The following is a 70,756-nucleotide window of genomic DNA, read 5'->3' as shown; positions in this document are numbered from 1 at the left end:
GTCCTTGCTTTCTAGTTCAGAAATGAGTTCATTCTACACTTTTCTTTCAAGCTCACTTTTGTCCCACGTGGTTTATTTTTCTGCCTGTGGACCTGCTGGCTCTTGTTCCCTAGTGGGTCAGACTTCTCGGCAAGGAAGTGTATCTCTGGCAGGGTCCCTGGGGTCTAAGGCCCTGGCACAGGACGTCTACACAGTGTGAAGAGGCTGTCTCGGTGAGAGTGCTCAGTGCAGGGGCATCTTCCCTGGGGACCACACCCCTCACCCCCATCCCTATAGGCACAGCCTTAGACAGCGCCCTGCACTGCCTCATCCCCCCTCCCCTGGACACCCTCAGTGAGCTTGGTTTTCACTGGAGACTCAGCATTAGGCCACCTGGACTGTGGACTGGAGGTCCTGAGCCAGTGCCATCTATTGTGTGCTGTAACCAGACACCCAACCCCCTCACTGGGGAGCAGACGCTGCTCTGAGCTTGGCTTCTGAACATCCACCCTCTGTCAAGATGCAAAAATAACTCTCGGTGGGGGCAGACCCCCAACCAAACAAATGAGCCTCAGGACAGGACAGAGCTGAGCATGGCACCCTACACCCACTGTCAGCCCCCTGCCGGCTCCATTCCTGCCTCCCTGCCCCAGAACAAGTGACCTTCTTGAGGTGACCAGATTTTGGGGTACCCCAGGAGTAATCCAGATCCAAATGGCAGTCCTGAGCCTTCCAGGAACTGGACCCTGCAGGACAGGACAGGTCAGGGCTATGAGGCTTGGCACAGAGAGGTCCAGCAGCTGAAAAGAGGAAATAGAGCTGCAGATGGGCAGGTAGGGAAGAGAGGGGCATCCCGGAGAGGCAGAGGCAGCAAGGACAACGCACAGGAGAAAGCTGTCCTGAGAGCTGAGGTGCTCGGGGCAGGAGGGAGCAGAGTTACGTAGGGAAAGTGGCCAGGGCTGGAAAGGAGGGCCTGTCTGAGGGAGAAAAGGACCTTGAAGGTTGGGCCAAGGGATGTAGATTTTATTCTTGCAGGAAGTGGGCTACTGTCTCACGACTCCCACTCCTCCCTCCAGCCTTTCTCTTCCATCCTCTTAAGAACCCAGATCACAGCAAAAGACGGCAATGGCCTGTGCCCATGGATTTCACTGGTCTTACCACAGGCCCATCATCTAGAAGCAGCAGGCTGGTGGGACAGTGGGAGGGCCTGGCTGAAGACCCCGTTACAGCTGCGGGTCCACAGTTGGGAGACAACATCCTGAATGATAGGGTTCTGCCTCACAGGATGCAGCCTGGGCTTTGACTCAGCACCCAGTACATGCTGCTGTTTTTCCCAGGCCAGAATACACAGGTCTGGCAATCAGGGGCAGAAGTGGGAGTGACTCCTCTCGCTGTTATAGCCAATAACCCCCTCTTGGAAATTTTGCTTCCCACACAACAATTTAGAGCTGTGCTGTCTGGAGGTCTTAGTCCCCAGAGGACAAAAACACTGATTCCGTTGAACTGGAAGATGAGACTGGCCATTTGGGGGATACTTGTGCTACTGAGCCAGCAGGTAGAAAAAGGGGTTTCTCCACAGGCTGGGATGATTGATCCTGACTACCAAGTGGAAATTGGGTTGCTGCTGCACCATGGTGGTAAGGAGGACTATATCTGGAAACCAGAGGATGCCCTGCAGAGCCTCTTAGCAAGTCCGTCTCCAGTAGTAAAAGTTAATGGAAAATTTCGGCAACCCAAGAAAAGTCAGAGCTACTGAGGACTCCAACCATGCAGGCGTGAAGGTGTGGGTCAGCCTACCAGGACAAGAACTGCAGCCATCTGAGAACACAGAATGGGTCAGAAAAGAAGGAAGCAATAAATATCACCTACGGATTCATGACCAGCTACAGGAATGAGGACCATAGCAGCTATGCTGGTACATGTCCGTGTATACTCCTCCATTCTTCTTCCCACTTTTATTTTATGTGAGGAGTACTGTTGGTAGTTACCTGTAGAATTTGGTTTTAGGTTAGGAAATAATCAGGTGGGACTACGACTGAATTAGAGAAATAAAGAACATCTCCCAGAGGTAGACACTATGGCTATTGCCCAAAGATGGATACCATAATGGTGGGACGTTTTGTCTCTTCTTTCTGATGGAGGGTGAGAGCATCTTTCTTTTTATGAAAGAGAATTGCATCTTGTTATCGAGAAACATAGAGTTGTGATTGTTGTGTGGGAATGAAAGGATTTTTAGAAGCATACGTATCAACGTTCAGTAGCCAAAGGAGACTGTACTGGTCACTAAGTGATTATCTCTCAGCCCCAAATCCATTTTTCTATACTCTGTTCTGAGATGCTGGGATTAGGACTCTGCAAACGCTGTCTTCCCTTAGCCTACTTGGTCCTCTGTTAGATTCCACTGATAGGAGCTGCTGGATGGAGATGGGACTTGCTCCTCCCTCTTTGCTTCCTGTCTCAGAAATGACCCTTCACCCATGCAGCAGCCTTGGGCTCCGACCCCTACTTTCCTTATAAACGCCTAGAACCAGCCTCACAGTGGCCTCCATCAGAGGTCTGAGGAGACCCTTAGCGGGGCCCCTTCTTCGGAGGCCTGAGTCCCGGCTGCAGGAGGCCCACATCTGAACATCTAGGTTCTGATAACTTCAACTTCTCCTTGTTCCTCTGCCCAAGGGGTGGGAGCTGCTCCCTGCTTTCTGTCTGTTGGGAGCCAGTTCTTGAAGCATTTCTACTTACCCTGTGATAGCTTTTTTTCAAGATCTTTTCAAAGAGGTTTGCATAGCAAACAGCCCTGGAAACTACAGATAGTGTCTCCTTCAGGAACACAGAGCAGGTTTTCTGACCAGGATAATAGAGATCATAGTTTCCTCTGGGGCAAAGTTTGGGCAGATGTTATGGGCTGAATTGTGTTCCCCCCCCAAATTCCTATGTTGAAGTCCTAACTGCCGGAACCTCAGAAAGTGACAGTATTTGGAGACAGAGTCTTTAAAGAGGTAATTAAGCTAAAGTGAGATGACTAGGGTGAGCTCTAATCCAATGTGATGGGTGTCCTTAGAAAAAGAAGAGATTAGGACACAGAGGGAGGACCATGTGAAAACCAAGAGAGAAGATAGCCATCTACACGCCAAGGAGAGAGGCCTCAGGAGAAACACCCTCCTGACACCTTGATCTTGGACTTCCAGCCTCCAGAACTAGGAGAAAATAAATGTCAGCTTATAATACTCTGATTAAGCTCTCCAGTCAGTGGGTTTGTTACAGCAGCCCTGGCAAACTAACGCAGCAGGCTTGCTAGAAGCCCCCTTATAAGACTGGGAGTTTCCTGAGTTCAGGGTTCCTCCGCTGCGATGCAGACCCACTGTGTAGCATTCATGTAGCCCTCTGCATGGCCCTCATGGGGACAGGGGAAACCGATGTAAAAATGGCACTCACGATGCCTGCTGTGCCATGAGTAATAAATTATCTAAATCCACTTAAGCTCATGGGCCCCTTCCCAGGCAAATCTACAGATGTGTGGCAAGCCAGCCCAGCCTCTGCCTGCAGCTTCTGCTTTGGATCCACTTGACTGCTTGACATTACCTCTGAGTTACCTCATGCTGCCTTTTTGTTTTGTCAGCTCTTCAACAGTTGTGTTAGCAATTCCCTATATTAATTCCCTTCTGTTGAAATAGCCAGTGTGGTTTCCCTTTTGCCAACTGCACCCTGACTGGCATACCAGGCCTGAGCTCTATGTTGGTACAAGAGGCTTGGTCTACCCACTTGTCCTATGAAATCAACTGAGTGCCAGCTACGTGTGCAGGTGGAGCAGCCAGCAAGGAATGGGAGCCAGCCTGGGCCGAAGCTCAGAGTACATGGTGCAACTCCTTCTTATGCACCTTCAGGGAGGTGAGTGAGCAGCCAGCAGGGACACAGGAGGCTGGTGCCCTGCTGAGCACTGTCAGGAATGGGTCTAGCAAGTGTCAAGAGTGGTGTTTTCATATTGTGGGTCACCATCCATTAGCTCTCTGTCAAGTCAACCAATGCAGAATGTTCACGCGTTTAAAAAAATGAAATAGAGGGGGACAAAATAGCATAGGACAGAAAATAGCAAAGTGCATTTCACGTAGGAATCTAAGTTTTATTTCATTAAACTTTTGTATCAAGTGTATGTGTGTGGTGCGTGTGTATGATTATACTACACTGGGTTGCAATACAAAATGCCTTTTTTATTATAGAACGTGGTCAAAGAGTTTAAAGAAACTACTGGTCTGGAGATCTTACTTTATTTATTACCTTTTCTTTTCAGAAATGTGGGAAAGTCCCAAGGAAATGTAAGCATATTTTCTTCTGTTAGTCAAATCGGCATGCACTGAGCAGCTGTTCCTCTTGGAGATTCAGAAGTGGGGCCTGCCCCAAGGAGACTCGGCTGAGGCTGGGACAGGAACCCACACAGCAGGCAATATGAGAAAGGGGTGCCGCGTGGGAGGACAGGAGAGGGGCTGGATGAGAAGCTGCACATTTTCATGAGGCCACTCTGACGCCACCTTCTTGACAGTTTGACAGGTTATGTCAAAGTGTAAAACACTTTCTTAAAATCATCAATCCATGTGCAAAATAAACTCAAAACCCTTACTGCCTTCCCGACTCCCGCCCCACCCAAGGTGGCGAAACTCAGGAAGAGGGCAGAGATGTCTGTGTACTTAGCATTTTTTTTTTCAAGCCTAAAGTTTCACGGTTGGGTTTTAGGCTGAGTCAAAATGTCCTCGAATCAAAACAACCGTGTGTGAAACAGCTGCTGCGTTGCAGTCAAAACGGCTGCAGGAAAATTCCATAGACCTCCCCTGTGGGAGCCCCTCACACAGACTCTTATTTCTCCACTCTGCCAATTTGAGGTCAGTATGGCTTAAAAAAGTGGCATTTGTGTCAGCCAGTCCTGGCCTCCCAAGCGAGAGCTAAGTAAACAGGAGTCCCGGGGAAGACCATTTCTTCACGGGGGCCCGTGCTGGATTTTTCCAAGGGAATGAAAGATTGCCTTTGTCCAGAGGAGAGGCGGGAGAGGAGCTGCTCTCTCACAGCTGCCCGTCCTCCATGACCTCACCGATGCTGACTTTCTGACCACCGCATCTCTCTGAGAGCTGGAGAGAAGGCGGGGAGGAGAACGGTGAACAGTGCCACCTTCACCATAGAGGGCAGTCAGGGAAGGCGAGGAAGTTGCTGACAGCCACCCCTCATGCCAGGTGACAAGGGGCTGAAGGAAGGGGATGCAGCAGTTGTGAGACCCTGAAACAAAGCTGCCTTGCCTCGGATGAGGCGTGCCCAAGTTTCAAATGCCTACCAGCCAGCCCTCGATTTTTCTGGCCCATGTTATTTCTCTTAGGAGGAAGCGACATGGAAATGACACTGGCCCTGTAATTTTGGCACTTCCTGGAAAACCATAATTACCCATCACGTTATAATTACCCGCCACCGCTCTCTTCCACTTGGAACCCTTGCTTCCGTGAGTTCTATTCTTGAATTCCTTCCCCGCCCTGAGAGACAAGACAAAGCACTTTAAATGGTTTCTTGATGAACATTTTTCTCCTCCAAGGACCTTTATATATTCCATGCTACTCCTTGAACATCTATTTTAATGTCCATATAAATGAGATTATTTTTCTAAGTGACAGAAGGAAAGGAGGAAGGAGCTATCTTCCACGACCAGCAGAGAATAGAGCTGGACGTCATCTCCTGACTGCTCCTTCTTGACAATGTCTAGAGGGAACTCTGCTTTTTCAGGAAGAACCAGTGTGGTGTGGCAGAAAGGATGTGGTGCCCTCCAGATGTCTGACCTCGAGTGAGGCGCCCATCTTTCTGGGGGTTGTTTTCCAATCGAAGAAATGAAGATTAGACTAAATCAGCATTTCCCCAATGCTGGAGCTATGACACTATGCATTTCAGGTGGCACAAGAGTAGAGCATCAAATAGCAGTGAAGCAAGCCCTGAAAGAATTCTTTCCTGTGCAGTTGTCTTTCTGTTCTTTAATACTACAGGAGAGAAAGTCTCAGTTTGGTGCTGGTGGGCCTTTAACACCTCTCATGACTCTGATCCTTTATAATAGATGGAGCAGGCCTTCGGTCCAAGCTGTCTGCTGACAACAGCAGCTGGAATTTAATAACTTTATTTTGATTTTATTATTTTTATTTTTTCTGCTACCATTTACTTTAACTATATTTAGTTTTCTATTTAGGGTGAAAATATAGCTTCCTTTTCAGTTTTTATTTTTTCATTAAAAAGGGCTTCCCATTTTAACACTGGTGGAGGAAGTAGAGGTTGGGTGGGGAGTGTGTTTTAAGTAAGCCTATCAGGATTGCTCTTTCCAGATGTCAGAGAAGACCAAGGACATCGAAGGCACTCGCGAATGTTATTGAGTTAAGGATTCGAGTGTGGATCCTGTGCATGAACTCTGACTTACACTGCTTTGTCATCGATCCAGACACTCAGCAGAAAGAAACAAAGTGCAGATCACCCCATTTGAGTACTAGCAGAGACGAGAGGGTTTTGTTTTCTTTCCCTCTTTTCTCATTGATTTGAACAATCACGATGGTTTTCTTTCTTTCTTTTTAATTTCATACGTATAGGGACTTTGGCACTGTTGGCTCCACAAAAATGGAATCATGGTGTATACACTGTCCTGCTTTTTGCTTTGTTTATTCTAAAACACCTCCTGGAAATCCCTCCAAGTCCACTGCTATAGCTCTCATTCATTTTTTAGAAGTTACGTGTCCCACGTAATTCTACCACGTGGATGTGTCGTGGTTCATCCAACTGCTTCCCTACTGACGAACGTTCACCCTGGTTCTGACTCTTGCCCATTGTAAACAACGCTGCTATAAACATCCTCCTTCGTATATCTTTACACACTCATGGTTTAATAGCTAAGACCCTCAGGGGTGAGAATGCTGGTCAAAGAGGAGGTGTGTTTTTATTTTAACAGATGTTCATAGATTACATTCCCAAAAAACACCACATTTTCACCAGGGCTCTATGACAATACCTCTTTGCTGACTCTCCTCCAGCAACCAATGCTACATCTTTTTAATTTTTGTTGTCAAATGAGAAAAAGTGTTATTTCGCTTTTAATTTAATTTGCATTTCCTTGATGGCTTTGAGCATCTTCTCTTTTGTTTTTTGGCCATTCTAAACTTCCTTTTCATATCCTTTGTCCATTTTTTTAAATTGGGTCATCTTTTACTTATCAGTTTGTAAGAGTTCTTATCACATTATAGATATTAACCCTTAGGCCAATTCTCAGGCGTTATACTATTCTTTATAAACCAATTTTCATCCAATTCAATAAAGTCTTATGGAAATGTAAAGCTTTTAATTTATATATTAATTTTGGAAGAATTGATAGTTTATGATATTGCCTTCTCAAACAAGAAGATGTCTTTCAATAAGATGTCAGAATTTTCTACAAATAGACCTTGTGTTTTTCAAGCTAAATTTATTCTTGGCACTGTATATCTTTTGCCACCCCTGTACTGAGTTTTTTTTTCCTGCTTCTATATCTAAGTGTTTATTGCTAAAACAAGGGAAAGCTATTTTGACATACATGTCATCTATCGAGACACCTTCCAGATTATCCTACTAATTCAGGCTTTTCTCCTAAAGTCTTCTGGATTTTCTGGGTGAACTATGACATGACCAGAAAAAAAACGATAGTTCTATTTCTCCTTTTCCAATATTTATAGCAATTATTTAATATTCTAGTCTTATTGCATTTGTTAGAACATCCAAAGCAATGTTGGGTAGCGATGGAGATAGTAGGCAGCCCCGTCAAGTTTCTCATTTTAATTGAAACTATTTCAGTGTTTCACTATTTAGAATAACAGTTCCTATTGGATTTTGGTGAATCGTTTTTTAAACATTTAAACATTTTCTTTCTATTTGAAGTTTACCGTCAAATGTTTTTTAGGAATGGCTGTTGAATTTCACCAAGTCTTTGTTGTATCTGTTAATATGATCCTATGATTTTTCTCCTTTAACATGCTGACGTAGTAAATTATGTTGAATAGAGTTTCTGATATTTATTCCTGGAAAAATTTATACTTGGTCAAAATATATTATTCTTTTGCTATTTTGCTGGGATCTATTTGCTACTTTCTTTCTTTCTTTGCTAGTAACAAATACTTACAGACAGCTTACTGCTTGTAGGCATTGTTGAGATTTACAGGAACGAACAAGACACAAAATCCCTGATCTCGTGAAGATTACCCTTTAGCAAGCTGTTTACAAAATTCAGTGACCTTCAATAAACCATTTATTTGTTGTCACAGGTATGTGGCTTGTCTGGACTTATGTTTAATTTTCTAGTATACATTTAGATTTTTTATTGAAGAATATCATACCTACAGAAAAAAAGCACAAATCCTGAGTGAGTAGCTCAAATAATTACACACCCACCACTCTGGTCAAGACAGAGAATATTTCTATTATTTGCTAATATTTTATTTAGAGCTTTTGCATTTACATTAAAAAGTAAAGTTTGGTATTCAAGTTACACTGGAAAATAAATATCTGTACATAATTCTTTCACACCCTCCTCTCCGCTCTCCCACCTTTGCCAATGCGTCCCTGAGGATGGAGTATACATCATCGTTCCATTGACTTTGGGTCCTATGAATTGCTCTGGCCAGTGAAATGGGAGCAAACAAAACATATGTCACATTCAACCATGGTTTGACTTAGCTTCTTGCAATGCTGGCCTCCTCCTTGAGAAAACCATTTTCCTGGTAGTCACTGGTCCCTGAATGAGGAAACATGTGGAGCAGAACTAACCCCAACCTGTAGCCTGAAACCAAGTGTAACCAAGCCCAGCCATCCACAGCTGACCCACAGACTCGTAGCCTGTGTGAAAACCATTGAGATTTTTAAAAAATTGTCATGCATGGTGGGAATGCAAGCTGACGCAGCCACTATGGAAAACAGTATGGAGATTTCTCAAAAAGTAAAAAATAGAAATACCGTATGACCCAGCTATCCCGCTACTGGGTATTTATCCAAAGAACTTGAAATCAATAACTCAAGGAAACTTATGCACCCCCATGCTCATAGCAGTATTATTCACAATAGCTAAGACATGGAAGCAACCCAAGTGCCCACCCACTGATGATAAAGAAGATGTGTTATATCTATACAATGGAATACTACTCAGCCATAAAAAAGACAAAATCGTCCCATTTGCAACAACATGGATGGACCTTGAGGGGATTATGTTAAGCGAAATAAGCCAGAGAGAGAAAGACAAACACCATATGATTTCACTCATATGTAGAAGATAAACAAACACACGGATAAAGAGAACTGTTTGGTGGTTATCAGGGGGAAGGGAGATGGTGGGTAGGCACAAAAGTGAAGGGGTACACTTATATGGTGACTGACAAATAATAACGTACAACTGAAATTTCACAATGTTGTAAACTACCATAACCTCAATAAAAAATATATATATTTAAAAAAATTGTCATGTAGCCTTATTGCAGCAGAACCTGACTAATACAAGTAGATTTATTAAATGAATTGGAAATGTTCCATCTTTTTCTATGGCCTGATTTTCTCTGAAGATCAGAAAAAACTCAACCATCAACCCATCTGGAACTAGTGTGTTTTTCAGTGGTAAATTTTTATCACATTTCCAATCATTTATGGTAATCGGTCTTTTCAAACTTTTTATTTCTTCTAGGACCAATTTTGGAAATTTATATGTTTCCAAGAAATCACCTATTTTCTCTAAGTTTTCAAATTTGTTGTTAAAAGATTTGCATGTAGTATTCTTTATTTTAATCTCATCTGCAGATATGTTTCCTATCTCATTCCTAATCTTTCTTGTTTCGGCCCTTTTTCTCCCTTTGGTCTAGGATTAAGATCAAGTTTATGGAGGATTATCTATTCCATTCATCTTTTTGAAGAGCTCATTCTGAGGTTTATTTGTCCTTTGACATTTTTGTTGTTGTTTCTGTTTCATTAATTTCAGTTTTTATCGTTTTTAGATTCCCTGTTCTTGATTTCTTTCTTTTTTTAAAAACTAGGATCCAGTGTCTGATTTTGTTGTTTTGTTTATTTTGCTTTTTACTTGTAAGATAAATATTTAGTTCCTTTATTTTCGAGTCTTCCGTTGCTTTCTAGATAGTTTATTATATAACTTTGATCTTTTTAATCCAAGAGAGATAGAGAGATAGATAGATAGAGATAGAAATAGAGAGATAGATATTTTTTTAGAGCAGTTTAGGTTTACAGCAAATTTGAGCAGAAAGTACAGAGTTTCCATGTACCCCTGTCCTCCTACACACACAGCCTCCCCCACTGTCAACATCTGGCACCAGGTGCTACATTTGCTGCAACTGATGAACCTACATCGACACATCATTTTCACCCCAAGTCCAGTTTACTTTGGGGCTCATTCTTGGTGTTGTACAGTCTATGGGTTTCGACAAATGTATAATGACATGTGTCCACCATTAGAGTAACATACAGAGTAGTTTCACTGCCCTAAAAATCCTCTGTGCTCTGCCTATGCATCCCTGTCTCCCTCCCCACAACCCCTTCAAATTACTGATATTTTTACTGTCTTCATAGTTTGCCTTTTCTAGGATATCACATACTTGGAATCACACAGTATGCAGCCTTCTCAGATTGACTTTAACTTAGTAACACAAATTTAAGTTTCCTCCAAGTGTTTTCATGGCTTGATGGTTCATTTCCTTTTCATTTTTTTTTAAAGATTGGCAACTGAGCTAATATCTGTTACCAATCTTTTTTTTTTTCTCTTCTTCCCAAAGCCCCCCAGTACATAGTTTCATATTCTAGTTGTAGGTCCTTCTGGCTCTGCTATGTGGGACGCCACCTCAGCATGGCTTGATGTGCACTGCTAGGTTCACACCCAGGATCCAAACCTGTGCAACCCTGGGCCACCAAAGCAGAGCATGAGAACGTAACCGCTTGGCCACGGGGCCGGCCCCTGGTTCATTTCTTTTTAGCACTGAATAATATCCTATTGTCTGGATGTACCACAATTTATCCATTCATCTACTGACAGATAGCTTGTTTGCTTTCATGTTTTGGCAATTACGAATAAAGCTGGTATAAATATTCATGTGCAGGTTTTTATGTGCACAGAAGTTTTCAATCATTTTGGTAAATACCAAGGAGTAATTACTGGATCATATGGTAAGAGTATGCTTAGTTTTGTAGCAAACTACCAAACCGTCTTCCAAAGTAACTGTGCATTAGGAATTCTCTATACATACTGCATTTTGCAATATTGATTTTGAGGTTACAGAGAAAGTTTAGCAAGTAGGTGAATTTGCACATACGGAATCCTAGAATAATGAGAACAGACTGTAATTATTTTCTCTCCTCTTTTGTTTTTTCTTATTTTTACTTGTTTCCAGTTTCCCCCTTGTTTATTTGACAGTTCTCTACTTTTCTATCCCATTCCATTCCCTCCCGGTTCATGTATGTTTGGGGAGCATCTTTTCTTGAATATTTCCATCAGATGGGGTTAGCCTCACATAGATTTCTTTCTCCTTAACAGGAGACCCACTGGATGAGGCACAGTCCTATGGAGTCTATTTCACTAGCTTCTATTTTCTAGTACTAGATAAGAAGTCTAATGCCAATCTGATTCTTTTCTTTTTACAGGTGAGTTGAGGTCTGGACCTTGTAACATTTTTATCTTTATCCTTAGAGTTCAGAAATTGACCTAGGTACTTTCTTGTCAATTCATCCTGAAACTGAGAAAGTCCCTTCAACCTTCCAGACTCAAGTCTTCCTTCAGCTCAAGGCAATATTTTTCTATCATGTTTATTATTTCTTTCATCTATTCCTTTTTCTCCTTCTGGAAGTCCTATTATCCATATGTTAGGTGGTAAGATCTACCCTCCCAGACTGCTCCTGACCCTAATTTCCATCTCTATATTTTTGTTCTGTGCTTTAAGCTATTTGCTGATATTGATTTTCCATGCTACTTGTCTGACTAATTGTCTGAATCTCAGTAGTGACCATTTTCTCCTTCAACTCATCATTTGAACGGTTTAGTTGGGAAATTACATTTTTTTAGCTCCACAAAGTCTCTCTCTCTCTCTTTTTTTTTTTTTTTTTTTTGAGGAAGATTAGCCCTGAGCTACCATTTGCCGCCAATCCTCCTCTTTTTGCTGAGGAAGACTGGCCCTGAGCTGACATCCGTGCCCATCTTCTTCTCCTCTATCTGTGGGATGCCTGCCACAGCATAGCTTGACAAGCAGTGCGTAGGTCCACACCCGGGATCCAAATGGATGAACCCCGGGCGGCTGAAGCAGAATGTGCCAACTTAACTGCTATGCCACCAGGCCGGCCCCCACAAAGTCTCTTTTTGCTATATTTAAATACTTGCAGTGCTTATTAATTTTTTAAACTTCATATTGTCATCTGCCTCTCTCAGCAACTCTGTTTCACTGGATGCGCATTCTGTTTGTCCTTCCTCTCTTTTCCAGCTCACTAGGTAGGGCTCAAGGCCAAGTGCTGGGGAACCTAAGGGAAAGGCGTTCAGTTAGTGGGAAAAGGTCTCTGCCCTAACCAAGACAGCACAGATGCAGGCATGCTCCCCACCTCCTGCAGAGACATCTGGAAAATGCTTTCCTGGTCTGGGAATGTGACCCCAGGAACAAAGGAACTTGGCCCACTAGTTCAGCAACTTCTTAGCTGCTGGGATGAGGTACAGGGGACTGAGTGTCTTCCTCTGGCCCAGTGTCAGCTTCCTCTTGGGCCCCCCAGATCTCTGGAGTCCAAATTCTCCCCAGGCTCCACCTCTTCTCAAACCTTGTTTCAAGGCTCCCCAGTATTTGATGAACTGATGGGGAGGACAACTATCCCGCGTTCTTTCCACTGGCCCCTACATTTGTTTAGCCAGAGAGAGAGAAAGAAATTCACTCAAGTGGATAGATAGGGAACCACATTCAGGTTACCATGTCCCCAGAAATCACTTTCAAAATATCCTTTTAAAATAAATTTAAGCTAAAAAAGCAAGAGGATTTACAGAAACATATTAAATAAATAATATTACAGGTGGTATATGATATGACAGAAATCACAAAGGCGATGTGTAAGTGACAAAGTCTGAGAAATACTGCACTGGAAAAATGCTGTATTTCCCTTCCAACTCTGGTGTGTTATTACTCTACACAGTAGAATTACCAGAATGTTCTTCTAACAGGCTGTTATGTGTTGCTTTAAAGAAAAAAAAAAGAGAACACAATCAAGATTAAACTAGCAAAATGACTTCTCCATGATCAGACGAGCCATATACATATATATATATATTTCACATGTATACCAGGTATATATGATCCATCTGTATCATATGTGTAGCATATATACAGACATCAAAATGCAGGCAGATAATTGAAGAAAGCAAGGAGACAGGCATTATAACATTTTAAATCTAATACAGTTGAGTGATAGCAGCAAGGACACAGAAACCCCAGGGCTATAGAGAAAAGCAGGACAGGAGTTGTGGCCACCATAAGGGACTTCCTCCCACAGAGCACCAGCTCCAAAGAGAGATCTGGGCTAGGCTAGCGAGGACCTCAGAGCCCAACTCACCTTTCCTACAGGGAGGAATTTCTTCCAGAGTAAGAGTCTCTCGCATGTTTCTTTTCTTTCTTTCCTTGTGTGGTGTTTGTCATTATTTGTCCACGCAGTGTGGAGTGGGGAGGGAAAGTCACTGTGGCATTTCTGAGAGTCCCTGAGGGCACACAGGTCCCTCTCAGAGTCAGAGACACATACACACACCCCTTAAACATTCACAGCCCAGGTCACCCAGCTGCCATTAGCTCTCCAACTACAAAGGGGTCCTGGCCAGCCTGCACACGGTCCTGTCTCCATTTGCAATTCACTCACCCAACTGCTCACTATCTCCTGAGGATCAGGGCCACTCTCCTAAGGACTAAACACTCCACCTAACTGGGGGCTCACAAAAGTGCCTCTCTGGCCTCAGGAAAGCTTCAGGCCTGAGGGGATGGACAGAAAGGGCTGTTGTGCTGGCGCCTGCCTTGCTCAGTTCGGGTTCACTTTAAGAAGGAGCATAAAGCACAGGAGGGGATGGAGCGTGTAATAGTAGTAGCCAAGGCCTGAGGGCTAGAGGCCAGAGGTGAGCGGCAAGGTCAGCGCTCTTGGAAAGATGCTCAGCCAGCCCACCGGCTGGGCCCTACCACGTGGCAGCACCTCGTGGCAGCACCTCGGTCAGGCTGCAGCCCCACCACCTCAGGTTCAGGGCTCTCTCTACGTCACAGCCCTGCCTGACTCCGAGGCCCGGGCTTATAGTGTTGAGCTTGTCACTGTCGACGAAAATAATCCATAACCAATCTATAAATGAAAATTTGGGTGAGTTTATTCTGAGCTTAAATCTGAGGATTATAACCCGGAAGAAAGGCCCCTGAAGAAGTGGGGTGCACAGAGTGGTTATATACCCCCAGAGAGGATGTTTCACATAGGATTGAAATGTCCCTTTTACAATAGTCGGGGGACTGCTCTGTCGGCACAGCGATTCATGGAAACAGCAGGTAGGTCTTCTGTCTCAGTGACCACAGCAGGGTGGCAGTCTGTTGTCTCCAGCTGAGTGGTCACAGGTGAGCTGGGTGGTCAAAGGTGAGTGCAGCAATCAGTTCCTAGCCTAAGGAAAGATGCTTATCCCTAAGGAAATGTCAATGTGGGGGAAAGTCGCACCTTTTATCTCAAGGGCCTTTGTTCTGGCCATAGGAAATGTCTAAGCAGATGTACAATGCATGCTCAACGGCCACAGTCAGGCCCTTTTGGAAAAAACAAAGTCAGGCCGAATTAGGTTTATACCAAATGGCTTCCTCGTATACTCCAATATATCCTATTGCTTGCCATTTTTATTTGTCATCACTGAAAACCAAACTCCGCTACTTTCTGAAGTCGGCCTGTGTGCCGGTGAAGAAAGCCGCTGTGCTCTCGGCGCTGGGCTCGCCACACCTGTGACCTTTTCAAGGACTCGCTGGCCCAGCGCCCCGCGTGAGCGCGTGAGTGCGTGAGTGAGTGAGTGTGAGTATATGGATCTGCATGTGGCCGCGAGCTCACGGGGGCTCCGGGTGCACGGGGATGGGCGCACCCGGCCGGTGCAGCATGAGGGGCGCTCTCCCGGGCTGGCTGGCGCGGGGCCCAGCCCGGGGGCTGCGGAGAATTCGGTTATTGTTCGCGGGACTGGGCGGCCGCCTGCAGCCGGCGGGCTGCGATCCACTCCCCGGCAGCCGGGCGTCCAGCGCTGCGGCGGCACATTCCCCCCGCGCACCTGCCCGCGCCCCTCCCCTGCCCGCCCGCCATCTGTCGTCTGAGCGCCATTGTAAGCAGCCGCGCCTGGCGTCCTGGACGACACCCAAGGGGACCTGGGGCTTAGGCCGGGCGAGAGGCAAACAAGGAGGGTTTATTCCCAATCCCGTTTGGAGGTGACCTTGGGCAAAATAGCCAAGCCCGGGGCTTGCGCCCGCTCCCCCGCCCTCCAGTTTTTGGCGCGGGGTTTCTTTGAGGACCCCTCCTGGACCCGGAGACCCAGGGTCTGCAACCTGAGCCGGAGCCTCCCACTAGGGCTTTCTGGGATGTTTTCTGGACTTGGGGAACCCGCAGCCGGCAGATCCCGCTGCCAGCCTCCCTGAGGAGCCCCCGGGAGCGCGTTTCAAATGCAGATGCCGGTTTTGTCTGCAAGTCTGATCCTCCCAGTATACCCCAATTGTCCGGGCCTCTTGGGATACTGGGTTGAAAGAAGAATTTCTCTTTTCTGCAACCGAAAATGCGGCCCTTTCACGCCCCACCAGCCGGCCTGCTGCCCTAGCAGTCTTTACTGCCCCCACATTTGTTTAGTATCTCACATCTTCCTTTAATGTTAGTGGAAGTTTCAAATGCTTTGATATATCCTGACCAAAAAGAAAATAAACATAGGAAAACAAAACAAAGCTTTTGCAGTCATTGTGGTCACTGTGAGCGAGCCTTTTCAAATCATTGCATTGTCCCCCAAAGATTCAAATCCGCCCTCCCTCTTGGGCATCTCCCCAGCCCGCCCTCGAAGAGCTCACCCTCCCCCCAGCCAACCCCACCCCACGGACCCCCACACACACAACAAGCACATCACCTCTTTTCACAGATGAGCAAACAAAGGCGGAGAGATGTGGGAGCTGAAAAACCATTTGTTCCTCTTGCATCCTGTACCATGCGCATGTCTTACCACACACACACACACACACACACACACACAGAGCCCAGGAATAATCGATAACATTAGCACACTTAAAGAAAGATTCCAGATCCCCAGCACAAAAGGCAGGGCTGAATCCCATGCAGAGCGGGGCTTTCCTCCTCTGGAACTTTTAGTGCTTCCAGCTCATAATTCTCCATCCCAAGGAAGGCCTGCTGGGGTGAAACCAGAACCTGGAAATGAGAAGACTTGCACCTCCGGTCTCCTCTCTCAGACAGAACTAGAAACAGAAAAAAACGTGCTTCTCTAAATCCCGTTCCCATTCCCTTCAACTCACAGACGGAACCTTTCTTTAAGCATGTTAATATTCTTTATTATTCCTGAGCTCTGTGTGTGTGTAGGTGACACATGCACACGGCACAGAATGCAAAAGGAACGAATTCAGTGAAAAACAAGTCTCCCCTCCACCCTGTTCCCAGAACGTCAATGTTTGGTTCTCTGTTCCTACTTGGCCCCAAGAAGGACTAGGCTTTCCTCTTGGCCACTGGGCTCCTGTCTTTCCCCCAGCGGTCGGACCTGTGCAAGACTCTCCCCCCCGCCCCCCCCCGCCCCGAACCTTGATTGCCTCCTGAGAAGACAAGGTAAGAACACCTACTGCGCGAGGTTGTCAGGACCAAACGAAAATGTGTAAGACCCGTTCCAGACCCGCTGAAGAGCTGTGTACTTGCATGTGGTCACTATTAAAGACAAAGCACTGTTCTCATCCCCTTCACCTTGTCTAGCAAGGACCAGAGGATAGGATTTGAAGATCTTGGATGAGAGAAGGAAAGAGTTGACAGCTGGGAGATAATAGGCTGTTACAGTGAGGAGGAGAGCTGGAGTTAGAAAAGATGGGCACAAGAGGCTGAAGGGAGGTGTCAGTCAGCTTATGCTGCATAAGAAACAACCACAAACTATATACAACAGACAGCATTTCTTTCTTGCTCAGCAGCTGTGGGCCAGCTGCGGCCCTGCTTGAGGTGGTGGGTTTGTGTGGTGGCTGGGGCGGTTGTGTTCCATGTGTCTTATTCTAGGGTGAGGCTGAGGGGCCCTAGGGTCTGTTCTGGCGATGGCAGAAGCACAAGGTGCCAAGCCAAACTACGCAAGCGTAATATCTGCTAACATCTTGTGGGCCAAAATAAGTTACGTGGCCCAATCCAAAGTCAAGGGGGGGGGGGCGGGTAATGTTTGCTCTACCCAACATGAAACAGTGGCAAAGATATGTATTACCATGGAGCAAGGAATTGGGAGCAAGAGTTCAATCTCTTCTGTCTGCATTCCCTTCCTAGATGATAACACTCATCCCCCCAGCCTTAAATACCACACATTTGCTAAGGATTCCTAATGTACATTCCAGTCCACAGCTGTCCCCTAAGTTCCAACACCCCTAAGTTCCCACAGCCCCTCTCCCCCCAGTATCTGCCCTGGCAGATCTCACCGCTTCGTCGTGGGGAACTCTTGTTCCCTGTCCCTCCCCCTAACCTGACTTCAGCAGTGGTCCCTGCTTCCATGCTCTTGCTCAAATCAGAGGTGGAGGATCACCTTTCACCCACTTTCTCGCTCCTCCCCCGCGATGCTGCCTCCAGAATGTGCCTCCCCCTGGTCCAAAGCCCCAGCATCTCTCACCTGGATGACTGCCATGGCTGCACAACTGCTCCCCTGCTTCTCCACACAGCAACCAGAGTGATACTCAGAAGCTGTAGATCAGACCATGTCACTCCTCTGCTCCCCTGATCACTCCTCTGCCGGCTCCCATCTCAAAAAGAGCCTGAAGGCCTATAAGGCTGTACAAAGCCCTGCAGAACCTGTCCTTACTCTCCCCCTTCCCCCGACTTCCCTCCCTGCTACTCTGGCCCTCACACATTCTGCTCCAGCCACACGGCTCTTCTTACTGCTCTGCAAAAACTGTCAGGCACACACTGGTCTTGGGGCCTTTGCACTTGCTGTTCCCTCTACCTGGAATACTGTCCCCCAAAATATCCAGAGTGCTAGTACCCATGCTTCACCTTCCCAGGAAAACTTCTCCTAGCCACCTTATCCACAGCATCACCCCTTACCCAAACTCTCAGATCCCCTTCCTTAGCACTATCAAACCAATGATACAGTTCACTTTGTTTTGTTCATTTTCCAAAATCAGATCACATCTCTCCCATGCTAGAAACTTCTCCATGGCTCCCCCCTGCACTTCAGATCTGAACTCCTTGCCATGGCCTGTGAAGCCTGCCTCTCCTGGCCCTCGCCTGCAGCATCTCATGCCTTCTCTTCCTCCACACTCTGTCTGACCCCCTTCCAGCCTCCTCAAGTACACCAAGCCTTTCATACCTCTAGGCCTTGGCTGTTGCTGTTTTCTTGGCCTGGAATACACTTCTCTCTGAGACTCCTGCTCATCCTTCAAGTCTCGGTTCACACAGGGTCCACAGAGAGGCCTTCCCGGCTGCCCTGTGGAAGCAGCTTCCTCCGCGCCCTCCAGCTCACGGTCCCGTTTGTTTCCTGCATCCCACTCCCCACTGGCTGTAACCACCCCTGTTTGTTTGTGTGTTTGTTTGTCATCTGTTTCCCACGAGTAAGCAGCTGTGTCTGCCTTGCTCTCTGCAGCACCGCTGCCTAGAACACCCTGAGTTCCCTTAAATATCTGCCACGGCAATGCTCTGTGTCAGGAGTGGGGGACAGGGAGTTGGAAAGGTTTCGTGCCCAGAAGGAGGAGCTAATTTCACTGGGGACTTTCTGAGCAATGAAGGAATTCTTTGGACCTTGTCAAAGAAGATACTAATTATAATAAAAATAACATATGCCATTTATTCAGCACTTAACATGGGCCAGGCACAGTGCTAACGACCTTGTATACGTTACCTCACTTAATCCTGCAACTACCTCATTACTATCTCCATTTTCAGTTAAGAGAACTAAGAGTAAAAGACTCCGCCCGTTGCCCACCTAATATCCACTCTCCACCTTTTCTTTGCTACTGGAACATGAGCTTTGTGAAGGGTGAGAATCTGTCCAGCCCTGGGTGATGGATCACAAAAATTCTATTCCCCGCATTCCCAGACTACCTTGCAGCTAGGGGTTGCTGTGTGAGCCTGTTCTGGACAATGTGAAATAAGCAGGAGTCTACTGGGGGAGGAAGTATCCTGAGAAAGCTTCTGCTTCCCCATATCCTCATTCCTATCTTAAAGTGAGGTGTTGGGGCTGGCCCTGTGACACAGTGGTTAAGTCCAGTGTGCTCTTCTCTGGTGGCCTAGGTTTATGGGTTCAGATCTTGGGCATGGACCTATACCACTTGTCAAACCATACTCTGGTGGCATCCCACATACAAAATAGAGGAAGGTTGGCACAGATGTTAGCTCAGGGCTAATCTTCCTCAAGCAAAAAAAGAGGTAGATTGGCAACAAGTGTTAGCTCAGAGCGAATCTTCCTCACCAGAAAAAAATAAATTAAAGTGATGTGTTGTCTGGAGCCCTGGCAGCCATCTTGTGACCCAGAGAAAACAAGCCGAAGGCTGAAAGCCATCAGGCTAAGCATGGCAGATCAGAAAGAGGAAAACCCTTTGGTATTCTGATCGCATTGTTAAGCATCTGAACCAACACAAGCAACCACATACCTCCAGGCTTTTGTTACATGAGTGAAATAAATCCCTATTTGTTTAAGCTATCATTAGCCAAATGCACTGTTACTTGCAACTGAACACATTCCTAACTAATAGACTGGGGCTCAGAGAACTTTGGAGAGAATGAAACCCAGAGAGGAAGAATGCAGTCTGGAGGTTGACTGTGGAAATCCAGTAGTGTTATGACTGAAACTTAAGCCCAGATTTTCTTGTGGAGATTGAAACTAAACAGATCCTGAAGACATTGCTTTTGAGGCCACTTAAAAGAGAGAAGGCCAAAAAAAGGTCACATCCACTGCTAACCAGGATGTAATGGTGGAATTTCCAAAAAAGATAGAGAGAAATCTACAGAGAAGGTTAGGGGTAAAAGATGCAAGCTTTTGTCACGTAACAAGGTAGAAAAGAACTAACATCTTTTAGTTTCTATTATGCTCCAGGCACTGTGTCAGAAGGTTTACAGTACCAGCCGGCATGGACTTCCCAATTGCCTTGCAGTGCCAGAATTATTATCACCACATTACGGAGGAGGAAATTGAAGCTCAGGAAGGAAGTAAAGTAAAAAATCTAAGAGCTATATGGGGGCTGGCCCCGTGGCCGAGTGGTTAAGTTCGCACGCTCTGCTGCAGGCGGCCCAGTGTTTCGTTGGTTCGAATCCTGGGCATGGACATGGCACTGCTCATCAAACCACGCTGAGGCGGCATCCCACATGCCACAAGTGGAAGGACCCACAACAAAGAATATACAACTATGTACCGGGGGGCTTTGGGGAGAAAAAGGAAAAATAAAATCTTAAAAATAAATAAATAAATAAAAAATCTAAGAGCTATAGGTTCAAGACAATTCCAATCAAAAATTCACAGGCATTTTTTTAATTTGTAAATTAAATAATGTAAATTAAGTTGATCCTAAAATTCATATGGAAATACAAATGACCTAGAATACCCAAAACAACCCTGAAGAAGAGGTTAAAAGTTGGAGGACTAACACTTGATTTCAGAAATTATTATAAAGCTATAATAATAAAAATAGCTTAGCAGTGGTGTGAAAATAAATAAGTCAATCAATGGAACAGAATGGAGAATCTCGCAATAAACCCATGCATATATGAGCCACTGATTTTTGACAGAGACACAAGAGTAATGCAATGGGGAAAGGACAGTCTTTTCAACAAATAGTGCTGGAACAATTGGACATGTACATGCAAAATGAAGACCACGAAGAAGCAGGAGAAAGAGGAGGGAGGGAAGAAAGAACTTGGAGTCACTCTTGGTACCATTAATAAAAATGAACTCAAAATGGATCATAAACCCTAATGCAAGAGCTAAAACTAGACAACTCGTAGAAGAAAACACAGCAAAGAGTCTTCATGACATTGTGTTAGTCATTGGCTTCTTAGATATAACACCAAAACCACAATTCATAAAAGAATAAATGGATAAATTGGACTTTATCGAAACTAAAAACTTTTGCTTTTCAAAAGACACTGTTAAGAACATGAAAAGACAAGCCACAGACTGGAAAGAAACATTGGTGAAGCATATGTCTGATAAAGGACTTAAGTCCAGAATATATAAAGAGTTTTCAAACTCAATAGTAAGGAAACGAAGAACACAACTTAAAAATGGAGGGCAATATATTTGAAGATATACAGATGGCAAATAAGCACACAAAAAGATTGTTCAACAACAGTAGTCAGGAGGGAAGTTCAAATGAAAACCACAACGAAATACCACTACAGGCCTGTTAGAATGGCTTAAATTAAAAAGACTGACCACACAGTCCTTGGTGAGTACGTGGAGGCAGTGGTACTCTCATGGACGGCGGGTAAGGATGTAAGATAGTACGATCACTTTGGAAAACAGCCTGGCAGTTTCTTTAAGTTAGATGTATACCTGCTAGATTACCCAGCCATTCCTCTCCTGGGTGACTACCCAAGACAAAAAGAAATACACATCCCTACAAACATTTGTACACAAATGTTCAGAGCAGCTTTATTTGTAAGAGCCAAAGGCTGGGGAAAAAAAACAAATTTCCATCAAAAGATGAAGAGAGACAAATTGTGGTACATCCATCAACAATAAAATGCTACCTAGAATAAAAGGAAATGAACCATTGAGACACACAAGAGCATGGATGAATCTCAAGGGAATTATGCTGAGGGAAAGAAGCCAGACAAAAAAGAGTGCCTACTGGATGACTCCATTTTATACAAAAGTTTGGAAAAGGCAAACGAATCTATAGGAACAGAAAGCAGATCAGTGGTTGCCTGGGGAGGGGGGGGTGGTGTGAAGACAGGGACAGGAGGACCCTTTGGGGTGATGGATATGTTCACTATCTTGATCCTGGTGACGATCTCATGGGTGCATATATTAAATCATAACAACACATTGTTCAGTGTAGTTTATTATATGCCAATGACACCTCAATAAAACTGTTTTTAAAAAATACCCAGGAGCATGCAGAGGGTCAGCTGAGAAGCCCTTGCCAGATCTCCAGGACTCGAGAGCGAGCTGACTCCACCCCCGCAGGCTGCCCCCAGATGGCCACAGTCTGTTGGCAGGAGCTGTGTGTGTGAAAACTACGGCTGGAATAGCTGGAATTCTTCATATGAATTCCAGGAAATCCAGGGACTTCTGGGCACCATATGAAAACACAGAGGGAAAAAAATGGCTCATTTTCTGAGAAAAATGAAGCATATTTTATGGGGTCATGGAGCTTCTGAAACACCATCAACAACCCTTTTTCTTGGTGCTTGTTGGGGCTGGAGGTGGATATGGAGAAGAGAAAACGCCAGTTCTGCCTGCCCTTTCCAATCAGGGTCTCATGCAGAGGTGGTCCTGGTGCCCACTGAGGCTGGCCAGAGGGGACCACGGAGATGGAACTGCTGGGGGCCTCCAGGGAGGTGGGGGCAGGCTAGTGCAGGGCTGCAGGCTGGCAGAAGCCCCAAACTCAGAGACGTGGGAAGTTAGGCTGTTGGGGGGAGTCAAAGTGGGGGCACCAGTGTGACCCTGAGGGAGGCTGTGTCACCTGCAGCTTTCCCTGGGGCCCGGACTGAGGTGGGGGCGGTTCCCAGCAAGGGCCAGCTCTTCTCTGCGAGTAAAGACACACATACACCCATGCAGCTGCCCCGGCTGAGGGCAAGGTGGCAATGGATCACCCCCCTCCTCCCGACCAGATCAAACTCTTTATCAGCAGAGCTTACGGCTTTGTAACAAGGCTTCTTCCGTGCAACAGATGTTAACTGAGTATCTACTACGTGGCAGGCGCTCTGTAGTCTCTGGGAATCCTGGGCCTCACGGAGCTTACGTTCCAGCGGGGAAAACAGACCATATGCAAGACAAATAAGTCAACGTCCGATGTGTCAGATGGCTGTAAGTGCAGTGAAGAAAAACAAAGTGAGACAGGAGACAGGGAGAGAGGAAGGGGTTGTGGGCGGGACTGGGTGAGGAAGGGGGTGGGATCACACAGAAGTTCTACTGTGACCCTGCCCATCTCTCCCATGATGGTTTTTCCCCTGATCTTAGAGCAGCCCATGAAGACTCACGGTGAACTTTGTTGTTCCCCTGGCAGCTGTCCCAAAGACCCACTCATATTCTCAGCAGCTTCTCCAGGACAGGAGGAAGGCATCATGGCAGCCCAGCCTCCAACACACTGCCCCATCTCAGGCTGTTCCTGGGGGCTGCCTATCCCTGGGCCCAGTGATGACTTAATCACTCCCAGAATTGAGTACTTTCCTCATCTCCTTTCCAGGACCAGTATTGCTAACCCCACCTCTTAAACTCAGAAGGATCCTGCCCTGCGGCCTCTCATTATTTTCTGAGTTGTTACCACGTGCCTTCCGTTTCTTCAGGCCTGTTTCTCCGCCCGTGGTCATGCCACGCCGATTCCCATTTCTGCCCCTTTCCTCCTGTGCTGCCAATCGCCTAGGATGCCCTCCTCCTATTCAAACACTTTTCATACTCAAAGGTGAAGCTCTCACCCACCGATTTCCAGAACCATCCCTGCCTGTGTTAGCCCCATGAATCTCCGCTTCTTGATCTCTGGCAGCACCCTGATCTGAGCCTCGTAACTGAAGCAATGATGTCTCTGTGTTTCACTGTTATCTCCTACTGTTGGTCTGGTCTCTGCAGCCATCTTGCGTGTTCCTCTCACGTCTTCGTTTCTTCTATTTCCCTGAGACACAAGCTCGTGCTGAGCGCCCAGAGGTACACCAGATATAGCTCACTTCTCCCTTAAAAACAAGGCTTGGCTTTGTCCAAATTTCCTCCTCTCCATCTGAGAAATGGAACTGGTTTGGAAAATTCCAGCATGGGAGTGTTTAGCCTTATTTGAGTTGTGCAAGTGGGAAAAAATGTGTTTTTCCCAATATTAACAAATTCCCCCAGCCTTTCCTCTGAAAACGATTCACAAATCTCTGAGCCCAGTATGTAAGCTCACCAGTTTCTTCATCGCTCTGAAGAATGAATTGTCCTCCAGTTTGTATGTCATATGCACACATGCATTTGTGGGTGAATGCGAAGGAGGCAATCAGAGTAGAAGTTAACCAGTCGTGAAATGAAGCATGTGACAAGTGCAAAGTGGCAGGCCCTTTGATGCCCACGTCCCCTAGCTTTCCAACATACTAAGGAAACAATTTCTTAACAGCAGTATGCCCCTACCTGTCTGTATTCTCCCTCTGCATTTATCCAAATTCATTCATTCAACAAACAGTAATTGCAAGTCAAATATTGTTGGCAGTTTCTAAAAGGGCTCCCAATGATCCCACTTGCTGGTACTTATATTCTTGTGCATAATCCCCTCCCCTTGAGTATGGACTGCACCTAGTAACTTGCTTCTAATGAACAGAATGCAGTAAAAGTGATGGGAAATCACATCCAACATTAGTTTACAAAAGACAGTAACTTCCGTCTTACTGGCATTCTGTGGTTCTTCTTGTTTACCTGCTTTGATGGGCTCAGCTGCCACATTGTGAGATGCCCTACAGAGAAGCCCAGGGAACTGAGAGCAGACTTTGTCCAACAGCCAGTGAGGAACCGAGGTCCTCAGTCCAACCGCCTGCCAGACACTGAATCCTGCCAAGCACCACGCGAGCTTGAAGCAGAGCCTCCCTGTTTGAGTCTTCAGATGAGACTGCGGCCACAGCCAATGCTCTAAGTGCAGCCTGGCGAGAGACGCTGAGCCAGAGCATCCAGCCAAACTGCGTCCAGATTCCTACCCAACAGTAACTATAAGATAATAAATGTGATTGTTTTAAGCCACTAAATTTGGGGTTGATTTGTTGTGAAGCAATAAATAATTCCTCTACCAGCTGTGTGCCAAGCACTGTTCTCGGCCCTGGAACGTAGCAGAGGATAAAACATACATCCATCTCTGCCCTCACGTAGCTGACAGTCTAGTGAGGGGAGGCAGATGATAAATAATGCGTGGAAACAGAAAAATAAAGCAGTGATGGGGTATGGGAAATCGCCAGGGTTTCCAGTGGGTGGTGAAGTGGGGGTGACAGTGGTTGTAACTTTAAATAGGGTTTTGGAAAGGCCTCCCTGAGAAGGTGGCTTTGGAGCAGGGACCCACAGTGAGAGCTGAGCCACGGGCTGTCTAGCGGAAAAGTGTTCCAGATGGAAGGAATAATCTAAAATAAGTTTTTTTTTTTTTCCCTCGGCAAAATAAAATTTAGAGAAGGAAAGGATTTCATCTTCTCTTTTTAGCCAGTAGAAAAATAACTAAACGTAGGCAGCCCACCAGAAACACATTCCAACCCTCCTCCTCCTCCAGAGAGAGCTCAGAGTCCAGACAGAGGAAAGCTGTGTTTCTGCTTTGTTTGTTTCCTGTGTCCTCGATATAGTCAGTTACTCACCTTGGCACGGGTGGCTTCTGTGATTTTCAGGGGAGGAAGGAAGCTGCCTAATGCCCCTCTATCCTGCCCTATGCCCCGGCACGGCCTTCCTGGTCGATGCAGAGTGTACGATGTAGTGATTTGTGGCTGGGACCACAGGCCAGAGGGATAACATCTGGAAAAGACTTGAACTGCCCAACTCACCTTGGGATCCTCAGGACCACCAGTTCACACTGGGCCAGACCCTCTCAGGGTCTAAGAAATCCAGCCAAAGCCGCTCTAGCTGCTGAGAGTTGGTTGGAGACCCAGCACTCATGATCTCTCACTTCCATCCGTGCAAGCCTCAGGCTTATCTGAGGAATTCAAGAGGAGGGCAGTTTACAAAATGGTTTTTACATTGCCTGTGCAGAAAGTAGGCCTGATAAAGTTATTCTATTGTGTGTGGCAGTGGAGGTTCAGGGAAACTCGGAGATTCTCGTTCCCCACACCACCTGACCAGAGTGAGGCTGGACACGAGGCCCTGACACCACCGCTGCCCAGTGGGGAATGCTGATTTGTGAGAAGAGGTGCCAAGAGCAGCTCTCCTTCTGAAATCTGACCAGCGCCAGGTCTGACCTTTTGGCCCGAGTCAGAATCGAATGACTGCCTCTGACTTCTGTCAGACACCGGCTTCTCTTGATATCTCTCACACCCGAGAGGACGTCAACTTCCCATCCAGCCCATGTCATCCAGAAAGACAGCTGGGCTTCCCTCCGTAGCCCAGAGTGCTCTGCTTCTCCACCGACAGGGGGGAAGGACGAAATAAGGACATTTCCAGTGAATAAAAATGGGGAGCCTTTGTCACCAGCAAACCCACATTAAGGTGACACTTACAGAGCACAAGGAAAATGCCCCCAAGTGGAATCATGGAGATGAGGGAAGGAATAAAGAGCAATGAAAAAGGTAAATATATGGGTAAAGCTAAATGAAGATTGATGATATATAAGAAGATAATAATAATATCTCTTGAGGTTTAAAATACATATGAAATTAAAATACATGACAACAGCAGCCAAAGATGGGAGGGGAGTACTGGAGTCAAAGTGTCCTAAAATCTTTGCAATGTCCTGGAAGTGGTAAAAGTATTCATTTACATTAAGCTTTAATAAGTCAGGGCTACATATTGTAGCAGTCTCTAGGTGACCACTAAAAAAATAATAAAACAATATAAAACTAATAAACTAAAAGGGATAGAATAATAAAAAGTACTTAGAAAGCAAGAAAGGAGGAAGAAACGAACATAAAACAAGTGAAACAAATAAAACACAAATGGCGAGATGGTGGATTTAAACCCCAAAATACTAGTAATTTCAATAACTATAAAAGGGCTAAATATTCCAGTTAAAATGAAAGGTTGTCAGACTGGATTTTTTTAAAGGAAGCCTGAGTCAGGGGGCATGCACCCTTTTCTCTGGCTCCCCTTAGCCTTAACCCTCTTAATACTTGGAAGACTGACTTGATAGCTGGAGCTACAGTGGTCGTCTTGCAATCGTGAGGCTGGGTCTAGAAGCTGTGGGCAAAGGATGAAGGAGCAGAAAGTTAAAAGGAGCCTGGGACACTGAAGATGCTGTAGAGCTGCCATACCAGCCTAGACGACCACCTCCAGACATCATGCTTTGTGAAAGAAAAATAAATCCCTAACTTGTTTAAGCCACTCTTTGTGTAGTGTCCAATACTTGCAGCTCAGCACGATTCCTGATCCACAAGCTTTAGAACACGACATCTGCAAAACCCAGTGAGTCTCAGATACTAATCTTAAACCACTTAAGACCACTGGGTCATGTACCGTGTAAAACCTCTAATGAGCACAGTGTCACCTCACTGCAAGAGCAGAGGCCCCTTGGACCAATCAGCCCACAGGGGAGTTTAAGGGATTAGGAGCAGCCATGCAAATACCCCACAGATGCCCCTCTCTTACACCCAGAGGGACGTTACTCTGGTACTTTATAAGCAACTTCAATGAGTTGGGGGGAAAGGTGAGTTCTTGTAAGCAGCCAGCGATTGTAAAACTACACAGATCTTCCCATGGCAAAAACAGATGTCCATGAGTTCACTTCATTCATTCAACAAGTGTTTATAAACTACCTATAATGTGCCAAACATTGTTCCAGCCATCAGGGACACAGCGATGGGCAAAACAGACGAGACTCCCTGGCCTGGTGCAGCTTACATTCTAGTGGGGAGACAAACAGTAAGTAAGAAATTGCGTGTACAATGGTGGTGAGTGGGTGGAGGAAAGAGAACAGGGAGTGGGGTAGGTTACGATTTAAATAATGATTGTTCAGTACGATCAGGAATGTCATACTGAAAGGCAATGTTTGATAAAAGATCTGAAGGGAGAGAGTAGAAGACAAGTGCCATGGGCAAAAAGTTTCAGTCTGCTGGTGCCAAAGCAGGAGGAGGCAAGATTCTGGAAGATATGACTTGCTCTCAAAAGTGGCTCTGGCGGAGGGGGTCGCTTCCTTCAGAACTGCCCTTCAGTCTTCGGGAGGGGACCCTGGCAGGTGGGAGGCCCCACTGCGAGGTGAGAATGTACAGAAGGCTCTGTGGAGAGGGTAGTTGCTGCACATGTCCTAGGTGCCATTAGGCGGTTCCATTGAGCACTCACACAGTCCTGTGTGTGAGGTGGGCTCCATTACACAGGGTGAGAGGGACGCTCATCTTTTTGCCCCAGGCGGCAAAGCCAGTAAACAGGAAGGGAGGGTCCCCAAGGTGATGCCCTCAGCACCTCACAAACCCTCTGATCCATCTCCAGGGACTGCCCAGCAGGCCGACATGTGGGGAAGGGAAGTAAAGTAAAGAGGAAGGAGCCCAAGGAAGACTTGCACCGCGCCCCCCCAATCCCGGAAGCCCTGGGCTGACCCTTTCCCTCTTCCTCTAGCTGCGGCATTGAGAAGGATTTTGTGGGTCCAGGGGGCCAGTAGCAGCAGGTGCAGGGGCACAATGGGCCAGGTCTCAGCATTAAGGACTTTGCAGCTGCAGAGACCAGGGGCTCTGCCCCCACCTGCAACCCCTCCCCCATCCTGACTGCTGCACTGGACCTTCCTTCTTGGGCTGGCCGCCACAGTTCCTCATGGAAACGAGGCTGTTGGGGAGGCGCTTTCTTGGCAGTGCCTGTGAAGGCCCCCAACCCAAAGGGAGGGGTCTGTACTGTGTGAAGACATTAGCTCTCCCAGGTAACCCCAACTGGAGGCAGCACTGCTCAGTCCCTTCAGTCTGCTCGTCTTAAACAGGACATCTCAGCCACCAGAACAGGGACGGGAGCAGGACCCCCGAGTGTGCCAGGAAGTGGAGACATCTGATCTGGGAGATGCTCCTCACAGATCTACCCCCACTGAATGGAGGGGAGGGAGGGAGAGTGAGAGAGTCCCCAAGTCAATGTGCAGCCAAGGAGGCCCAAAGATCTTTCTCCTTCTGTCTCCCTCTCATTTTCTAAGCGCCAGGCACCATGATAGGCCCTACATTCATTATCTCAGCTGATCCTCACCAGAGTCCCGGGGGAAGCTCCAGCTCGTAAAGGGCAGGAGGAGGGAGCTGCTCACACTGGCACAGAAACCCTGGCTCTGAGCCACTGTGATGTAGTCTGTCTCTCCCCTCTCTCCATTGTTCATCTCCCATCTTTCATTTCTCCCTCTGTCTTTTTCATTTCTTCTTTTCCTCTTCCCCTTTCTCTTTTGTATTCATGGATCCAATAAATATCTACAAGTCAACTCTTTGGTGCTGTGCACTGTGTTTGGAACTGAGAACAAAGCAGTGAAGAAAGACAAAGTCCTTCCCAGGGGAGATTTTAAGTTGGCTGGTCGGGACGGCCTCTCTAAGGTGGTGACACTTGAGGTCAGACCTGAAGGAAGAGAAGGAGCTAGACACATGCAGACGTGAGCCAGACTGTCCCAGGAGGTGAGAGCTGAGGCGCAAGGACCCCGCGGGTGGGAAGGACCTCCGTAGGGTCGGGGGCTATTAGGCCAGTGGTGAGTCCTGGCGTCCACACTGTGGTCCTGGCCTCACTTCCCCTCCACGCCCAGAAGAGAGATCTTCCTCTGGAAACACAGTCCCCTATGTCCCAGGCGGTGCCACGCCTTCCTTATCCTATTATGAATTAATTCTCATAACAAATCTATGATTAAATATCAATTTTTTTATTCTTATTTTACACATGAGGAAACCGAGGCTTGGACAACTTAAACCACTTGTCCAGAGTCGCCCAGAGAGTGTGTAGTCCATCTCCAACTCCAAAGGAAAGGCGAGCCACAGACTGGGAGAAAACATTTGCAAAACATATATCTCAAAAAGAACTTGTATCCACAAAAAACTTGTATCCATATAAAGAACTCTTGCAATTTGATAAAAAGAAAGCAATCAGTTTCTCAAATGGGCACAACACTTGAACACTTTATAAAAGAAGATATGTGAGTAGCCAATAAGTATATGAAAAGATGCTCAACATCACCAGTCATCAGAGAGTTGCCTAAAACCTTAATGAGACACCATTACACAACTACTGGAATGGGTAAAATTAAAAAGACTGACAAGGGCCTGGCTCTGTGGCATAGTGGTTAAGTTTGGTGTGCTCTGCTTTGGCTTGGTGGCCCGGGTTCATGGGTTGAGATCCCAGGTATGGACCTACACCACTCGTCAGCCATGCTGTGGTGGCGAATCACATACCAAAAAGAAAAAAATAGAGGAAGATTAACACAGGTGTTAGCTCAGGGCTAATCTTCCTCAAGTAAAAAAAAAAAAAAAGACTGACAATACCAAGTGCTGACAGATGTGGAGCAACTGGAACTCTCATATATTAGCGATGGGCATGTAAAACAGCGCAGCACTTTGGAAGACAGTGTGCAATGTCTTATAAAGCTAAGCATGTACTTTCCACATATCTAGCAATTCCAGTCCTAGCTATTCACCCAAGAGAAATAAAAATGTATGTCTACAAAAAGACTTGTATGTGAATGTTCACAGCAGCTTTATTTATAATAACCCAAAACTGGAAACAACCCAATCCCTACCCACTAGCGAAAGGACAAACTGTGGTGCATCCACACAATGGAATACTCTTCAGTGACAAAAAGGAACAGAATATTAATACAGGCAAGACCCTGAATGAATCTAAGAAGAATAGTGCTAAGCAAAAGAAATCAAATTACATGCAAAAGACTGCATGTTCTATGACTAATGATTCTGCTTACGTGAAATTCTGGAAAAGAGAGAGCTACAGAAAGCAGATCTGTGGTCGCTTGGGGCTGGGGGTCGAGGGAGGAAATTGCCTGCAAAGGGGGTGCAAGGAAACTTTTTAAAGAGCTGAAGAGGATCTAAATCTTTATGGCGGCTGTGGTTACACAGCTGTGCACAATTACCAAAATTCATCAAACTGTACACAAAATGGTTGAATTTTTTAACATACATTATTACATATTTATATTAAATTATATCTTACTAAAAATGCAGATATGACTTTGTCCAAAAATAGTAACAACTGCTCTGCCTGACTCCGTGGTCCCTGCCTCTCGGGCTTCCTGCCCTCTCCTCCCCGTAGCCCATGTGCCTGTGTTCCCACCGACCTCAGAGGGAACACTGGCCCTGGGCCTCTCCACTGTCACTCCTTGGTTCCAGGGCCAGATTCCATGTCTCCTCCAGCTCCAGCGACTTTGGATTTGGGCGAGGGTTGGGGAAGGACTTGCCAAAAGGGTCTAAAAAGCAGGCCAGGCAGCTGAGGCACCCGAGACCTCTGCCAGAGGTTAGCCAGGACTAGCCAAAATACGGGCTCTGATTATTCGCTGTCTCCAACTCTGGAGCCATCTCATTTTCCACCAGGATGACGGACTCCACACTCCTATTTGTCCACTGCCTCACACCTTTTGAGATCAGTCTAACCTCTTTCAGCCTGTCCTCACTAACGTGGGTGCCTTAAACAAAAGATATAGTTTCCTTCCTGAAGGGATTTTCAGACTCTTCCTACAGGCTGATGCCATTGTGAACCTCTGAGGGAGGAATACTATCATTATGGAGACTCCCTGGCACATGTGACCGCGGGTTTCACGGGGCACCCCACACAACACACCCTGGGAGCTTCCGCACAAAAGAAGCTGGACATTATCGCATCTCCCAAGTGACTAGACCCCTACCCAGTCAAACAACAGAACTTTTCCAACAGCGCTGAAAGGCCAGAGGCCTGGCCCTCAGCGGGCAACAAAAGGTGGGCTTGGGAGAGGCAGTGTTCTCCGCCCCTACTCTCTCCTGTGAATGTACCCATAGGAAAGGGGTGAGACCAGAAAGGAAGGCAGCTCTGGGCCAGCCTTCTGGATACCTAGGTTTGGTGAAGACAAGATGATGTCTGAAGGGAGCATCATGTGCCTCCTGAAACGGCAGGCTCAGTCCCTGGGTCTCTAAACCCCAAGTCTCGAGTCTTCCTTTCCAAGGTCTTGGCTGCAGCCCTGGAGTCCTGGGTACCAGAACCCCAGGCCTCATCTCGAGGGCTACCTTCACAGAAACACCCCCACCCGGGTCCCAGCCCACAGCAGAGAAAGCAGCCCTGAAGTCGTAGAACCAGCTCAACGACCCTGAGTTGGCCAGCTTCCTGCCCCAAGTGCCCACACCAGTCCTGACAAGGCCTGGAATGTGCCACCTCAGTGAGAACAACCAAGAAGAGGCGGGGTCTGGCTACCCCAGGAGGAGAGAAGAATGCCTTCACCCTGGCTCCGCCCCGAATCCGCCTACCCGACAGGAAAGAGATGAAAGGAAAAAGCCTAATCCCTCAGCCGAAGAAGGCAGGACCTGAAGAGAGAGAGCAGGAGGGCCATGGCAACAAAATCTTGGCGAAGGGAAAGCAGGTGGAGGAGATGTTAGCTTTCTCCCCACTGCTGAGTGCTTGGGGAGGGGAGGAAGCAAGCTCAGCAGAGCCTCAGACAATCCCAGCAAATGGACCCGCAGGACACCTCCAAGACAGAGGCAAGGCTGGGGGCTGAAACCCTTATGAGGAGGAGCACACTGAGACCCCCGCCTCACCACGTGAAGACAGCAGCACCTTATTCCAGGCCAATCCCCTCCCCATCCCCGCGCCAAACTGGAGAGTTACCACCTGGAGAGATGGACACAGTGGTGGTAGTGGTGGGGTCTGACAGCTCACTGGCCCCCAGCCCCTTCTGCTTCCCGTCCTGCTTTGCTCTCAAAACGCTGGCAGCCAGGCTTCCAGCCTCCTGGCGGGAGCTTCACTAGGTTCTCACCGGGAAACTGACTGGCTCATATTCTGCTCTTTTGGGTTCTCCAACATGAGAGCTAGTACCATATGCCATCCTTTATCTGTGAGGCCCACCGAGACACCAGCTCTGCCCCGACATGGGGCTCTCACCAGCTGTTAAACACCTCTCTCTTAAGTAGGACCAGACAGCCAAGAATCAAAGTCATTTGGGGGAAGCCTTAACTACGAAAAACAGAGACCAAAACAAACAAACAGAAAAAAAAGGAACTCCAAGGAAACAGAAATAATGTGGAGGTTGGAATAAGAAAACAATTTTCATTATAATTACTACTCCCAGAGGGATAAGAGAAGATAATTAATTCATGAAACAAGAAGATGATGTTACAGAAGGGAACACTGGATAAGAAACAGCTCTTGAAAATTAGAAATGATAGCAAAAATATAGAAGGGTTGAAATATGAAGGGGTGGAAATTTCCCAGAAAAATCAAGGATAACAGAAAAAAAGACTTAAAAATTAGAGAATCGTTTGGGGAGTTCTAACATCCAAATAACTGGAGTTCCAAAAAAGAGAACAGTTAAACTGAAGAAGAGTAACCACATGAGCATATGAGAAAATTTCCCAGCATTTAGGGACATGGGGTGCCGGATTGAAGTGTCCGGAGCAAAGGACAAAACATATCAAAGCACATCATTGGGAAATTTCAGGACATCAGACATACAGAGAAAATCCTAAACGCTTTCAGAGAGAGAGAAAACAGTTCGTTTCCAGGAATCAGCAGTCAGAACCACATCATTTTCTCAATGGCAACCCTAGAAGCAAGAAGACAGCGAAGCAACTCTTTCAAAATATACAGGGAAAATTTATCTCCCGTAGATCCATTCTTAGGAAATTTCTAGAAGATGAAGACAAGGAATCCAAGAAACAGGGAAGCAAACAGAAGAGAAGTAGGGGAAGGGGCCAGTGATGGAGATGAAGGAAATCTCAAGATGAAAGCCATCTGGCGGGACCAGAGGGCAACCCATGCCAACTTCCCAGGAGAGACGCCACCAAGATCCAAATGGACCTGACGGAACACCAGTGGGTCTACACTCATTGAGTGGAATTTTAGGGTTCTGTCTGTCCACTTGGGCACAAATTAATGCTGAAAAAAGCACACCCAGAAAATGAAAAAATGAGGCAAATATGTAACTCCAATAAAAACAAAAGTTGTATAAGAAAGGAAGTGTAATCATGACACAATATGTGATCCAGCTATTAACAATATTTACATGGTCATGGTACTATAAACACTGAATAATAATTTAACCAAAATGTCATGGAGCCTTGCAGAGGATGGAGGAAGAGAAGTGTGTAGGTGTGTAAATGTCTGTGTGTGTGTGGTGTGTAAGAGAGCTATATCCTAATCTTTCAGAGTAGGAAGTAGGTAGATAATATCTAAAACAGAAACACCACGAAATAGAAGATTTTTGAGGAATCTAAGTGTAAATAACAGAACATCTAAAAGTCTTGAAAGACTTGAAAGTCTCTTGGGAACGGAACTTTGTGGGGAGAAGGTGGAAGAGAACACTGCTTTTCACATTGTGATCCTACTTGACTTTTCAAATTTTTTCTTTTTTTCTGGAGGTAGACTTGACTTATACCAAGCTACCTTATTTAAAGTACACAGTTTGGTCAATTTTGGCATACGCACACCACAGTCAAGGTAGTGAACATATCTAGCACCCCACAAGGTTTCCCTGTGTCCCTCTGTGATCACTGTCTCCCAGCGTTACTCCTGGAGAGAGATGTACGGGTAGCTGGAGGTCACCAGCCCAGCCGTTGTGAAAGGCTCAGTACTTCCTGCTTTTGTTTTAGTGAACCAGGGGGTCTGTGCTTCTAGTGCAGGTTATCCACATACCAGCTGGGGGAGGGGATACCTCGTAATCCATCTTGGCCTTTAGCACTCAGCTTGAAAATCACCTCCTCCAGGAAGCCAGCCATGACTCCCTCCCTGTGCCCACACTCCCTTCCTCCAAGAGGGATCTCTCTGCTCTGTAGTGTACTAGCCTCTTTCTCCCCTGCACCCAGTGACCCCTGAGTTCTGCAAGGATGGAGAGTCCCTTCAATTCATAGAGCTTGGCTCAGAGTGGGTGCCCAGGAAATGTTTGTTGAATGAATACATGAAATATAAGACAGAAGAGATGCATGGAAGGGTGAATGGGTGAGTAAATGAAAGGTATTTGCCCAATGTCAATGATGTAGGGTTGTTTGTGTTAAAGGTGGTATCTCTTTAAAGACGATGTAAAGTCCTAAGAGAGGCTGAAATGGGAGGAAAGCTCAGAAACACAACTGGAGCCATTAGTCCATTCTTGGAGGGTCCTGGAAGACTCATGTCCCCTGGATGAAACCCTGTCTCAAACATTCCCCTCCCCTCCCCTACTCCCCTCTGGGACCCAGGTCTACCTTGGGAGCCCTGGGCTGAGCTGACCCGGGCAGCTGGGGGCGAGGCTCACTAGGGGGCACTCTTTCATCACACTGGCCCTGCCCCAGGAGCCACAAAAGCCTGCCCTGGGCTCTTTTCTACAAGGAGCCCTGCAAACCCAGGGCCTCCTCACACTTCTTCAGCCTCTTGCCAAGAGCAGAGGGTCTTTCTGAGCAGCAGCGCCCATCTGCCAATCAGTACCCCTCGGTACCAGGGAGCTTTGCAGGAAAGGCAGGTGCCTGGGGTTAAGTGGATATTTCCCAATGATCTTCCCTTCTTTACGGCCTGGAATGTGCCAGTTCTTAGGTCTTCATCCCCATCCCCTTCCTCAGCCTGATGGCTGCCCAGATAAGAACAAACTGAAGGTGCACTCCTGCAGTTTGTCCATTTATTCACCAATATCCACTAGACGCATCTTCCACGGAGGCCCGGGGCTGGACCTGGAGCAGGGACCTCACCGCCCCAGGAACCATCCAGCCTGAGCCTGCAGGAGCATCGGAAGCCCAAGGGCACCGAGGAAGGCCTGGGACTCAAGGGGTGTGTGCAGTTTGGAAAGTCAGCGCTCCTTCATTACTTAGGACAGCACCCTCTTACCCTAACTATTGTGGAGCCTAACTCCAAAACTGCTCCAGCTCTGGAAGAATTAAACCCCAATGGCACAGACTCTGTGAGGCAACTTGTGCCTGAGGCCTGGAGTGGATGGGAAGGAGGTGGTAGTGGCAGGAGAGGACTTGAGGGGAAACCCTGGGGGCGGGGTCAGGGAGAGGGCAGAGAAGGTCATGGAGAGTGGACCACGGGGGCTGGCAGAAGGACAGAGTCAGGCCCCCAGCTTGACTCTCGGAACTGAAGCATTGGAACTTCCGTCCCAATGTCCAGGCTCTTCCTGTGAATTTGCCTCCTGCTCCAGATTCTGGTGGGCTCCCTGTTCCCCGTAATCTGTCAAAGGAAGTGTCCGGGGAGGCTGGAAGGGAGAATTTCACAACTAGCAGAATCTTGCTTTGATGTTGGCACCTGGGCCCTGGAGCCCCTCCTCCACCAGTCAACCACTTGGGAAGTAAGGAGACCACTCTCTTCCTAGCTCCGTGGGAGAGGGCTGCTAGGGTCCAGCTTAGAACTCGCCTTTATTTGCCTGCTGGTCACAGTGGAACACAGCTGCAGAACCAGACTGAGGCCATATCACAGGCACGGATCCAGGCCTGAGCCCAGGCCCGGGCTAAGGAGGGACAAGGGTGTGGGTGCCCAGATCCTTGCTAAGCCCTTCACACACCTATGATGCAGCCACACCCCTGGGAGCTGCACTCTCCAGAGCAAAGGCATCAAGCCTGGCTTACTGTGAGAACTGGGTCACCCCTGAATCTTCCTGGGCAGGATTCCAGACCCAGCCAGCCACACTGTTCATCTGGGAAGAATCATTACCTGCAGGGGGAGGAGGTAGGGAAGAGGGGACAAGGTGGGTAGAGAGGAACAAAGCTGGGAGGTGGAAAGCCCTGGCTTAGGAGGCGAGCCTCTCTTCCCTGGTATAAGTGAAGAAGATGTACGTGCTAGCAGCTGGCCAGCCAGGTCCACTTGTGCCCACCTGCCTCCAGCACGTGGGAGCTGTGGTGACCCTCTCCCCCAACCACCCTGCAGAGCCCTGCCCTCCATCCTTCTTACAGAGAGGTGGGGAAAAGAAAAAGAAGAAAAGAAGTGTGTGTAAATTTCCCATCTGGGCTTTGGGACCCCTCTCCTCCTTCTGTTGCCCTGGGACACAGAGGTGAGCAGTGATGGGGTCCCTTTTAGGTCTGTAGCAGGCTTGCCCACTCCAAGGTGTACCTCCTTGACTCTAGCTGCCTTGAGCTGGCCCCTTGCTGCAAGCATCTCAAGAATGCTTGCAAAGCAATTTGTCAGATGTCCCCCCAAACGCCCCTGAAACATAGGACTGACCTTTCCCCTGATTTTGCAACCCTGGAGTACACTCCCACAGCCACTCTCACATCTCCACGAAGTGTTTCCAAGAAGAATGCTGTCCACGAGGTAAGGTCACCTGGGGACCTCTTCTCCCTTCCTTTTCATTTCTAAAATTCCTACCTAGTCTGTTTGGTTGGGCTGAGATTCTCTTTGTGCGGTGATCCTTGGACCGCCAAACATCCCTTAGCTTAGCACAAATGACTTATTTTCTCATTTGTCTCAGAGCCAATCACCATTTGAAATGCAATATTTGGCTTCCAAGTAAATCACACAGACATACACACATTTTTGGGGAGGGCTTTATTAAAAATTAACAATGTCCCTGGCTAGTAAACAGCTCTTTGAACTTACAAAGTTTTCTTGTCCCTGGTCCCCTCCAGCAGATCTGGGAATTGCAAACTCCATAGTGAGGGGAGGAGGAGAGGACCCAGCCAGGGGGCAGTCAGCCCTAACCCTGGGGGACAGAGAACGGAGCCTGGCACATGGTAGTGTCGAGAGTCCCAGTGTGGTCAGGGCTCAGGAATGGTACACGGAGTTGCCGGGTGGGGAGGGTGTGTCAGAGCAGGCTTTCTGAAGAAGGGGTTTCCACCAGCACACATGGACCAGCCTAGTGGGAAGGTGGGGGAGGAAGGGTCCTAGGGGCAGAGAAGAGAATTCCATCCAAAGGAGGAACAGCGGGAGCAACAGAAGTGGACGTGGAGAGGGTCCCCCCGCTGGCATGGATGTAGACGGAAATGAAGAAGAGGCTGGAACAGAGAGAGGGTAGATGGAGAGAAAAGGGATCCCAGGATCTGCCCTGTCCGTGTAGCGAGCCCGCATTCTGGTGGCCACGGAAGAGTTTTGAGAATGAGAAACTGAGCAGTTCAGTTACCTGGCTTCTTCACTTACTCTCTGTGTGACCCTGGGCAAGCTCATTAACTTCTCTGAGCCTCGGTTTCCTCATTTATAACACAGGGATCATAACAGAACTCCCTGGGAGGATGACTGGGAGGCTGAATGGGATGATTACGCGAAAAGCGGGTGGCGGCACACGGTGCGCTCTGCGTAAAGGGGTGCCGATTGCTGCCTTCTTTGGGAAGAGCTGGACAGACCGCCTGGCGGCGGGGGAGTCAGTTGGTTAGGTGGGTCAAATTAGCTAGAAGATTTTTCAACCCAGATTCACGCTTTCTGTGAAGACAGGTCCTAAAAGAGCTGGCGAGGGTGTTTGTAAACAATAAAAGTGCAGTTCAAAGGTCGCCGCTGGCGGTGAAAGCAGTGGGGGTGAGGGAAGAGGCTCCGCGCTGGAAGCCGAATCACCTCTTCGCCGGGGCACGGTCCAAGCTGGGCAGATTCGGACATCTTTGCAGACCTCCCACCCTTTGTACATACACACGCACACGCACACACACACAGCCCCCCAACCCCAAACCCCTCCCTCTGCAACACCCAGAGTCCCGCAGAGACACGCAGTGCACATCCCGCGCTGTCGTCCCGCCGATAGGGAAGAAGGGATGAGAGGGAGGCAGGGGCCGGGTTGGGGGCGGTGATGGGCCGAGTTGGATTAATTCGTCCCCAGCAGCTCCAAAGGCAAGCGTGGGGCGGGGTGGGGGTGGGGTGCCGAGGAGGGGCTCATGGCGTCCTGGAGGGCCCGGGACGGCCGGGGAACCAAGCTCGGGGGCCGGCCGGGCACCCGGCCCGCAGCACCGCCTTCCCGGAGGAAGGCGGGGGCCGGGAGGAGGGAGCGGGAGGAGGCGGAGGGCAGAGAAGGGCGGCGCGCTGAGAGGTTATTTGTGGTTCGCTTTGATCCCGAGGGGGAACCTGAAACTCTCACATTCCTGGCATAGCAGCCGCCTCCGGCGCGGGCCGATCCTGGGGCTGCGCGCTGGGGCCCGGGCGACCAGAGCGTCGGCGCCACCGCCGGGTGCACACCTCCGCCGCCCAGCAGAGCCGAGCCGAGCCGAGCCGGGCCGGGTCGTCGGGTCCGACTGCGCCGAGCCCCCGCGGGCCGCAGCGGTAAGGAAGGCCGCTCGGCGCTTGGGGAGCGCGCGGGGCGGGCAGAGGCGCGCCCCAGCCGGAGCCCGAGCCCCGGCGCGCCCGGCCTTTTCCGGGAGCGGGAGCCCAGCGGACCGAGCGTCCTCAGGGCGCAGGGCGCCCTTTCCAGGCAGCGCAAAGCCAGGCAAGGGGCACTCTGCCTGGGGACGCCGCGCCGTGCGCCTGGGGGGCTCTCTCGGAGGCGCGCGGGTCCCCTGGGGCTGGCGGAGGGGGCAGCCTCTGGGGAGAGCAGGGTTGCGTTTTAGGTCGCCAGTCCGGGAGAGGGGCGCGGAACTGGGCGGGAGCCGCTGCTTCGAGTTCATGTTGCAGGGTTCTGGGGGCTGATTTGGCTAGGTGGGTGTTACAGGTGTCTCTGCTCCCGACTAGCCCAAGAATTCCTCTTTGTCTTCCTTGGAAAATCCTCTCTGGAGCCACGAACTGGCTCTCACTTAGAAAGAATGCAGCCTGCCGTCCAGCCCGGTGACGTCAGCGCTGGAGCATTTGGAAAACAAAGAGGGCTCGGGTGGGAGGGAGGGAGGCGGACCCACGACGCTTACAGACCTCTCTGGGCCACGGGCCCCCCTCGCCCGCTCGGTCCAGGCTTATCGGCGGCCACCGGGTGCTCGTGGACGGGCGAGAGTCCTGGTGGCGGGATCCCTGGCTGGGGCGCGATCTGGCTTCGAAACCTCGCTTTGCAACTCGCGTTCCTTGGGAGAGTGTGAGCCCAGGCAAAAGCTGGAGATGCGTGCTTTCTTCCAACCGGGTTTCAGAAAGCAGGGCGCGCCAGCACAGTAGACGTGCACGGCCCCGGTTGCAGATTTTAGTAGTAGCTCAGCTGAAAGGATGTGCATCTGAGGGGCTTGACGGGCACAACCTCGGGAAGAGAGGCCCGAGGGGTGTTCCCTGCTCCCAGGCACACTGATGGGGAGAGGGGGCCTGGAATCTGCCCCGAAAGCCTTGCATTCTCCGTCCTCCTCAGCGGGTGTCAACCCAGACCGTGATTAATTTAGGAAATGCCCCGCAGAGGAAACTCTAGGGCGAATTTATTCCTGTTTTGCCCCTGGAAACTCTAGAGTCTTGCATCTGCATATCTCCATTCCTTGAGTGTGTGTGTTGCGGGGGTGGGGGGGGGGTGATATGACTGGGTGCCAGGAAGGATGGATACAGAGATGCCCTCCAGACTGTCTCCCTCTCCCCAGTTCTTGGCAGCTAGGAGGAGGAGTGGATTGGGAATGGGGGCTCTGACAACCTGCCAAGCCTTAACTGGTCCAGGGCACTGGGGCTAGTTTTGTGCCAGAGGAGGGGCACATTTCTCCCGCTCCTCCTCCCATACACACAAGACCTGTGGCAGTGTGAGTTTTGTTTGATTTTTCCCTGAATCCCAGTTTGGAGGTTTGTGTTGGAGGAGGCTGTGGAAAGGAAGCTGGGTGAGGCAGGCAGCCTTCCTGGCCGTGAGCCATGGGAGCCCAAGCTCAGAAGGGGACACCTTCCTCAGGAGGTATTATCTTCCTGCACTTTAGGCTCAGCTTGCAGCCGCAGCTCCAGGTCCCTGCATCCCAGAGCCTCCCCTCCCTCCTTCCCTCACTCTTCCAGCCGGTTCAAGTGGGTGTTACTGATGTCACAATGCTGAGTCCCCTGTGTGCCTGGAGGACCATCAAGGGCTTTTCCACGCAGCAAGTGTGTGTGTGTGGTTGGGGATGGTAATCATAAAATCAAAGACATTGTGCCATCCTTTCTGTTTCCTGGAGCACCCATGTGGTTACTGTCAGTGCACAGACTATGTGACTGACCCACAAACTTTGATGGGTGGCACCTTTTTGCCTTATCTCCCAAGACCATTGTCCTATTGCAGCCTCTCTTCTTTCATCCGTTTTTCACCAGTCCACATGCATTTTCTCCTTCTTCCTGTTCACTTTGCAGAGTGACCGCCAAGGTTGTCCTATGGCAGGGAGGGCTCAGCGGCGTAATGGGTGGTGAGTTAGCTACGCCAAGGCTGGGGCTCAGGCACGCTTCCTCCTAGAGGGCCCCTGGGGGCTGTTTGCCTAGGATTTCTACTGGGCTGGACTCATTCTTTATCACCTGCCAATAAACGGGGGCCCTGTCCACCCCTGGACTGGACAGCTCCATGGTTAAATCTGAACTAGGCTCTCTGACGGGGAAGCTGACTGCAGGAGGCTGTGGCTCCTGGTTGATGACCTTCTAGGTTGCTGGTGTCTTTGTCTAGCATAGTAAGTCTCCATCTGTGTGATTATAACGGCAGGTAGATTTATAGTGCACCGGGAGATCAACAGCATTGCCTCTTTTAATTCTCAACTCCACGAGGCAGGCATTATTCTTTCCATTTTTCTGATGGAGAAACTGAGGCTCAGAGGTTAGGTGACTTGCCTTATCAGTAGGTGACAGCATTGGCAGTTGAACCTGGTCCTGTGTGACCCTCCGTAGCCTTGCTCTTTATCATTATGCTCAGGACAGGACTGTCATGGAAAGGCCCCCCTTTGGCCCCTTCCCACGTGCTGCCACTGATTGCTCTTCTTTCTCTCCTCCCAGGTGCCGCTGGCCTCTGTCCAGGTGGGTGTGTGCAAGCCAAGGAAGCATGAGGACACTGGAAGACTCCTCGGGGACAGTCCTGCACCGCCTTATCCAGGAGCAGCTGCGCTATGGCAACCTGACTGAGACACGCACGCTGCTGGCCATCCAGCAGCAGGCCCTGCGGGGTGGGGCCGGGGCTGGGGGCACAGGGAGCCCCCAGGCCTCCCTGGAGATCTCGGTACCCGAGGACAGTCAGGTGCTGCAGCAGGCCACCAGGCAGGAGCCCCAGGGCCAGGAGCACCAGGGCGGTGAGGCCCACCTGGCAGAGAACACCCTCTACCGGCTGTGCCCACAGCCCAGCAAGGGCGAGGAGCTGCCCACCTATGAGGAGGCCAAGGCCCACTCACAGTACTATGCGGCCCAGCAGGCGGGGCCCCGGCCACATGTTGGGGACCGGGATCCCCGAGGGGCCCCGGGAGGCAATCGGAGGCAGGATGAGGCCCTGCGGGAGCTGAGGCATGGGCATGTGCGCTCCCTGAGTGAACGGCTCCTGCAGCTGTCCCTGGAGAGGAACGGTGCCCGGGCCCCCAGCCACATGAGCTCCTCCCACAGCTTCCCGCAGCTGGCCCGCAACCAGCAGGGCCCCCCGCCCAGGGGCACCACTGCCGAGGGCCCAGAGACCCGTGGACCTCCACCTCAGTACCCACACGTTGTGCTAGCTCATGAGACCACCACCGCTGTCACCGACCCGCGGTACCGCCCCCGCGGCAGCCCGCACTTCCAGCATGCTGAAGTCAGGTACCTGCCCATCTTGGTCTTTCATGTTCTTGACTTTCTTCCAGTGCAATTCTCCCAGGGTGGAGAGCCGCCAAGACGGCACCTTGTGTCAGGGCTGGCAAGATCCCCACCTCACCCCTATCAGCCCAGAGGAGGGCTTCCCCGAAAGGGGGTGGCTAATGCCTGGAGGAGAGAGGGACTTAGCCAAGGTCACCTGAGAACTTAGTGGCATCCCTTGCTTTAAATCAGAGATGGACACCACTGTCTGATTAGCTGTAGCAGTCAAGTAACTAGGATTCTCAGAGGGTGTGAATTACAGCAGGGAGCTAAAGGTTAGATTTCAGAAAGAACTTCCTAGAGACAAGGGTTGGGAATCATTGCCAAGCTGTTTGCAAGTTAAGTGGGAACAAGGTGGGGCCTCCTTTTCTGGAGACTTTTAGGCACAAGTGGACAGTTTGCTTTCTGTGATTCTTGGGAGCCATTCCTAACTGGAGGTGGGGAGGGCCACATGGCCTCCTTGGAGACCTCTCCCCATCCTACATCAGGGCAGGAGCTATCCTGTCTCTGCTGTTCACTTCCTTTCATGTTTTTCCATGTGCTCCGTGTGGCTGACGTGTAGTGGGAGAGGATTCTGGCAAGCCCCTTTCTGTGGAGGCTCAGCAGAGGCTGCGGGGGGACCGAGTCTGACTCTGAGTATGAAGGGAGCCATTAGAGGATGCCTGGCTTACCTTTTTAAAAATGTCCCTCTGGCTGCACGTAGACGATGGATTCAGAGGGGCCAGAGTGGAAGCAGAGACACCAGGGCGAGGCAGGAAGCCCATGTAGTTTGCAGAAATACGGATTCTTAGAAATGAGGCTCTCACTTGGTCCAGCACCTTTTCCTGAGAAGCCGACACACCGATCATTTCACATACCCTGCATCACCCTCCATGGGGGGGTCCGGGAAACCTCGCCAGAGGGCCCTGAGATTTTGCAGACTCCTTTCCTCTGGTCGCTCAAGGTCAGAGTCTGGTTCTGTTCATGCCTGCTGAGTCTCCATGTAGTCACCCACTTTCCCACCATTTGGCCTTTCCTGGGAAAGATGCCTTTCCTCACTCTCGAGACACGAGTGACGCGACGGCGTTGGTATGGAGGAGCGGGAGCCTTGTGGGCTTTCTCCAGCCTCCACCTCCCAGGCCCCCACCTTATCTCCCTTCCCAGGGCTCAGTCGGGAGGGCTTCGGAAGCTGAGTCGTGGTTTCTTCTTTTGGACCACCCTTATTGAACCCGGTCAGGAAAAGATAATATCTCGGAAAGGAAGTAGACTGATGGCAGGAGAACAAAAAAGAGTGGGGAGGGGAGGACAAGGGGAAGAGAGAACAAGTGTGAAGGGAAAGGAGACTATTCTTTCTCGGAGCTAAGTCATCCCCAAAGAATGCCAGTTGTGTCGGCCTGGCCCAGGGCAGGGGAGCAAGTTCATGGAGCAAGCCCCAGAATGCCACAGTTAGCAGTGCAGGGAGTTGGGCCATTCCAGTGGGACCCTCACTGGACGCTCCACCTGAGGCAGTAAGAGAAATCCATCTGCAGGATTGTTTGCTGGAACTGGGGGCAGAGACTTTTCTTTTAGCCTAAGGTCCTAAGAAGAGCAGGGGAGAGAGCCTGGGCCGGAGGGGGAGGGGAGGCGTGAGTGCTTCGCTGATGGACCCAAAAGTGGAATTAAATTTTTGTGGGGCTTCTGGGACGTGGACATTTCCCGGTGAAACTGAGGCAGCCTTTTCTTTGACATTTGGAGTCACAAGGCCCCAGAAAGGCTCTGTGACCCCCACCCTCACCCCATGCCTCTTACGCTTTGCCCTCTCCCTTGATGCGGGGCCCTGAGAGTGACGTCATACCAGTGCTAGAGGCCAGTAGAACATTGTCCCTAAGCTCAGGCTATTCAGTAGTCCAGACGTGGCCCCTACATCACAGAAAATCCAGTCTTTGGGTCACATTTCCTCTTTAAACAGAGTAAACTGCGGTTCCTAGTAGGAGAGGTGGAGGGTGGGCTGCCATTATGGGGGCGCCTGCTGTAGGCCCAGCACTCTGCCAGGCCTTGTGCAGCCCTGGAGCCCCTAGAGGCTGGAGACGCTGACCCTCGGGATTTAGCAGAGACATGCCGGCACCCTGGGGATTTGAAGGCCTCTTGTCAGACTCCAGAGCTCAGACTCTTACCCTGACATCTGTCTCGCCAGTCTAACCTTAGCCACAGTCTTCTGAAAATGTTTCTGCAAGGGGTGACAGGACCCAAAATAGGAGGGAGAAAATGTGAGGGTGCCACATGGGCAGGTGCTAGTGTAAGGCCTGAAACTGGCGGCTTAGAACAGATGTGGGGGTAGCTGCTGGGGCCCAGCCACCAAGTGGCCCAGGGGCCTGGAAGGCTCTGTGCTCAGTCATGATTGACATGACCTCCAGACCCAAAAAGAACCTTCTGTTGATTAGAAGGGTCAAGTGCACATTTTTTTAAATGCCTTATTTAAGCACTGGTTGCTTAAGGTCCAGGTCTGCTCAGGCTGATCCTCAAGGCCTTGACCACAACAAGGCTGGGCATGAAACAAGCGTCCTGCCGTTAATCCCCTCCAGGCCAGCCTCCCTAGCTCTTGAGGGTCTTGGGTGGACACCACGTGGAAAAGGCCTTCCCCACTAGTTGCTGCCTGATGCTGTGGGGAGGCTGAGTTGACTTGTCTCCCCGGGGCTGCTCTGAGCCCAGGAGGGTTTGTGCGGTCTCTGAGCACCATCTCTTATGTCCCCAGGATTTTGCAGGCCCAGGTGCCTCCCGTGTTCCTCCAGCAGCAGCAGCAGTACCAGTACCTGCAGCAGTCCCAGGAGCACCCCCCGGCCCCACACCCAGCTGCTCTTGGCCACGGGCCCCTAGCCTCCCTCGGTCCACCTGGAGTGGAGGGGCCAGCAAGCACCCAGGCCTCCTCGGCCAGTGCCCACCTGGCGCAGATGGAGACTGTGCTGAGGGAGAATGCCAGGCTGCAGAGGGACAATGAGAGGCTGCAGAGGGAGCTGGAGAGCTTGACGGAGAAGGCTGGTCGCATCGAGAAGGTAGGCCCTGCTGGGCCTCAGAGGGAGAGGGGGAGGAAGGGACCCTGAGGGGCTAACTAGGGAGTGGGCAGTTGAGGGAGAGGCAGAGGAGTCTGAGAGCTTGTCTGGCTGGGCTTCTCAGCCATCCCTCTGACCCCCACCCCCTCATCCCTCATGCACCCTCCCTCACTGACTCCAGACAGCTGGGGAGCAGCCGTGAGGCCAGCAGAGCAGGTCTGGAGCGTGAGCAGTTGCTGGCCGGTGGTGATTAGAAAGAGCCCATTCACCAGCTCCCTGCACGCTCGCACCCTGCCCCTGCACACACCCCCTCCCGCAGACACCTCCCACAGAGAACCCTTTGTGTCCCCCACACAACAGCAAGTCTGTTCTAGGCCAGCCCTGGCCAAAGAGAAAGCCCCTCCTCTTGGAAAAAACGAGTGACTTATTGGAATCACGGGCCAGCTAGGAGCACGTGTGGAACCTGCCAGCAGCCAAGTGGGAGGGGCGGTGGGGCCAGGCTGGCCCTCTGCGGTGGATGGCTAGGCCGCGGGGAGCAGATACTCTGGGCAGAGGCAGCTGAGGCTGGGGTCCGGTGCCCCACTCTTTGGTGTAGGTTTACCAGCTATATGTTCAGCTTTAGAAGGTGGCCTCAGGTCTCCTGTGGCTGTCCTGTGGTGTCCGAGATAGTTCAAATCCCCGGAACATGGCTGAGGTCCTTTGGTGCCCACTCCCGGCCCACCATGCTCAGATTTCGCAGCAGAAGCCAGGCAAAAGTAAAATGCTTCTTTCTGAATGTTGGGCACAGGAAAGCTGTGCTTGGTCACCCTGGACACAGGTGTTTCCTGCGCCCCTGACCCTGGGCTCACTCAGCATCTGGACTTCGGGACAGCTGACAGGAACCTTACTGGCTGGTTCCAGCAGTCTGGTCCACTTCCGGAGGCTGCAAGCCTCTGACCCTCCCCTGGAGTCACCTGGGTCTTTTGCTTTCACTTTTTATCCTCTCCTCTCTCACCTTTTCCGATGGGGAGGAGCAGATCGGCCTGGGCCCGTGGAGTGGGCTATGATGCCACATGCTCCCTGGGAGCTCTCCCCCTCCTTCAGCTCTGCTGTCTGCTTCTTGCAGCTGGAAAGTGAAATCCAGCGGCTCTCTGAGGCCCACGAGAGCCTGACGAGAGCCTCTTCCAAGCGGGAGGCCCTGGAGAAGACCATGCGGAACAAGATGGACAGTGAAATGAGGAGGCTGCAGGACTTCAACCGGGATCTCAGAGGTGGGAGCAGCTCAGCCAGGTGGAGGGATGGGCGGCGTCTGCAGAGTGTGTCTCTGGAGCACTTGCTCCCTCTGGTCTAGGGACAAATTTGGAATCTCTGTCCTCTGCAAAACTAAGTGTAAATTGACTCAAAGGGGCCCAGGCTGAGACTCCCTGGGGACCACCCTGATAGAGAGATGCTTGTCTCTGTGTTCTTAACCTTGGAGCCCCCATGGAGCTCTCACCTAACCTACGTGGCCCTGGATGCTTCCTCCTCCTTAGGCCCTGAACTGACCGGGGCAGGGGGCTTCCTTGTGAGCTCGTCCCGTGTGGAGGATGCAGCCCCTCAGATAGGACCCCAGGGGACACCTGAGCAGGCAGCTTTACCTGGTACTCAAACATCTTTCCTTAAAACATCTTTCCTTCTTTTGAAACAGAGAGATTGGAATCTGCAAACCGCCGCCTGGTGAGCAAGACGCAGGAGGCCCAGGCAGGCAGTCAGGACATGGTGGCCAAGCTGCTTGCTCAGAGTAAGTTGGGGTCCCACTCAGAAGCCTGGCCAGATCTGCGGTGGTGGGACCATGGCAGCCTTCTGGACGGGGAGGATTGGCCCTCCCCCTCGTTAAAGCAGTGCTTGGAGCCCAGGTTTACTGATTGCCTGCTCTGCGCCCAGCACTGTACTGGACTCAGGAGGAGGGTGGCTTCCGAAGAAGAGGAAGATCTGGTTCTGTATTTATTGGAGAGCTCGGTGGGGGTAGGAGGGACAGCTGGGGAGCAGGGATTTGCTGGGCTGTGGTGCTGCCATCAGGGCAGTGTCCTTTGGAAGCAGAGGTGCAGTGGAGGAGGCAGGATAGCCCTGGAGGCAGTGGGATGAAAGAGAAGGAAGAACTTGAGTTTCCCAGGTGTCCCAGGCAACAGAAAGGTTGGGGTGCCCAACGGGCATGTGAGAAGCTGGGGAGCATGGCAGAGCTGAGCCATAGCAAGGCGGCTGGGTGGGCACCTGCAGACAGCCAGAAGTGGGTTCCTGGCGCTGAGCCGGCAGGTACAGTCTGAAGAAGTGTTTGGGCAGGTGGGGGTGGGGCGATTGGGAGAGAGGGGCGAGCTTGAGGAAGGAGTGGGGTCTTCTAACCACAGATTCAAGGGAACAAGGGTGCCCTGGCACTGGAGACTGGTCACTGGGAGGTCCCCAGAGAGAGAGGCTCTGTGGGGGTGGCAGGGGTGGAGAGCGGGCCACAGGTGAAGAAGCAGCTGGATGGCTCAAGTGGAGGTACATGGGCGTGTGTGGGGTGGGGACAAAGGAAGCCCCGAGCTCAGCAGCAGGGAAAAGCTGTAGCAATCAGACAGAGAGGCGGTTATTTACTGAGCTCCTACTGTATGCTCCTACCGTGTGCTGTATGTTCCTACCATGTGCTGTATGCGAGCTTATTTAGGGTGTTCGCAGAGAAGTGGAATGGGGGTGGCTGGTGTCTGGGTGAGGGTGGCCTTGAGAAAGGAGGAGTCAAGGGACCCATCAGGAAACCTACTGTAGGTGGCACAGATGGGAGGGGGTGTCCAGAAGTGGAGGAGCAGCTTGAGGACTGAGCTCCGGCTGGCAGCACCTCATTCCTCAAGGAGGGCTCAGAGCCCTCGACAGGGCCGCCCAGGGCAGGGAAGGGAAGAACACAGCACTGAAGGAGGGCGGTAGGCAGGAGGTAGGCTAGTCTGTACTGGCTGGGTGGGGCGAGGTGGCAAAAACTTAGGGTCTCTGGGAGAGATGTGAATGTGGTGAGGAAGAAAGGGGAGAGGGCAGCCCTTGGGAGTCTGGAGAGGGATGGGTTGCTGGCAGGAGGCAGGACAGGGGTGTCCTGTAGGAAAGGGGCAATTTCTGGGGCCTGGTTCTGCTAAAGAAAGGAAGTCACTGGGAGGGTTTCTGGGAGCAGGCAGAGGAGGGGCCATGGGGGAGGCCGGCCTGGAGGCGTTTCCGCTCCCCGGGGAGCGAGCGCCAGGCTGTTCTTGGCTCCTCGCTGGAGCCATTAATCTCACAGCCGCGGGTGACCTGGATGCCTGGCATTCCAGAGGCTCCAGGCTGTTCCGCTCCCGGCCCGCCCCCCGCCGCTCCCTGCGTGCTGAGCCCTGGCCGCCACTTTGGGAGGAGAGAGTGAGCACAAAGGGACGTGCCTGTGGGGGGCCTGGCTTTCTCAAGGCGAGGGGCGCATCCTCTTGCTCCCTCTGCAGCTCTGCACCCTGCCTTCTAGCCATCCTCGGCCCCCTCCCCTGTCTCCCAGCTTCTCTCCCACCCCACCCGCCCAGGAGCTCCCCTCCCCAGCAGGCCCGGGTTTTATCCTGGTGGCCTGGGATGGCCAAGGCCTGAGGTGTCCCAGCCCCCGCCAGGGCCTTACAGGTTGTGCAAGGCTGCAGGAAGCTGCTGGAAGAGGAAGGCTGGGTCCCCCGGGCCCCTCCCCAAGGGCTGAGGAAACCCAAGCAGTAATTCCTTGCTCCTTAACGGCCTGGGGAAAACAGAATTCTCAGGGATGCCGGTTCCCTCACGTCTTCCGGGGTCAGTCAGCACTTGCAGGAACGGGCTCATTACTCCCAGAGCCTCTACTTTTCCTAGTAGGCAGGCCATGTGGACCAGCTCTGGCTGCCCTCCCTGGGGATCTGGGCTTGAGTCCTGTCACCGGCTTCTGCCAGCTCTATCCTCCTTGGGCAGTTTCTTCTCACCTGAGCCTCAGGTTTCTAGGGCTGTAAGATGGGACAGTCAGAATAGGCTGGGATGAGACGCAGGCCTCTGCAAACGGTAAGCTGAAGGGCTCTGTGAACCCACACAGGACGGGTCATTGTCTCTAGGTACAAACTCCCAGTGTGTCTTCCCTGCCTGCCCACTCCTCCCCACTCCCTGGATGTTAAGCTGGTGCGGGATGAACAGCTTAATTTTGATATTGTTGAGCTTCCCCTTCTTTTCTCTCCACACCAAAGAATGAGGCCAGCCTGGGCCCAGCCTTCAAAACTCCAGAGTGAGCCAGAGCTGACCTGAGCCACCTGTGTCCTCCCTCTCCTGCCCCAGGGCCCTGAGTCAGTAAATCCTCCCTTCTGCCTGCTGGGTCCCAAGCCTTCACTCTTCTCTTCTGGAACTTGCACTGTCCTATATGATAGGTACTTAGGCGCACATGGCCCAAAGATTAAAATTAAATAAAATGAAAACTTCGGTCCCTCCCTTGCACTAGCCACATTTCAAGTGCTCCATAGCCTCGCGTGCTTCAATAGGTTGGCAGAGTAGAGAACAATTCCATTACAGCAGAAGATTCCGCGGGGCTCTGCTAGTGCTGTTCCAGGGACGTGCCTTTGAGTTCATCAGGCAGGCCCCACAGCCCAGTCCCCCTCCGCCCTCCAGCAAGGCAGGCAGCCAATGCACTCCTGGGGACCAGCCCGGGACTCCCAAGAGGAGGTGGATTTAAGCCTAGAGCATCAACTGGTGGACTCAGTGCTTTGGCTCGGGCCTCTCCTGGCCTGGCTCTATGGAGAGGGTCTCTGAGCAGAGTTCTCCTGGGCAGGTAACAAGGAGCTTTAAAAGTCAGGATTGCTGGAACCTCAGGCACAAATCTTTGGGGCTTAGTCATTTTCACTGTGCTGCGAAGCTTGCATTTCTTTTTTTTAAAGATTTTATTTTATTTTTTTTTCCTTTTTCTCCCCAAAGCCCCCCAGTACATAGTTGTATATTCTTCATTGTGGGTCCTTCTAGTTGTGGTATGTGGGACGCTGCCTCAGCGTGGTTTGATAAGCAGTGCCATGTGCACACCCAGGATTCGAACCAACGAAACACTGGGCCGCCTGCAGTTTTTCGGAGCACCGAAGTTTGCATTTCTTTATGAGTCGGTTGCCCACATCACAGTGGTCTCCCCAGACCATGGAAGGAAATGTGGCACTAAATTGGGAGGTCCTGGGTCCAGAGAGTGAGCCCTGGAGACCACTTTGGGAGGCCTCTGGGTGTGAGGGCCTCACACCACAGCCAGAGGCAGCCTGGCCCTCTGGAGCCAGGCTAACTTGGGGTCCCGTCCCCGCGGCTCAGTCACCTCCTGTGTTTACTCCCCTGTCAGTTGGGAGTCACAAATCCTCCTTCAAGGGGCTGGTATGGGAGGCTTCAGTGGAATGAAATGTAAGTGCCTGGCTCGAGGTACAGCTCCCACTTGAATGATGACCATGTCATGGTCCACCTGAGCCTCCGTTCTCACATCTGTAAATGGGCATCACGGTTCCTATCTGGCCGGTCTCTAGTGTCATCACGAGGCTCAAGGGAAATCGTGAATGTGGTTTGGAAATGGTGGCACCTGGCACAAGTGGACAGCGTTTGGGGCCATCCCATGGCAGGTCCACATCCCAGCAGAGAGGCAGTGTAGCCCAGACATTACTGCAGGGACCCTGCAGTCAGGTGCTGCCATTTCCTTGTGAATTTACCTGAGCCCCAGTTTCCTGGCCTGTAGAAGGGAGTTCATAATGGTACCTGACTCGTAGGGTTGTTGAGAGGATAAGATGCAGTCGTGCTCATCCACATGGTGGGTGCTCAGTGGGGCCAGCCAGGGTGGTCCCTGTCATTGACCCAGCCTCTCTTTCTCCCTGCAGGCTACGAGCAGCAGCAGGAGCAGGAGAAGCTGGAGCGGGAGACGGCACTGCTGCGCGGCGCCATCGAGGACCAGCGGCGGCGCGCTGAGCTGCTGGAGCAGGCTCTGAGCAATGCACAGGGCCGGGCAGCGCGCGCCGAGGAGGAGCTGCGCAAGAAGCAGGCCTATGTGGAGAAGGTGGAGCGGCTGCAGCAGGCACTCGGACAGCTGCAGGCCGCGTGCGAGAAGCGTGAGCAGCTGGAGCTACGTCTGCGGACGCGCCTAGAGCAGGAACTCAAGGCCCTGCGTGCACAGCAGGTGAGCTGGGAAGACCTGTGGAGAGTGGAGGTGACAGAGCTAGGGCAGCATCTGAGGAGGCCCTGGAAAACAAGGGTGATCTCTGTTCCAGCCTTGCTGCGGGCTTTTCTCAACCAGCAGGCTTAGCAGAGGCTCTGCCATTTGGCTGTGCACCAGCCTTGGGGACTTAAGACTTGGGCTTCTGTCCTCTGCAGCAGCAGGGGTTGGTGTCCTTGGTATTTAGAGAAAGTAGGTCAGGAACCTTGAAGTAGAAGACTAGCCACCTCTTATATGTCTCCCCAAGAGGGAAGACATGGTCCCAAGATCAACAGGGAAGATGGTCATCAGGATCCTGAGTCTTTATCCTCACTTTGGACTGTGTGAATAGCTCTGGTGTTTACAAACCAGATAGACTTCTCTCTCCACCCCCAACCTTACCCTTCCCACAGACTGAGGCTGACTGTACCTCCTGGTGTACACAGTTCTGTCTCAATTTATACCGGTTGTCCCAGTGTAATTATTAAGAGCATCACTTTCCCAGTTTGGAGGGTAATTTGTATGGCCACCTGTGCAAAGGCAGACCCTCAGCCACAGGATTCAGGGCAGGGGTGTGGGGACTGTGCCACCTCCTTTGTCTCTGGGTGGAATCGGGACCAGGGGAGTGTGCTGTGAATAGTTGAACAAGCACGTGCATAAGTGAGAGGCCTTGTGTGGAGGTGAGGTGTGGCCGCCACACCCCATCCTCCACCCTTGACCACAGTGCTCCTTGCTTTGCAGAGACAGGCGGGCACCCCCAGTAGTGGCAGTGGTGGCTCCCCAGAGCTCAGCGCCCTGCGGCTGTCCGAGCAACTGCGGGAGAAGGAGGAGCAGATCCTGGCGCTGGAGGCCGACATGACCAAGTGGGAGCAGAAATATTTGGAGGAACGGGCCATGAGGCAGTTTGCCATGGATGCAGCCGCCACGGCCGCCGCCCAGCGCGACACCACTCTCATCCGACACTCCCCCCAGCCCTCACCCAGCAGCAGCTTCAACGAGGGCCTGCTCGGAGGCGGCCACAGGCATCAGGAGATGGAAAGCAGGTAGGGCATTGCAGGCCAGGCAGCTGAGGTGGGGCTGGGGGTGGCAGTGTGCAGTCCCTCCATGTCCTTAATCTCTGATAAACAGGCCCCTCTCCTCACACGGCTCAGCAATCCCTCCTGCATCTGAGCTGACCGTGTATGTTTGGCACACCAGGCATCATATGCCTATTCTTTCCCAGATGCCAACTGAGTCTTTGGTCTGCCCAGGAGACCCTGGATCTGGGGGTGCTGGATGCCATCCAAGACTCCAGGCCTCTACCTGCCCCCCTGACCCCTGTGTAAATCAGAGACCAAGACTTTCCAACTCAGTCCGCGCCACGTACCACTCCAGAAGGAATGTGGACTAGATCCTGGCTTGGGGGTGCCTAGTGTTTTCTCTCCAAAAACAATCTCAGAGGCCTCACAAGATTTCCACTTGACCTCTGTCTGACTCAAAAGCACAAACACATCCACTGAGCCCATTTGCTGGTCCGCAGCTCTGGGGTCGTGCCTTCCAGGAGGAGGGGTGTTCCATGGCTATCATCAGATGAATCCAGAACCCATCCCTTGATGACCTTCCTTTGCTGGTGTAAGAAGGGCCCAACGCCCATGCTCTGGTAGTCTTCAGAGCATCAAATGTCAGAGCTGTGATGTCATTTCTGAAGACCCCTTCCTGGCCCCTGCTACAAGGGCAAGAGGGTCCAGCCTGGTTGTAGGGTGTCTTTCCCTTCAACTTTGACAAGGTGGGAAGGGTGGAGGCTGCTGGGTTTGACGATGAGGGTGTGACCTCTCACCCTCAGGTTAAAGGTGCTTCATGCCCAGATCCTGGAGAAGGATGCGGTGATCAAGGTCCTTCAGCAGCGCTCCAGGAAAGACCCTGGCAAGGCCACCCAGGGCTCCCTGCGGTCCGCCAAGTCTGTGCCATCTCTCTTCGCGGCTGCAACGACAGGGACCCAGGGCTGGCAGGGGCTCTCCTCTAGTGAGCGCCAAGTGGATGCCCCTGCCCGGCTGGCTGCAGGTGAGAGGAGGATGGTGGGTGGCACAGGTGGAGGGCTTCGTTGCTCTCAGGCCTTTCCTCCCAGAACTGAGGCCCAGAGGAGCCAGGGCTTCCTGACCTCTTATCCAGGGAGCCAACTTCTACTCTGGCCCCAGTGGCCTGTAACCTACAGCTATCCCACTGATGTGAAGAGTGCTGTAGCCCCCCATTTCCATAAATTCCATCACCTGGCCCCAGCTGCTCTCCATCAAAGTAAAATAGAGCTTCCTGTGCAGATTGACTTTCTAGGCAAGCCCCCTCCCTCCTCCTTCTAAGCAGATGCCACAGAAATTCTAGAGTCCCTGTTGGTTTAAGATTTAACCTAAAAGGAGTCTTCTATCACTTGAAATGTTTGGAAATCAATCCAACCTGACAGTCATTCCTATTTGGAACAGGAGCATTTAGTCGTAATCGAAGTTGTTGCAAATCAAGAGCGACCTCTACCACCTTGAGCCCCCAACAGCTACAGTTAACTTGGGGTGTTCTTCATGGAGGCTGCAGCTTGTGGACGAGGCCGTAACTATCAACCCCCTGCCTTCCCAGCAGACAGAGCACCTGCGGAGGAGCCAGTGGCCGTGGCTCCCCTCCCTGCCCACGCCAAACACGGGAGCAGAGATGGGAGCACCCAGACTGACGGCTCCCCGGAGAGCGCCGCTGCCTGCCTGGGACTAGAACCTGACAGCCTCCTGGGGTGCGGCAGTGGCCAGAGGACAGCCTCGCTGGGTGAGTCCCTCCTTCCCACGGCTTCTGTGCGGGGCAGGGCTGAGGGCTTGCTGGGGTGTGAAATGGAGCACCAGACCCTTTCTTCCCAGACCCCTCCTGTTCACTGCCCCCACTCCATGGGGAGCCCTGCACAGTGGCGGGTGAGCAGGATGTGTGACCCAACGTAGTATGAGCCTGAGGGCTGGTTGGATGTATGAAAAGAGGAACTGAGAACCCTGATTACAGACAGATCCAAAGTTGAGAAAGAAAGTGACCATGTGGGCGGGACTTCGTCTCCTTTTTCCTGGTCTTCCTTACATATTTAATTGCCAACCTAAATATCTAAGATAATGATGGCCCTGTAAGATAAATATCTAAGATCCTGATGGCACTCTCGAGTTAGAAGACTTTGTTTAAAAAGAGTCCGGGAAGGAGAAATTTGAGAAGATGCCATTTAATTTGTTTGCTCCCCTTTCACATTAGCCTTCGCATATTTGCCTGTGCCTCACCATCTCAGAGAACCACAGGCATGACAAGAATGCTGCAGCCACCCCGCCTCAGGGCTCTCTACCCTCCTTCCAAGCCCTCCAGCCATTCAAAGTTATAAACAGAAGTGTCCCCACATGGGAGGTTGGTGGTTGGGTGGTGAGCTCAGAGGGAGGAGGGCATGGTGTTTGGTTGGCCAATTTATGGGAACTGGGGTACCTGGGCAGCTGAGGTAGGAAAAGTTGGTGAAGAAAGAGCCTATCTTAAAAATGTGCCAGGATTAAAAGAACATTCTGGAAACACTCCCTGGCATGTGCCTGTGTTCTTTTCTTTCTCCAGACTCTGTAGCTACATCCAGAGTCCAGGACTTGTCGGACATGGTGGAGATACTGATCTGAAGGAGCTGGTGCATTGGGAACTGGAACGATTCCCTGCTCTCGGCCATTCCAGCAGCCCCCTCCAACTGCTGCTTCCTCACTTTACCCAGTGCACGCTCATTTCTGTTGATCATCTGGTCCCAGGAGTTTAGGAAGGATGCTGCAGGGGAGAGGAGCGCTGTGAGAGCACCCGCACCTCAGAAGACCCTGCTTCTTAGCCCCACGTTCCTCCTGGGCCCATGCAGTATGAGGATTCAACCTTTACCTGCTGCTGGGGTAGCAACTGAAAGCTCAGAAGAGAGCTGAGCCCCCCTGCACCCCCAGTTGGCACTCAGGCAGGGAGGGAGGGGATATGTTTGTTTGGGGACTGATTTCCAAGAATGGCTGCCAGAGACCCCAGATAGGCTGGTTCAGGAATCAAGTCACCCATGATGTTCCCCTCTGGCTAAGTGTGGCCCCAGCCAACCTCATCTGCTCCTCAGCTCCTCACTGCCTCCTGGAGATCACTAAGACTTACATCCTTTGGGGATTGCTGAGGGTGTTAATCCCGCAGAAGCCACAGCCTCATCTCCTCACCTGGAGTGAGTAGGGGCCATTTAAGTGGACTGGAGTACGCTGTGCAGTTTGTATATATTCCCTTTCTGTGGAACAGAAGATTGAAGCATGCTGCTTCAGATTTGTCCCCTCGTTCTGTGCTCCCATCCCTGCTGTCGCACTTCCTGTAACTTCTGGCCAGCCTCCCGGTTATCTCTCCTTCTCAAGTCTGTGGATTTTGATACTGGTTGATCCCCAGGTTATTGGCTGTCTTTTCCTCCATCTTGAGCCCTGTTTTAAATGCCCAAGGGACCCCAATCACCAGCCTCTTGAAATGGCTCCACAGCTCCTGTCCCTGGGACATCCTGTCAGTTTGGTTATGAACCCTGAGCCAGATGAAATGAGCCACCACACACAGACATCTGCCATGGTGGGCTTCCCAGCCCCGATTGTCTCGAAGGAAACAGGAGGAGTTGCCTTGTTCTCATCAGAGTCTTTGTTCCCACCTGGAAGGATTGGGAGAGGGAGCTATGCTATTGAAAACTAATCAATGAGCTACAAGTTGCGACTTGAACAGTCCTCAGAAGGGAACCCCCATCACAAAATGGCGCCCGTGAGGCTGGCTCCTCAGCTCCCGGTGCCCAGCGCCCTGAAGCAGGGCCAGCATTCTGGAGTTAGAGTGAAGCATCCACATGGCAGCCTGCAGCAGCAGAGACTTTGACCTGTGGTCTTAAAGAGTCCCCCCAACTCAGCCCAGGGGCGATTGGTGGGTTTTAGCCATTTGTCTTGACTGTTTTCAGTTCTCCTTGAATCTTTGTTTTTTCTTCTACAGTTTTTAGATTCCGTATGTGTTATTTTATTCCCATGGTTCCTCAAGTTTCCTTTTTAAACATTTGCATTTGCTGGACAATTGCATATTTTTTTAAATCCCCCGTCCCTCTTTAAAGCTGAAAAATACATTTGGTTCATGTGCATTGTTTACAAAGCAACAAGAAAAAAAGAGAGAAAAAAAAGGCAAAAAAATATTGTGAAAGGAAAAAAAACAACTTAATATATTTTGGATTAATATTTGGTATTTCTTTTAAAGTATGTTTTGTGCTGTGAACATTTTCTGCCAAAGACCATGGTGTGTGTCTGAATGTTTAAGTTATCATAACTATTTAAAATGTAAACGTGGCTGTTCTGTTATGCTGCCCTGTACCAGGACTGCTGCTGCATTCCACTGGGTATAACAGTATTTTAATAAAAAAAAAAATTAAAAGTGGTGTTTTTGCACAGGTGAGAGACTGCACCGAGGGGCAAAGAGGGTGAGGATTTCGGGGGGCCACACATGTCATAGTCCCTGACCACTCTTGGCATTGAACGCTGTGGTTACTCCACAGTAGGAGTGGGTGTCCAGAGGTGGCTTTATCCGTCCCCGACTCCTATCTCCCCTCCCCCTCCCCTCCAGCCCAGCACAGGGAGTGCTTTTCTGGAACCGTCCAAGAGACTGGGCACCGCGCCTACCCTCTGCCTGGACATGGGCAGAGGGTGTTCGTGTGTGTGGCACACTCTTGGGCATGGCCTCCCTCTCTTGCTGTGGCATCAGCACTCCTGCCCCATGCCCAGGAAAGCGTATCGCTCCAACCCGTTAAAGAAAAATCATTCTCCATCTCAGGTGTTCCCCTATCAGAAACAAAGTACGTGTCTGTGCGCAGCAGGGTGGGCACACTGAGATTCCCAATCAGGATATGGGCTGGCAGTCAGAGGCTGACCATGAGGCAGAAGGCAGCTGGACATGCTGTGGCCACATGATGGGAACAGTTCCCGCCATGGCTGTGGGTGAGGTATTTTGAGGGCAGGTGTGGGGACTTAGCCATGTTCATGAGTAACCAAGCAGGATCCTAGAGAACGTGTCTTCCTGAGCCGGCCTACCTGCCTACAAGAAAATGGAACCATCTGCCTCCATCTGCCCCCAAGAAAAGCCCTGGGAGGGCAGCTCAGACCTGAGTGCAGTAAGCCCTGGCAAGAGGCCATCCCATCCCTAGCACCTGGGCCAGGAGCGCAAAGTGGCTGTGCCTTCTGCAGGAGCTGGTCTGGTGAGAGTCATTTTAATATTTTCTTGCACAGACCTGGGGGATGGAACGAAGAAAGCGATTACCGTGTGCCCAGCACATGTACATGCATGCGTATTTGTGTACGTGTCTGTGCACTCGTGTGCTTGAGCATGTGTCACAGAGAAAGATGTGAGGGACACCAGCAGTATCTTCTGACTAGTGCCCTTGGAGGGCACCTGGGTTCTCCAGCCACATGGTCACCAGTGGGCCTTCGGAGATATTTATTCTCAGAAAAGAGGTTGAGTAGGCTTCTCAGCGCACTTTGAAATTTGTCCTAACAGCTCCGGAGCTGGTGGGGCTGCAGGCGCGGTGGGGTAGGGCAGGCCCTGGGGAAGGAATGTTTGCCCATGTGCCTGCGCACCTGTGACAACGGGGCCGGGGCTGTGAGGGGGCTCATCCCTGGGTCTCACAGCCGACTCTGCTGAGTCCTTTGGGGGCCAAGTTCCTCTGCGAGGGATAGCCCTGCCCTGCCTCCATTCAGTGCCTCCACTCAGCAGGCTAGGGGTGCAGCTCAGAATGGGCCTCCACCGTGCCAGAGGGCGGGAAGGCAACCTGTGAGCACAGTCCCAGCCCTCTCTTCTCTAACCTCCGGGTTAATCGTTAACTCTTCCTCTGGCCCGAGCATGTGTGAGGCTCAGAGGGCTGGACGAAATGTGCCCAGATAGGGGCAGCAAATCGGGGCCCAGGAAGGCCTGAAGCTGCTCCACTGCCCCCAGGGACCCCAGCTGGACAGGAAACTTGTTTGTAGTGCCACTGTCTTGTCTCCTAGCTCAGTGAGGACCCGGCCGGGATGCAGTGGTCCCTGAACAGCTCTTGCCATGTGTGACTGATGCCCAGAAACTCTGGCACCTAGCAATGCCTTCATGGACCCCCAGTACTGGACCCAACACACAAGAAAAGCACCACAGCAACCAAGTCTCAGTACCTTTTTTTTATTGAGATATAATTCACACACCATAAAATCCACCCTTTTAAAGTATACAATTCAATGGTATTTTACATCCATTTTAAGCCAGTGGTCAACCATGGGTCATCACCAAATGCCCCACCAGTGGGCTATATGGACACAATTAGAAGTGCTGTTTGATCTGGTGCATCCACTCTTGCTGGCTCCTGCTTCTCAAGTTGACGCTGACTCTTCTATAGCTGACGGTCTCCTTCCATCCAGCCTGGCTGGCCATTGGCTCAGGTACACTTCCGCTGGCTGCAGGGGGGACACTGCTCTGAGCCTTGCCCTCCACCATCTCACCCTGGGCTGCCAGTGGGGTGACCCTGGCCTGAAGCTCAGGAAGGAGACCCAAGAGCCCTGAGCCTCCCAGATGCCCCACTATCTGCTCTAGGTTTTCCAGGGTCAAGGAGTACTGGCAGGGTGGCTGCAGTTTTGTAGGGCCTGAAGCTTATATGATTTGGGGGACCCTGCTTAAGAAAAAGAATGCAAAATGCAAATACGAAATTAGGTCTAGAGTCGTGGAAGGGGTTTGTTCAAATGAGCGCCTCGAGGCACAAGCTTCATTAACCTCACAGTAAATCTGCATCTGGGCATGGGGTATCATATCGTGTCTCCCCAGAGGAATGAAGCTCTGGGGGGTGCCCATGACTTGGGCTCATCCTTGTCTCTTCCAGGTGAGGCTTTGAGCTGGAGAAAAATGAAGCTGCAGTTTTCCTCCACCCCAGGTAGACAGAGCAGCTGCTTCTGGCTACTCACTATAACCCAACCCTCTCCCCTGGGCCAGAGGTGCCCACAGGGGGTCTGGGGCCAGGGTGGGGGTATCCTCACAGAATCTGGACAATAAGGCTGACCAGCTTCCAAGGACTAGACCTGTGACTGGCCCCTGTCTGCCCCCTACTCTCACCCACGAAGCAAATCTCCAGCCCCTAGCCAGAGTTGGGGTGGGAGGGGGACACAACTGACATTTGGTTCTTTGGGTGCCCTGGAGAGCCACACCCCTCGGCTGTAGCAGGGACACATTCTCCTCTACTCTGAGGGCCTGTCAGCTTTCAATTCTGAGCCAGCCAAATGTCACAAACCGTCCTCAGATAAATGCCTCTTGCAAGTCCAAAGGCTCCTCCCTGGGGCCACATTCCAGGTGTGGTTAGGCAAGAATGTGGACATTTCCCTGCACAGGTTTGCCTCTTCTTGCATCAATTTGGCCTTCTTTTCCAGCTCCAGGAGGCCCTGCCCAGCCTCTCCTCTGCAGCCTTTGCTTGCTCAACACAATGTGCTGTGGAAATCCTTACAGTGTGTTGCATCAGCGGCAAAAATACCAAAATCTCAACCATAGAGTGACTAACTGCACAAGCCTCAGCTAAGGTTTGCCCTGAAAACTACAATAATCCTCTTTAGTTTAAAGATTTTTTTTCCCCTTTTTCTCCCCAAAGCCCCCAGTACGTAGTTGTATATTTTAGTTGTGGGTTCTTCTAGTTGTGGCATGTGGGATCCCACCCCAGCATGGCCTGATGAGTGGTGCCTTGTCTGCACCCAGGATCCGAACCGGCAAAACCCTGGGCCGCCGAAACAGAGCACGCAAACTCAACCACTAGGACATGGGACTGGCTCCCCCGCCGCTTTAGTTTAAAATAAAGAGAAACGGTTCTCCTTCCAGAGGCTTTCTCTAAGGTTTAGGTTCTCTGCCTCAGCAAGACTGACTTCTCTTTACTCCATCCTATTTCTCTGTGGCCGTGAAGATTGGCCATGCCATCTCTTCATTCATTCATTCATCCACTCATTCATTCATTTGTGTTTACAGATGTTTATTCAGTGCCTGCCATGTGCCCAGCACTGACGGTACAGTGAGGAGACGCATAAGGCGAATTATGTGTCCAAACATCTTTATGTTCCTCTCATCTGTTTTCTATGTTAATACCCCATACTGAGCCAAGCACAGGGATGCTCATAGTGTTGGCCAAATGAGTATTCTGGACAAGAACTGGCCCTGTCTACTTTTCTGGCTCTGGATTCCATCACCTTCCTGTGCACACCTAGCCATATACACACCAGATGGATGTTTCTGAGTGACCTGTGGTCTCTCTTGACCTTCGGGCCTTTGCACATGCCATTCCCTTTTCTCTGGAGTGCCTTTCTTATCTCTTTTCTCCTCTCTTGGATTGCTAACTCCAGACTCATCCATCAAAAACTAGCTTGAGCATCACTTCCTCTTGGCAACCTCCCTCCTCCAGCTTCCTTTATTCCCCAGGACCAGGTGGAGAGGTGAGACTCACAAACTGAGGGAACCTTTGTTAATGGATGCCAGTCTGTGGTTCTGTTTGGTTGAGAGGAAGCAGATAAGAAGATAGAACTGAACTTTCAATTGTACAAAGGTTACTCCTGTCCTCGTGCTGGGGTCACCAATGGCCCTGAGCGCTGCCTGGACAGTAGCCCCTAAGGATATTTTGACCAGAGGGCCCAAACCCCTCCTTCTTGGCCAGACCCCCACCCTTCACTGGAGTAGGGGAGGACAAAAGAGGTTCTGTAGAGTCAGAGAAAGAGAAGCTGAGCCCCAGGGCTTGGGCCAAAGAGGAGAGGAGTGACAAAGCAGGTGTGGCCATGGGTGTGCGAGCCCAGAACCGGCCCTGCCGGATGGCTGGCCCGTGAGGCAGGCCTAGGTGCTGCTGCCACGTGGGCCCCAGCCAACCCCAGCCAGCACAGCCGTGGGAACAGCAGGTGGAATCAAACTGTCTCCACCTCCAGGAGAGCCACTCTGCCTGGTCCTGCCAGCCCTGGGCTCCCTCTGGGAATGGGCCAGGGGCAGGGCCAAGGGCAGAGTGGGACACTTTTTATTAGGGCAACAGTTCCCAACCATGTCCTATGGTACTTGAACCCCAAGAACAACTCACAGGGGTTTGGATCCAGAGCACTGTGTTCAAGTCAGGCAGGGATGGGGAACAGAGAGCATTTGCTGCCCTCCTAGCCCGTGGCCAGCTGATGATGCTTCACCCTCTCGGATCACCTCTTCCACATTCGCTCATTCAACAAATATCCATCCAGCACCCACCACATGCCAGCCACTCTTCTAGGAGCTGGGGAGATCGTGGGGAGTAAAGCGGAGAAGATCCCTGCCCTGTGGAGCTGGCAGTCAAGCAGCAGCGGGTGGGGAGAAGACAAACAGGAAATGGAATACATTTTACAGAGTGTGCTAGAACCATGATTCTTAAACCCTCTGGGGTGAAAAATCAGCTTCTTTATTTCCGATCTGCCTTTGGGTTTCTGAGCAACATCAAATTGCTATAGATTCTGTAGTATCTGTAGACGCTATAGTTCAGAAGTTTCTAACTGCTTAGTCTCAGTTTCCGCGCTCGTGTCCTCTCGTGGTGCAGGTCCCCACCGTGTGAGAAGGTGATGAGAGCTGGGGAGGAAACAGAGGAGGGCAGGAGGTGAGGCGTTTAAAGTAAGGTGGCGGGGCCGGGGGAGAGTTGTGATTTTAAAGGGGTGGTTATTGAGAAGGTGACATTTGAGAGAACGATTCCAAGGAAGAGAGGGAGTGAGCCAGGTGTGCACGTGAGGAAAGTGCATTCCAGACAGAAGATTTAATAAAAGGAGAGTTTTGCAAACTTGGGCTTCGATGGATTGAAGCCTCCCTGAGTGGCAAAGGGTGGGGGACAGGAAGTGAGGGAGCATTGTAAGGGAGGATGAGGGGGATCCCGGGGCAGGGGAGTCCCCAAGGATGAGCTCCCTGAGTCCTGCGGGGCCTGCAGCTCCCTGCAGTGGCTCCTGCACCAGGGCGGGCCTGGGGTGCTCCATGGCCCCTCAGAGCTCCATGCAGTGTCTCAGGCCCAGGAAGGGCCTCCCTGGAACACTGTGATCCTAAATGGGAGCACAGTTTCCCTGTACCTGGTCTCCCTTCTTTCAGAAGCTTCTTCCTTCACGAGTCAGCTCTCAATGGCTGATATGAGGGTCACACAAAACCCCAAACACACGCCATTCTCTTGGTAAAGAGACATTGAGTGCCATGCTCTATGATTTACCTCCAGCTTCGAACAGAAGAGGTACTTCTGGTCCAGGAGGTGGTTCGAGCCCTGTTCCTGTGTCCACATAGGTGCAGGGCTGTGGCTATAGGGAAGGCTCCATCCATCAGATTTGTTTCTGCATCTGAGCCCATGGTATGTAGCATAGCAGACATGTGGAGATCCCCTTCTCTTATCGAACACACTTTCACACCTGCAAATGCACACCTGGTCACATACACACTCTTCCACACCAATCACACTCAGACTCAAAATATACTCACAGGTTGGCCACATGCACACCTGCCCACCAACATCTATCATAAACCTTCAGGTACACTAAGGCGGCATGCACACTTTTACACACACATGTACACACACATACATACCTCCTCTTGTGGGCCCACACCCACATCCACATCAAACACGTACCCCCAGAAATGCACACATGCTCCCTGCACATGGACTCGCTCTCCCTCCAGGAGACTTTCTACTAGAAGCAAACACCTAGTGTCCTCAGAGAGTGGCAGACAGACAGATGGGACAAAGTTCACTCATGTGTCCAGGTGGCCCCGCCAACACAGCCCCAAAGGAGCAAGCCACAGGCTTGTCCCCTCACCACCAGGCCTTTGGGAAGGCAAGGCTGGTCAAGGTCAGGTTTGGGCAGGAGTATGTCAGAGCTCCCAGGTGCTGACTCAATCCCAGGAGCAGACAGCCTTGTGCATTCCTGACAAGTAGGTAACCATGACGAGAGGCGCTGGCCCGCATGCTTGGACCTAAGTTCGACTGGAAAAGACGGGGAAAACCCAGCAGTCCTGGGGCAGCTGGTGTTAAATAGGTGTTGCCTTTCATTCCAGCCCTTCTGCTGGGTCTGTGCAGCACACGCCAGGGGTGAGTGCACCTACTGGACACAGCATATGATGGGAGAGGAAGAGGGCAGTGGCTTAGGAGGGGCTGCAGCCTGGGAAGGATGCGGGAGGCAAGTGGACACATCACTGGAATTGTTGCCATGGAGCACAGCTGTGTGCTCGGCACGGTGCGGGCTGTGCCTCATGTATTCTCCTGCAAGGTACAGCTCTGCAAGCTCGAGATTATTGCCTCCATTTTACAGATGAGGAAATTAAGGCTCAAAGGGCTTAAATAAATTACTCTAGGTCCCCAGCTAATAAGGGCAGAACTGGGATTTGAGTCAAGGTCTGTCTGACTCCAGGGCTCGCTCTTTCTACATGCCCTTGTCAAAGCTAAAACTTGTATTTTAAGCTGTCACCGGCAAGAGGAGCCTAAGAGACATGACAACTAAAGGTACTATGGTATCGCAGACAGGATCCCGGAACAGAAAAAGGACGTTAGGGAAAAATGGAGGCTATCTGAATAAAGGATGGACTTCAGTTAGCGATAATATATCAATATTGATTCATTGATTGTGGCAAATGTACCATACTAACGCAGATGTTAATAATAGGGAAAAATGGGAACAGGTTCACAGGACCACTTTGTCTATCTTTGTAATAATTCTGCAAATCTAAAACCATCCTATAATAAAAAGTTGATTTAAAAAAAAACAACTTGCATTTTTCCCAGAAGCAGGAGGCAGCAGGGAACTTCCAAGGTGCAGCCTGTGCCCAAGGCCGAACGAGGCAAGGCCTCTGCAAAGTGGCACCTCCTTTTCTCAAAATGAGAGGCCATTTTGGACTTTGTACCACTAAGTTCCCATCACCTGCACAACTTGAAATACAGACATTAATTGCAAGGCTGCGATGGCCAAGACCACCAGAATCCCCTTCCTAAATGGGGCAAAAGGGCACTGAAGGCGGGCAGAGGCAAGCGGATGGGCACGGAGCTCTGCAAACCTGCACTGGTTGCTGAGGCTACTGTGGGGACGTCTTCCTGGGTCTGCCTGCTGCTCCCTGACAACGTGGCCCAGCCAAGCTGATGTCCCTTTGTTTTCTCAACTGTTCCCACTAGAATGTAGCTTTCAGTATGTAAGTCTTGCACTTTTTTTGTTAAATTTATTCCTAGGCATCTTATTCTTTTTGATACTACTATAAGTGTAATTGTTTTCTTGATTTCATTTTAGAACCGTCTATTGCTCACGCACAGAAATAAAATTGATTCTTACGTATTGACCTTGTGTCTTGCCACCTTGCTGAACTTATTTAATAGTCCTAATTGTCTTTTTAGTAGATTCCTTAGGATTTTCTCTTTTTTTGTTTGTGAGGAAGATTGTCCCTGAGCTAACAGGGCCAATGCAGCCCTTCCCAGGTGAGGGGACACTGGGCAGTTGCCAATCTTCCTCTTTTTGCTTGAGCAAGATTGCTGCTGAGCTAACATCTGAGGCAATCTTCCTTTATTTTGTGTGGGATGCTGCCACAATGTGGCTTGACGAGCAGTGCTAGCTCTACGCCCAGATCTGAACCTGCGAACCCCAGGTGACCGAAGCGGAGCACGTGAACTTAACCACTATGCCACCGGGCCAGCCCCCTTAGGCTTTTCTTTACACAAGATTATGTCATCTACAAATAGACATAGTTTTACTTCTTCCTTTCCGATCCGGATGCCTTGTATTTAATTTTCCTGCCTAATGGCTCTGGCTACAACCTCCAGAACAATGCTGAATAGAAGTGGTAAGAGTAGAAATTCCTCTCTTGTTCCTGATCTTAGGGGCAAAGCAGTTTTTCACTGTCAAGTATGATGTTAGCTGTGGGGGTTTTGTAGATGCCTTTTATCAAGGTGAGGAAGTTCTCTTCTGCTCCTGGTTTCTTGAGTGTTTTCATTATGAAAGAGTGTTGTATTTTATCAAATGCTTTTTCCGTGACTATTGAAATATTGTGGTTTTTGTCATTAAATCTATTAATATGGAGAGTTACATTGATTTCTGGATATTAAACTAATCTTGCATTTCAGGAATAAATTCCATGTGGTCATGGTATATAATCTTTTTTATATGGATTCATTTTGCTAGTATTTCATCGAGCATTTTTCCCACAGGAATATGAGCCCAGGAAGGCTGGGGCCACATGTGCCCTGCTTGCCGCAGCTTCCCCAGTCCCTCCAGCAGTTCCAGGTCCAGCAAGTACTCAGGAGACCAACAAGTGAATGAAAAAACGAATCTATAAAACACAGGCTCTCAGAGACTCCAAAGAGCTCACGTTAGAAATAGCGACCATTCCATTATCACAAATGTCTGAGTATGCATAACGCTTGTAAACCACAGAGGCCAGGGAGATTATGAAAAATCCAAACTTAGAATGCAGCCCTTCCCAGGTGAGGGGACAATAGGCAGCTTGGTCCACAGAGCAAGGGCGTCTCACCTTGGGGCTCAGACTCTGGAGGCAGAAGCTTCTGGGGACTTGGAGTCCTCCCTCCACATGCTCCCCCAGCCTTGGGAACAGCAAGGTCACAGGGTGGTGACACATGCTCTAGGGCTCCTGGGAGCAAACACAAGACAGATGAGTGGGTGCTTTGTTGACAGCAGTCTTGTCCACTGTGGTCCAGGTGGGGATTTCTGGATGCTGTGGAAGCCAGCCTTGTCCCCACTGATATGCCCAGCCTCAGTTCAACTTTGGAGCAGGTTTTTAAGCTCATCCTGAAACCAAGGCTATTAACCTGAACCCCTGGGAGTTGGCAAGAGAGTTAAATGAGGTACTATACACGGAGGCTTTAGCATGAAGCCTGGCACAGAGTTAGTGCTCAGTAAATGGGGACATTATTATTTTTAAGGTAATTTTTATTGTTTTTAAAATTAGTCTAGAAGGAAGCCCACTGACAGCCAGACTCTCTTGTAGCTTCATTTTATTCATATCTTTAAAAATCCTCCAGAAAGTGCCACTTGGACTATTCAAGATCAGAGAGCATGAGGTAGACCCCTGCCCCTCAGGAGCAGCCATCAGGGTTTCACCCTCGCCTCCTACCTGGACACAGATGAAGCCTCCTTCAGGACAAGCAGGAAAGAAAGTTTTCCCTTGTCTCCCTCTGTAAGAGCCATAGGGGCAAGGAAACCTGCCCTTCCTCTCACCCCTCCATCCCCCACCACATGTCAAGCTGGCTTTTAACCCCCACAGTAAGAACAGTCCAGGCACAACACCAAGGCAGTGGTGCAAGATGGCACCACGGGAAGGAAGCTGGGTGTGGCCAGAGAGCTGGGGCTGTGGCCCCCGCCCACCAGCTCTGGCAGTGGATCCTAGGTTCTTCCCTCGCCATTAGAGGGAATTTCTCTTTGGATTCTGGCATGAGGCCCAGGCTCCTTATCTCCTCCATACCAGCCTTATCAGAGCAATTCAGTAAATCTGCCAAAAATGTATTTGCTGCCCTTTCAGAAACCAGAGTGCTTGCAGAGCCGGCCTTGGGCCCTTCCCTTCCAGGAAGCAGATCAGCAGAACAGCCAGGCCAAGGCTCTAGCCTGAAATGCATCCAGGACCAACTGTGTCCCTCAACCCAGGAGAGAGCTGAGCCCCTTCTGTGGCACCACAGCCCAGACCACCTCACAGACTTTACTAATGGTGGAGATTCCAATGTGGTCTCAGCCAGAGCTGACAGAGACCTTGAAGGAGGTGGAAAAGTACAGGGAGAGCTGAGGCCTTGGGGGAGCGTGAGGTGTGGAGGGTGAAGGTGAGTGGGACCTGGAAATACCATGGGGTCTGGCCATGAAGAGGCCACAGTGACTATTCAGGGCAAACTGTCATAGCCAGAGAAGGTGTCAAGGTTGTCTGTACAAGGATGTTCATTACAGCATTGTTTATAACAGTGAACAATTGAAAATACGTTCAAGGTCCAGCCACAGGAGATAAATAAATTATGATTCAGCCACGCACAGATAAAAACAGACAGCTGGGGGTGGAAGGAAGGGAGGGCAGGGGGATGAATCGGCAGAACACAGAGGATTTTTAGGGCAGTGAAACTACTCTGTATGACACTGTAAAGGTGGATACAGGCCATTCTACATTTATTCAAATGTGTAGAATATACAACACCAAGAGTGGATCCTAATGGAAACTATGACTTAGGGTGATTGTAATGTGTCAGTGTAAGTTCATCAACCATAACAAATGTACCACTGTGGTGGGGGATGTGGATGATGAGGAGGCTGTGCGTGGAGGGGGCAGGGGATATATGGGAAATCTCTGTCCCTTCCTCTCAGTCTTTCCGTGAACCTAAAACTGCTCTAAAATAATAGTCTTTAAAAAAGCCCTGACAGCTTACAGGTTTTGTTTGGCTTTTAAGGAGAATGGGATTATTTGCCAACGTTAAAAAGACTGAGAAATTTTACGGAGAAAAATCCAGATGTCCAGCTTCTCCTGAACACCAGAAACTCTGGCAATTCTAGGTCCTCATTTTCACTGGGCAAGACTTTGGCTGGAGTAAGAAGCAGCTGCTCCCTTCAAAGGAGGAAGCCCCTCCAGGGGGCCAAAGTTTCAACCTGGCCAAAGTCAGTCACGCAATTTCACAGTCTCCATCAGCTTTGGGTATAGACTTGTTGTTCATGCTACTCCCTGCTCCTGGAACATTCTCCCCTTGACCCTCAACACTTTACCCTGCTAATTTCTTTTGATTCTGCAGGAATTATCTTAAATATCACCTCTTCAGGGAAGACTTCCCTGACTACCACAGACTGAGTGAGGTTACTCTGTTCTATGTTCTCATCGCATCCTCGGAAAACTCCTCACTGCTGTCACAGGAGCAGCATTTGTGACACCTTTACCTTACAGAACAACTTCACTTGATAAACACAGAAGGAATGAGGAAGTAGAAAATCACCATTAAAACACCAGATCTCTACAGGCAAGATCCACTCATGGGTATTAAACTTGGTGGGCAAAGTTCACGAAGAAACATGGTATTTGCATAGTATCAAAATATTCTCCCCCAAACAAATTTTTATTGGTGACAAAGGGGAAAATGGTAACTTTAGAGTGGAGAAACCCCATAGATTTCACCTTAACTAAGTGACCAAGGTTAACATCCCCATTAATGAGACATACTGACATCGTGTGCCTCCTGATATGGTGCCCTGAGAAGGGCCGGCCTCTTGGGTGGCACCCTTTCCGATAGTGCATAACCTTCATCTAATCATGAGGAAACATCAGACAGACCCAAATTATGGGACCTTCTACAAATCAACTGACCAGTACTCTTAAAAAGTCTTAAGGTCCTGAAAGACTGAAGAACTGTCACAGATTGGAGGAGCTTAAGGAAACATGACAAGTAAATGTAATATGAGACACTGGGTTAGATCCTGGAACAGAAAATAAATATATAAGTGGAAGAGAAAGTCTGTACTGAATAGCATTGCACCGATGTTAATTCCTTAGTCTTTGGAATCGTATAGTTGTGAGAGATATACATACCAGGAGAAGTTGGGTGAAGGGTATATGAGAACTCTGCATCATTTTTGCAACTCTTCTGTAAGTCTAAAATGGTTGCAAAATAGAAAATCTAAAAAGAATTTGCGTAATTATTTGCTTGATGCCTGTGTCCCCTGCTAGGCTATAAACTTCATGGGGACAGAGACTGTGAACGCACAGTCTTTTCATCATTGCATCCTGGAGTTCTGTAAAGTGTCTGACACATAGTGGGTATTTAATAAATATGCACCGAGCAAACAGACTCGTAGTTATTGACACAGAAAAAGTCCATGGCATGCTACTGAGTGACAAACACAGGACACATAAAAGCACATACCGCATGTCAAAAGTTGTGTAAACAAAGAGACTAAGGATTTATAAACCAATGTTGACTGCGCCTGTCTCTGGAAGATAAAGTTATTGGGAAATTTTCTTTTCTTCTTTTACTTTGTTATATTTTCCAAGCATATTTAAAGGTTCAGAAACTACTTTTATGTGCAGAAAAAACTGTGTGCTCACACAGGCGCACACACACCATATCATTTCAAAGAAAGCCATGAGCGTCATGCCTGGCAGAGCTGCAGCCGGACCTGGAGGGCTGGGCAGAAGATGCGTGTGTCTGAGCCCTGGGTGGTAGCAGCCCAGGTGCATGGCGAGTGCAGTCAGTGCAGGAGAGGTGACAAGGGGTGAGCCAGTTCCCCACTGCTTCTCAGCTCCTCCATGCAGCCAGCCAGCACTCTCCCAGCGAAACTTTTGAAGTAGCGTATTAATTTCTTAAAGCTGCTATAGCAAATTACCAGAAACCAGCGGGCTTAAAACCACAGAAATTTATTGTCTCACCCTTCTAGAGGCTGGAAGTTCAAAATCAAGGTGTCAGCAGGGCCACGCTCCCTCCAAAGGCACTAGCAGAGAATCCTTTGCCCCTTCCTAGCTCCTGGTGGCTCCTGGCTGCCCTTGGCATTCCTTGGTTTAGGGCTGCATCACCTCCCTGCCGTCTCTGCCTTCCTCATCACATGGCCTTCTTCTCTGTGTCCCCTCTGTCTCTGTATCCAAATCCCTCTCTCCTTTCTCTCCTAAGGACATCAGCCATTGGATTTAGGGACCACTCTCATCTGGTGTGACCTCATCTTAACTCGATTATGTCAGCAAAGACCCTCTTTCCAAATAAGGTCACATTCATAGGTACTGGGGGTTAGGACTTGAACGTATCTTTTTGGGACACAGAATTCAACCACTACAACTAGGAACTGCCCTGTACCCCTTATCTATCACTGTGTAACACACTACTTCAAAACTTAGCTGCTTAAAACAGCAACCATTTTATTTGCTCACAATTCCGTGAGTCAGCAATTTGGGCTGGGCTCAGCTGGGAGATTCTTCTGCTAGTCTCAGCTGGGTCATTAGTGT

At 50.2% G+C, this 70,756-nt stretch overlaps 1 protein-coding gene across 9 annotated transcripts; it reads left to right on the top strand.

Annotated features, from left to right (window-relative positions):
* The first annotated feature begins 38,999 nt into the window (after positions 1-38,999).
* On the top strand, positions 39,000-57,236 carry AMOTL2 (angiomotin like 2). Of its 9 annotated transcripts, none has more exons than XM_070577540.1 (10): positions 39,000-39,292; positions 41,858-42,637; positions 45,384-45,681; positions 46,784-46,928; positions 47,345-47,437; positions 51,504-51,799; positions 52,556-52,857; positions 53,637-53,854; positions 54,416-54,595; positions 55,400-57,236. In XM_070577540.1, the coding sequence occupies exons 2-10, from the start codon at positions 41,904-41,906 to the stop codon at positions 55,456-55,458; spliced, it is 2,325 nt and encodes a 774-aa protein (XP_070433641.1). In that variant the 5' UTR covers positions 39,000-39,292; positions 41,858-41,903; the 3' UTR covers positions 55,459-57,236. The 9 variants fall into 9 exon arrangements, 8 of the variants coding, with proteins under 8 accessions (XP_070433641.1, XP_070433644.1, XP_070433639.1 ...); XM_070577543.1 differs by having other exon boundaries at positions 39,023-39,292; positions 54,419-54,595; XR_011527577.1 differs by having other exon boundaries at positions 39,040-39,292; positions 54,268-54,595.
* The last annotated feature ends 13,520 nt before the right edge of the window (positions 57,237-70,756 follow it).

The sequence above is a fragment of the Equus przewalskii genome, chromosome 15, assembly GCF_037783145.1.
Source record: "Equus przewalskii isolate Varuska chromosome 15, EquPr2, whole genome shotgun sequence".
NCBI classification, from domain to species: Eukaryota; Metazoa; Chordata; class Mammalia; order Perissodactyla; family Equidae; genus Equus; species Equus przewalskii.
Note: the sequence above shows the minus strand (reverse complement) of the source record. Positions and strands in the feature narration are given on the sequence as shown.

Excerpts from the sequence above, each read along its gene's own strand:
- AMOTL2 (XM_070577538.1), top strand. The coding sequence starts at position 41,252 with ATGGCAGGGAGGGCTCAGCGGCGTAATGGGTG. Across the intron at positions 42,638-45,383 it reads TTCCAGCATGCTGAAGTCAG|GATTTTGCAGGCCCAGGTGC; the intron begins GTACCTGCCCAT and ends TTATGTCCCCAG. Across the intron at positions 53,855-54,415 it reads CCCTGCCCGGCTGGCTGCAG|CAGACAGAGCACCTGCGGAG; the intron begins GTGAGAGGAGGA and ends CTGCCTTCCCAG.